Source organism: Lathyrus oleraceus, chromosome 1, assembly GCF_024323335.1.
Source record: "Lathyrus oleraceus cultivar Zhongwan6 chromosome 1, CAAS_Psat_ZW6_1.0, whole genome shotgun sequence".
NCBI classification, from domain to species: domain Eukaryota; kingdom Viridiplantae; phylum Streptophyta; class Magnoliopsida; order Fabales; family Fabaceae; genus Lathyrus; species Lathyrus oleraceus.
This window is the reverse complement of record NC_066579.1, coordinates 52,968,449-53,040,537: the sequence shown is the minus strand read 5'-3', so window position 1 is coordinate 53,040,537 and position 72,089 is coordinate 52,968,449. Positions and strand designations below refer to the sequence as shown.

Sequence of the window (72,089 nt, the reverse complement as noted above, 5' to 3'; positions counted from 1 at the left end):
CTTTTAGTTACTCTATACTATGCTGCTTTGAGAAATGGTACCCTTTTAGTTACTCTATTTTGTGTTGCTTTGAGAAATGGTACCCTTATTCTAACATTTGTTTAAATTTTATCAGGTTCGATTTTTCTATTCTTTTACATGTCGTGAGAACTTGTATCTTGTCATGGAATATCTGAATGGTGGAGACTTGTATTCATTACTAAGGAATTTAGGATGTCTAGACGAGGAAGTGGCCCGTGTATATTTGGCTGAAGTGGTAACTATTGGTGTTCTCTCCTCCTGTAGGTAGATATGGAAAATTATCTTTTATTACTTTGTATTATAATTCAAACTTTTCATCCAACTGTAGGTTCTTGCATTAGAGTATTTGCATTCATTGCGTGTGGTTCATCGTGACTTGAAGCCGGACAATTTATTGATTGCACATGACGGTCATGTCAAGGTAACTTTTGATTGGTGTACTTTCACATTGTCCTTTTGAGTTTTGATTTTTCTTGTGTCCTGTGGCTCCCATGAGCATAGTTTATACTTTTTTACTTTATGCATGCTCAGCTAGTCAGCTCAATTATTTTTTCTTTTATCTACTTTTGCAGTTGACAGACTTTGGGCTTTCAAAAGTAGGTCTCATCAACAGCACAGATGACTTGTCTGGTCCGGCAGTGAGTGGGACATCCCTACTTGAGGAGGATGAGTCTGAAACATTTACATCGGAGGATCAAAGGGAACGGAGGAAGAAGCGTTCTGCTGTTGGCACACCTGATTACTTAGCTCCTGAGATACTTTTAGGAACTGGACATGGTTCGTATAGTCCCATATTTTTATGTTTAAGGTGGTTCATTTTCTGTTTTCTTTTGCATCTCTTAAAATGCAGATTAAATTTGTCTCTATTATGGAAATTTTTAAGAAAAATTCTGCTGTTTAAATAAACTCTTAATGATGCTAAACAGTATGGAAAAGTTCTTAGAGTGCAATGATGAAAAATAAGCAAACCTTTTGTTATTATAGTGACTTGCCGATTTAGTGGTTTTACTTGCATTGTATACTTGTAAACGCTCTCATGTATTATTGTTGTGTATTTTATTACAAATATACCACCAACAATATATTTGTTCAAATTTTGCAGGGTATACTGCGGATTGGTGGTCTGTTGGTGTCATTTTATTTGAGTTGCTTGTTGGTATTCCACCCTTCAATGCTGAGCATCCTCAGGTTCATACCTTGTTTCTTTGTGTTATGAATATTTATATTTTTGTTCTCTTGATAGTTTATTTAATTCTCACTTCATGTTATGTAATTTTGTGTTTGTAGACTATATTTGATAATATTCTTAATCGTAAGATACCTTGGCCTGAAGTTCCTGAAGAAATGAGTCTTGAAGCACATGATCTTATTGATCGGTAATGGACATGCTATGTTTTATCTGTACATCACTGTTTTTATCACATTTTGGTCTGGAAATTATTTGTTTTAAACTACAGATTTTGTAACTTTGATTCCTAGTATTTGTTTAATTACCTTCGAGTGTTTTTGCTGCTTGTTAGTGCAAATATGGCCTTTGCTTACATACTGTTATATTCGGGATGTCTTTTGACATACAAACTTGTAACTATTAACCAGCAAGTAAAGTTAATTAGACATTCAATTTTCAGATTGTTGACAGAAGATCCTAATCAAAGACTAGGAGCTAGAGGGGCATCCGAGGTGATCTAATATCTTATAATCATGTGTGTTTTCCCTGATGTTTTATCATTTTTTAAATGACAAACTGATGGGATTTTAATAATCCAGGTGAAGCAGCATGTTTTCTTCAAGGATATTAACTGGGACACGCTTGCCAGGCAAAAGGTATGCCAAGTGACTGGTTGGATAGAATATCCCAACTGTTGTTGGTGTCTAGTAAATTATGTTTCAACTGTACTTGGTGTGTTTGTTTGCATTTGGGAGATTAAAAAATCAATTCTGCTGTGAGTAGAATTGATTTTCAGAAAAGTGAAACTTCTTAGATTCTTAGCTTTCCAAAGGCAAAGCTTCTAAACCCACTCTGGAAATATCATTACAACAATTCTTTCTGAATATATTCTACCAAAATCCAAACAAAGCAACCCACGATAATTCATTTGAGACGTGTTTATTGTTAATTGCATTGTTGATCATTTGGTTTTGCAGGCTGCATTTGTTCCTGCTTCTGAGAGTGCTCTAGACACCAGTTATTTCACTAGTCGCTACTCATGGAATACTTCTGACGGTCTTGTTTACCCGCCAAGTGATTTTGAAGATTCAAGTGATGCCGATAGCTTAAGTGGCAGCAGCAGTTGCCTGAGCAATCGCCATGATGAAGTGGTACTGCATTTATTGGCAATGCTAAATGTAAAATATGAAATATAAAATATCAATTTTAAGTATTTTGGGCTGACTTCCTTTTGCAAACATATCTATCTACAAGCAGGGAGATGAATGTGGGGGTCTTGCCGAGTTTGATTCTAGTTCTTCCGCCAATTACTCTTTTAGTAATTTCTCCTTTAAGGTAATTCTCTCAAATTATATTCGATATTTATGATATAAAAATTAGAATAACTCCCATGAATCTTGTGTGGTCTATGGTTCTTTTTTTCTTATCACTTCAACTTTATTTAATATGGGATGAATAGGAAGATGAATGGCTTCTCCCCTAGCCTCCTTATATTTTTGGACCTATATATAGATATTGATTGTTGAATTTGTGATTATGTGTAAAAAATGAGAGAAAAATATTATTGATAATGACTATTGACTTGATATAAAAGATTTATTGCTAATCACTAAGAACAAATAATGATAATAATAAGAAATACCCTAAGATACTCTAAATCACTATAAGATATTTTATAATATTTTAACATTAATATTTAGTCTGATGTTTTTTTTCCTACCTTTTCTATTCGGTCGCATGCTATTAAGCTATACTTTACTGATTTTTACCTATATTTTCTTATTGTGATTAATGTTTCTGTTTGGTTTTCAGAATCTTTCCCAGCTTGCGTCAATCAATTATGATCTCACCAAGGGATGGAAAGATGATCCCTCAACAAATTCTAGTGCATAGATGCCTCATCTTCTGTCAAAGTCCAGAATTTGATTTTGGACCTATGATTCAAGCAATTTGGAGGCATACCAATCGTTGTTGTTTGTATAACATGTACATGTATGATTCTGCAAAAGTGTTATTTCATAGTGCCTTTTAGATTGTCATCGCATATAAGTCGTTCATGTCTTGTTGCTGATCTAATTTGTATTGCTGAATTTTTGCAGATATTTTAGAGACTCTAAAGTGGTTCAGGATGTACATTAGGTTACAGGACAATAGTGTATGAGTTGAGGACTGTATAAATTGTAAAATGCATATAACATTAGCTCCCATTGTTCTGTTTTGTACTTCCTTTAATATGCTAGTAATGAGAATACATCCTATTTTATTCAGGCCACTGTAGTACTATATTATTTACTTATAGAAAATTGAAGTGTGAAGTTTGTGCTCCCTTCGAGCATTTTGGGGATCTAATTAACGACCAATCTAGCCATTTACAAGCTAAAGTCATTAACTCGCTGGCATGGTTTTTATTGATTTAGTCAATTCAACATTTCTCGGGTTTTATTGACGACTCTTGGATGGATAAAAAAAACACCATGTGGATTTTAACATGTACAGCTATTAAACTCGATACACTAGTCTTCTTATCACCATTAGATCAAGTAAGACTTCATATTCTAGTAGTCTCTAGACTATACATCTTTTTTCAGTGTTCAACATTTGGAACAGACTGTTTATGAGTTAATGTTACTATAACTAAAAAATGTTGATATTAATTTAGATCATAGGATAAATCGAAAGGCTTAGGATCCATGATAGCCTGACTGCAGCAAATCATGGTCCCATATTTATTCCACCACAATTGCCTTTAATCCACCAAATCCGGAAATTAAAACTATCTAACGTTTAACTAGTTTTTTGGATATAGTGCCAAAAATAATGCAGAGTGTCAAGTTGTCATAAAGGAAATGACAACGGTCCAATGTGATTGTGACTGTTCTATTACACAAGTTTCACAAATTTTCAAAGACAATTAATTGGATAGAATATGACAACAATAACCAAAGAGGCAAAAGCATCCCATGTAGCAAAATGGTGGGATGCCAATCTTTGTTTCTCTTTACTTACTCATTTCATTATCATTCATTTTCAACCAAATTTGAATAGCTCCTCAAAACATTAACAGTATTCAAGTATCAAGGAGTGGGTTTAGATCACTCATATCAACAACAAAATGACTATGCAACACAATGAGGGAACAGTAGGAGTAGGACCACTATCTCAGAATGCTAACTTTAATTTGCAGTACCATCCCATTTTGGTCCCACCATAAAGTTACAAGTTTTGATAGTTCGGTTTGTATTTACTTGAGAGAAATGATTTGGTTTGATATTTGAATTTCAAAATCTACATTAAGGATAAGATAGCATGAATTACAAACAACACTATTAGCATGTTTCTTATCATTATGGATCTAACAAAATTACATTTTAGGCATTGCCTATTAGACTTCTATAATTTAAAGACTAAATTAGAGATAGTGATAGTTTGTGAACCAAATTGAAAATTTATTTTTTAAAAACTCATTTGATTCTCATGCTACAAAGTTTATTCTTTCTTTTTCAGTATCTTTTCTGATTATCTCCATACTCCAACTATAAAGCTTACAAAAATCATATCAAACTTTTTGCACATGTGACAAGACAATTATTTGGCTTTAACACTTTATACATAATATATCATATATCAACTTTTTGAAAATTTATTTCAATTGGCGCCAAATAAGTTTGTGATAAAAGTATCCTTTTCAAGAAAATGTAATTTTTTTCAAAGGTAAAACTGAATTATAGATTCTTATAAACTGATTTTTCACACTAATTTTTTATTTATAAAAGTTGTTGATTTATAAATATCAAACTTGTTTATAAATGTATAAATATAAATAAATAATGTATAAACCACTCAATAATTATCAACATCATAACCACAAGCCAAGTCAGGAAAAAGTTAATCAAAGTTGGTTTAAGGTATAAATCATCCATCTCTACCAATTTGAGGGGTTCACAAGACTCAACAATTAAAGATTGTGATCCATGCCAACTTAGTAACAGTAATACCAAACATGACAGCAACTACATAATCTCACTTTTAACAGAGTTAAAGGTTTCACCAAAAGCAAAAGTGAATGCTAAAGCAAGAATAATAATGACTTCAACAAGAATCTACAGCCAAATAACTCTAATGGAACAGATATGCATTATACACTCCCCTAAGATAGTAGTAGTACAGTGGAAATTGTAGAGGGAAAGAAGGAAATACATCAAAGTTGGAGGGTGCTAATGAAAATTGAAGCCAAAGCTAAAAAAAGTTAAAATTTGCTCTAGGCCCCTAAACTATTTTAAATTACGCTTCGAGACCTATAGAATAATTAAAACCTAAATAAAGTTACAACATAAGCACACATGATTAAGGAAAAAAATAGATAAGGGGGCTTCTGAGATACTCATCTAGAAGAGATATCATCTATGTCATTGATGAAATCGGGGTGTTGAATTTGGTCTTGAGTACCCTCTTTCAAGCTAGACTTATGCAACTCCTCTATGTGCTGTCGTACTTGCGACATCGAAGGGCGGTTATCAGGGTACGTTGCTGCACAATCTACTGCGAGTTGCAACAGCTGAACCATTTCCTCTTCGACATTTTGGTATCTTAGGAGTTCGAGATCAAAGACCTCGGAAGTCCATTCTTCTTTAACGACTGACTGCACCCATCTCGGAAGGTCCACTCCTTCGTCGTTCATGAGAGCGTGAGTTGGAGCTTTTCCGGTAAGAAGTTCCAAGAGTAGTACACCGAAGCTGTATACATCGGCTTTCTGAGAAACTTTTCGAGGATCGGTTACCTCGGGAGCACGGTAGCCGGCTACCCTGTTGGGTGTGGATGAAGGACCAACAAGATGTGCGAGACCGAAATCAGATACTCTTGCATCATAGGACTTGGTTAGAAGGATGTTAGATGATTTTATGTTTCCATGTGAAACATTAGGCCCTTGCGAATGTAGGTATTCGATACCGCGAGCAGCTCCAAGTGCAATGCCTGATCTCATTTCCCAAGTCAGAGGTGTCCTACCTCCTCCTTTGTTTCCTGTATTCAAAATATAAAAGACTTATAAGACTGATGCATAATCGCGACTTTAACAAATGGTCGGTCTGTATTGATTTATTTGAGCTTATCTACTAACAAAAAAGACTTATGCAAACAGGTTATGACAATCTATTAGCTGTTTTCAGCTTATTTCAGTAAGTTCTTCAAGGTTTACAAAAAACAACATATAGCTTATTCGAATGCCAATTGCGGTAAACATAATTCTATATCGAAAAGAGTAAAGAAATCAAAAGCCATAAGAAAGAAACTCAAAAGATATAGAAAGATAGAAAAAGGAAGCAAAGTAAAGCAAACACTCACCATGCAAAAGTGCAGATAAGCTTCCCATATGCAAATAATCATGAACAAGAAGCTTCTCATCTCTACTATAATAGTAAGCCCTAAGAGGTGCTAAATTTTCATGAACCATCGTTCCGACCCGCTCGATCTTTTCCTTAAACTCCCTCTCAGAAATGGTCACATCCCTTAATCTCTTCACAGCCACAACCACAGGACCAACCTCCAAAACAGCCTTATAAGATGTCCCAAAAGTCCCTTTCCCTAATACCTCAGCAGAAGCTCTTAACAAATCCTCCAAACCAAACACTTTACCCCAATTCCTAAAAAACACCAATTTTTTCTCGCCACCACCAACAACAACACCTTCATCCACAGCCGGCGGCACCGCCAGAGCTGTGGCCGGCGAATACCCATTTCCATTTCCAACATTCTCACTATGAATCCCCTCATCATGCTGATTATGCTTCAAAGTTGCAGCAACTTCATCAATTGAACTAGTTTTTTCACCATTACTATTCCTGCATATAAGAATCAAAGCAAAAACTAGAAACAAAAGAACCACAACTGAGCCAATAACAATTCCAGCTATAGCACCACCGGATAATTTGCTTTTCTTCTTGTTCTTTACAAGCCCTTGATTATCATCAACCATAGAAGAATTTCTATTTCCACCCCCATTTCCACTACTTGCACTTCCTTCATTAGGACAACGGTTAAGGGGTTTTCCACATAAGAGATTATTACCCAAAAACGAATCTTTACCAAAAGTTTGTAACTTTTCAGGAACTGAACCATTTAGCATGTTGTTTGAGACATTGAACTGAGCGAGTTCAACCCGGTTCAACTCGGTAAGAGAACCAGTGAACCGGTTGTTTTGAAGATATAACGTTTTCAAACGGGTTAGGTTTTGGAACCCAACCGGGATAATGCCGGAGAAGTTATTGGAAGCTAAATTCAGACGGACTAGACCGGTGAGTTGGAGGAGTGTCGCCGGGATTTCGCCGGAGAGAAGATTCTGCTGGAGGTAGAGGTTACGGAGGGAGGTGCAAGCGGAGAGGTCGGAGGGGAGAGGACCGGAGAGGGAATTGAAGCGGAGGCTGAGTGTGTGGAGGTTAGTGAGGTCGGAGAATACGCCGGCGGGGAGTTTGCCGGAGAGTGAGACAGCAGGGAGGTGAAGCTCGATAACGTGAGTGTGGTTTTGGTCGCATTTGACGCCGGACCAGTTACAGGGAGTTGCAGAGGTGGTGTTCCAGAGAAAGGTTCTGCCACCTACGGCGGCGCGTAGGTTTAAGAGGGCGGCGCGTTCGGAAGTTAAGTCAGGTTTTACCAAAGGAAGAAGAAGAAGAATAAAAAGGAAAAAGAAGAAGAGTTTCAGTTTATGAAACCTCATTTGCATTTGAATTTGAAGAAATTGTTGTAATGTGTTTCTGTGTTTGGTTGTCTTGAAGAACACTTACATAGACCTTTTTTTTATTTTTGGTTGTTTTGAAGAACACTTACATAGACCCTTTTTTTTTGGTTGTTTTGGTTTTTGTGTGTGTTGTGTTGTGTATTGGTTTTTGAGAGATAGAAAAAGGGAGAGAGCGGTTATGGTTTTAGGTTTGATTTTTGTTTGGTTGTGTGAGGTTGGACTTTGGATATACACGCCAAGAGAAGTGGAGTATGAAAGTGGAGAAAAACAAAAGACTTGTAAATTTGTCCATCAAATTCAATCTAATAGTCTTTGTTGTTTAAAAAAGAGTTAAATATGTTTATGATTTTCTTAATTATTTTAAATTTTATTTTTACTTTTTTAAAATAAATTTTTAAAGAATGATTTTCTTAAAAAATTATATTCATATTTTTGATTTCTTATGCAATTTAACGACGATGTTTATAACTTAATGATAGAATTATCGACGAATTATTATTTAATAATTGAATTAACGACAGTTTTAATAACGATTTTAGTATTGATGATCAAAAGTGTGGATAAAATATTTTAGAAGGATTATTATTTAAATAAAATATTTTGAAGGACTAAAAATAAAATTACAAATATATTTAACCTTTTAAAAGTAGACCATAGTAATATTTGTTTGTATAGTAGACAAATCTGTTATCTAAATAACCAACATTGATAATCGAATTTATAAAGTAATCATGATTTTTATTTATTTCTCAAACTAATTCACTTTCAAACAAAACAAATAGAACTAACCGGTGTCGCAAATTCAATTAATGATTACATATATTTCATAAGAGGTATCTCCAATTGAATTGACACTTTTATTTAAAAAATAAGAGGTGTCTCCACTTAGGTCTTGTACATTATCGTCAATTACTTCTTATGAAATGCATATGGTCGTCAATTGAATTGACTATACCTCTTAATTCCATTTTTTAAGTGATTTAATTTGAAAAATAGGTGGAAATCATTGTTCCTTTGAGAGTTTAATTGAAAATGTTGGCTATTTAAATTAAAAAATTATAATAGACTACTATTTTTGTTATCGCTTTTGTTTATTGAGTTCTATATTAGAGGGTTGAACCATCGATATTGAATCTAAAACTTAAATTTGACGTAAAAGTTTAATTTCAACCGATAAAATTTTGATTGTCGACGGATTCATTTAAATCAATTTGTCGGATAAATCATATGGATTTTGTCTATTTATTATTTATTGGGTAAAACCATAAAAATGTCTCATTTTTCATAAAAGATACATATATTTATTTTAAAATTAAAAAATATATATCAAAATTTTAAAATTGACCAAAGAAGAACTATTTTTTTATTATTGAAAAAAATATTATTATTATTACATGATAATATTTTTAATAACAGTTAAAATTAATTTAATCATTATCACTTTAAATCACAAATTAAATAATACTCATAATAAGTACATAATATCAATATTAAATTATAAAGATGATAATTACTTGACAATATTATAAACCTCGTTTTTATTAAAAATGAGTCAACCCTATAATAATAAAACTAAATAAAATAAATGTTAGTTAAGGTCAATCGAGTTTGGTTTTCAACGGATCCAAAATAATTTATCTAAGACCGACCAAAATAATCCTATATTATCCAAACTAAATAACTACCGACTCAATCCAACTAGTTTGCACGAAAAAAGATAATAGATCAGTCAGCTTTAATAGAATAGTTCAAATTTATCCACCTATGATATATTACCATTTTTTAGCAATGTAAATTGTTTAAAAATGATAAAATATTAAAAATATTAATGATACTTTTAATTAAAAATTAATATGTCATTTAGGATAATCTAAAACAAACACTAAAAAATACATATAATATGAAGATTTTTTCCCTCACTCATTCTCACCATTCTGAGATAACCTATTCTAGGTCACAACCTCTCAACTTGTTACCGATCGCGTTTCAAAAATCTCATGCTTACCAAAGTATCGGAGATAATAGGTAAAATACTATTTTTTTTATTCCTCAGCCAAAAGTTAGTTTATATAGTGAGAATACAATCAATACACTTAATTCTCTCATTAATGGAGAATAAAATATAAATAAACGGAAACAATAAAAAAGAGAAATAAATTATCCCCCCCCCCTCTCAAGTTGGTGCATATATATTTATCATTATGCCCAACTTATCTATCAAATGCTCAAAGATAGGTCTTGTCGAACTTTTGGTCAGGATATCTGCAGTTTGCTGACTTGAAGTCATGAAAGGTGGACATATGATTCCAGCATCTAACTTTTCCTTTATGAGGTGTCGATCAATCTCAATATGCTTGGTTTTGTCATGTTAAACTGAATTATGAGCTATGTTAATAGTAGCTTTACTGTCAAAGTACAACTTCAATGGAAACTCAATTTTTAAGTTCTTCTAGGACTCTAAGGATACATAATCCTTCACATATACCTTGAGACATAGCTTTAAACTCGACTTCTGCACTACTACTAGCTACAACTCATTGTTTCTTGCTCTTCCATTTTACATAATTACCCCAAACATAGGTACAATATCCAGAGGTTGATCTTCTATCTGCGACTGAACCTGCTCAATCAGCATCGGTGAAGATAAACACATTTCTTTCACTAGTCTTCTTAAAAAATAATCATGTTCCCAGATTTCCTTCAAATATCTCAATATTTTATAGACCTCCTCAAGATGTTCCTCAAAAGGAGAATGCATAAACTGGCTCATTATACTAACTGAGAAAGCAATATCAGGTCGGGTGTGTGACAAATAAACTAGTTTCCCAACCAATCTCTGATATCTTACAGGAACATTACCTTCTCCCCAAAGTTTAGCATCAGGATCCATAGGAATAACTGCAGGACGACATCCACTTATTCATGTTTCTTTCAATAAGTCTAGAATGTATTTCTGTTGTGAAACCATAATACCATTCTTTGACCAAGCAACCTCCATACCTAGAAAATATCTCATGAATCCCAAGTCCTTGATTTCAAAGTCTACTGCAATTTCTCTTTTATCCTTATCATTTCCACTGTATCATCTCCAGTAAGGACAATATAACCAACATAAACAACCAGGGCAATAACATTCCCATCGTGGGAGAACTTTGTGAACAAGATGTGGTCAGCTTGTCCTTGAATGTACCCTTGTTTCTTAATGGACTGGGTGAATTTTCAAACCAAGCTCTGGGGGACTGCTTTAATCCATACAAAGACTTATTTAGTTTGCATATATTTGATCCAAAATTGGTTTCAAATCCAGAAGGAATGCCCATATATACTTCTTCTAAATCACCATTAAGAAAGACATTATTAACATCTAACTGATATAGGGGCCAGTTCAGGTTAGCAGCAAGAGATAAAAGAATCCTTATAATGTTCAATTTTGCAACATGAGCAAATGTCTCTGAGTAGTCTATACCATAGGTCTGAGTAAAGCCTTTATCCACCAAGTGAGCCATGTACCTTTCAATTGACCCATATGAACTATATTTCACAGTAAACATCCATTTGCATCCAACTGTTTTCTTTCTATCTGGTAGTGACGTAACACTTTAAGTTTTATCCTTTTCAAGAGCTTTCATATCTTCAAGTACAACTTCTCCCCACTTTGGAATTTCTAGAGCAACTTATACACTTTTTGGAATTTCTACACTAGACAATTTTGAGATGAAGGCAAACATAGATGGAGACAAATTTGAATATGATATAAAATTGGACATGGGGTGTCTAGTGCAAGATTTGAGAAGTTTTCTAATTGTAAAAGGAGAATCTATATCAGGATACAAAATACAACTCTCAGAAAATAGATACACTTACCTTTCCTTTTATTAAGAGGTTGATCATTCCCCGATTCAGATTCCTGGAAGTGTTGAGATGTGGACTTGTCTTTTCCTTTATGGTGCTTTTTAATAAAACCTTCACTTTCCAAGTTATGTTTCCTAATTCAAATATTTTTTCTTGAAGTGACTCATTATTTTGTGGGATTTCAATTAGATCGGCATTATCATCATTTTCAGGATTCTCATTGTTTTCTACAAGAGAAAATGTAGGCTCAGATTCACAATGTTCCTTATTCATAACAGGAGTAAGATCAGATAAAGAATCATGGTCATTTTCTGTTGGTGCTGATGTAAAAGTCTCAGAAATTTGTGGTACAAGTAGAGATAAATTATTTTAAAAACTCATGTCCTCAATTTGAAACGAACCTTCCTTTATCCCCCCCCCCCCCCTCCCCCCCCCCCCCCCCCCCCCCCCCCCCCCCCCCCCGAAGATGAGATGAGTGTCATCAAAAAAATGTTTCAAAGAATGTAACATCCATAATGACAAATATTTTTTTGTTTTTTGAATCAAAATATTTATATCCTTTATTGGGTTGGAAAGTATCCAACAAAGACACATTCTATATGATGTGGATCAAGTTTTCTAACATTTTTATGTTCATGAACAAAGGTTATGCAACTAAATATTTTTAAAGTCAAATCTGTTAAAACACGAGTACGAGGAAAACATTATTTGAAGGCATTATTTGGAGTTTGAAAATTGAGAATTTTGGTGGGTATTCTATTAATTAAATACGCAATTAACAGCTTCACCCCCACAAATAATTTGGTATTTTATTCAAAAAAAGTATAGCTTTATCAACCTCCGATAAATGTCTATTTTTCCTTTCGTCCACTGTATTTTGTTAAGCAGTATTAGGACATGAACTTTGATGTACAATACCAACTTTTAGAAAAAAAAATCATCTAGCATAGTGTTAAAATATTCTTTGTCATTATCACTTCTAAAGACTTGGATATTTGTTTGAAATTGGTTCTGCGCCATTGAAAAAAATTATTTACAGCCTGACAAACATTTGATTTCCCCTTTAACAAGTACACCCAACATACTCTTGTATGGTCACTATAAATGTGATAATCATTTTTTGGGAGAGAGTGTACTTGTATGGTTAGGGCCCTAAGCATCACTATGAATAATAGAAAACTGTTTTGATGGTTTATAAGACTGTATTGAAAATTGGGAACGATGATGCTTTGCAATCTCACATGCTTCACATTTAAACGAAGACAAATTCTTACTGTGATATAACTTAGGAAACAAGTGTTTTAAGTAACGAAAACTAGGATGACATAATCTTAAATGATATACCATAATGTTGTCATCTTTATTATTCAAAATATAAAAATACTCAAAGCATGAACTTATTGATTTTGAAGGTAGTTGTGATGCAGATCCAATGTCAAGGTAGTAGATTCCTCGACTCTCCTTCGCACTACCAATTATCTTCCCTGAGTTCAAATCCTGAAAGACATAGTGAGATTGGAAAAAACTAGTTTGACAATTTATATCTTGGGCTAATTTACTGACGGACATTAAATTACACGATAAGTTTGTAACATGAAGGACATTTTTAAGAGTTAACATTAAAGACAACATAACCGAACCTTTACTTGCAATGGCTGAAAAAGAGCCATCTATGATTTTTATTTTTTGATTACCTGCACGTAGACTATATGAAGAGAACAAAGTAGATTCACCAATCATGTGATAAGAGGCAACTGAATCTACTATCCAAGTACGACTGTGACTGACACTAAGAAATGCATAATTACCTTTTGTTGCTATAGAGCAATAAGGGGTTAGAGACTTGAGGAATTGTACAATTTATTTAGTTGTTTCGTAGTGAGTGGAAGCTGAGTCGGAGGGGATTGCAGCCCTTGATCAAAATTACTAGCTTGAAATGTACGAGTACCTTTCTTATTCCAGTTAGAAGGTTTGCCTTTTAGCTATTAACAAGTCTCGCGTGTATGTTATTCGCGCTTTCAGTGATCATATTAAGGAACTTTGTTTGACCTTTTTCCCTCGTCAAGGTTCCTAGTAGCTAGAGTTGAGCCTTCAGATTCAGAGCTTCGTGGTGTTTTACCCATCATAATTCCTTGATGTGCCTCCTCCCTTCTTATTTATGCAAAAGTTTCACAAAGAGTTAGTAGTGGTATTTTTCCTAAAACTCTATCTCTTACCTCATCAAGGTCTTTATTGATCCCGACGAGAAACATGAATACATTATCATTTGCTTGCCTTTTGAGAAACAAAACATTGTTTTTTGTACACCTCTAATTGTCATCATAATAAAAATCCAACTCTATTTCCACGGAGTCAACAACTCATTGTAATAAGCAGTTACACTCCTTTCACCTTGTTTCGCATGCCATAACTTTGATTTTAACCCAAAAATTTGGGAGGAGTTTTAAATACAGAGTATGTTTCCTTAATAACTTCCTACACATCCTTTGCAGAAGGTAAAAACATGTAAGAGTTACCTATTCCAGTTTCCATAGAGCTTACTAGTCATTCAATAATCAAGGAGTTCTCAGACTTCCATTGTTTGTAACGAGGATCCTCTGTTGTCGGTTCAGCTACTGCTCTTGTTAAGAAACCAAGTTTCCCTTTGCTATCTAATACCAAACGAACAGTTTGATCCTATTCATTATAGTTATTCCCATTCATTTTAGGAATGTTGATCTTTAGGGAGTACGAGGAACCCTTTTGTTCATTTCCACAATTACTGCCAATATTTGTGACCACTGATGTTTCATCTTGTATGCCATCTCCGCGACCGCTTCTGTTTTTACGGTCGATGCCTAACTCAGGTTGCGGTTGTTCGCCATGGTTGGATCCGGTGAAGGCCTGTGCTGAGGAAGGCCACATGTTGTTGTTATTTTCCATAAGAGGCTAACCGGTATGTGAACCGGGTCAGATAAGAAAGTGGGTCAAAAATATTTTAGAGGCTAGTTCTCTTGAAAGCTTTATAGTAGACCCTAACCTAGTGCTCTTGATACCATATTGGAGATAATAGGTAAAATGTTGTTTTTGTATTCCTCAGCCAAAGACTAGTTTATATAGCGAGAATACAATCAATATATAAGTATATAATAATAAGTCAAGTGTGAGTTAGAGTCCAACATTATTTATAAATATGGAGACTTAAACATTTATAAGTAGGAGAGCCCTCACACCTATCACCTTAAGGTTTTGGGTGAATATGTGGTGTCTCTCTCACTTGTGTTGCTCTTAGCCCAATGATAATGCTCTTCATCATGACCCAATTATGGTATCATGAGCCTTGATTTGAAAAGGGACCGACTTACTTGTATCAAAATGCCCAGGAAGAGGCGTCCCATTGAAATCGAAATGCCCAGGAATACGTGTATCAAATTGCTCAGGAAGAGCTTTCAACAGCGGTACAAGTGTATATGGATAAAAAAGAGTTTCCACTTGAGGGGAATCATTATGGACTCACACTTGAGGCGGTGTTAAGAATAATAAGTCAAGTGTGAGTTAGAGTCCCACATTGGTTATAAATGTAGAGACTTGAGAATTTATAAGTGGGAGAGTCCACACACTTATCACCTTAAGGTTTTGAGTGAATATGTGGTGTCTCTCTCACTTGTGTGTTTCTCTTAGCCCAATGTTGATGCTCCTTATTATGACCTAACACAAAGGATTACCTTGTATCTCGCTTAAATGGATTTCATTTCAAACCCATATAAAGGTCACCGCATTTTATGGCTGAAAGATAATGAAGTTGTTTTTCTTTTCCTCTCTCTCTATATAGGGAATGACGCCATTTCAAGTGACAAGTTACACACATAATTTGAATATTCTCTATTATTTTCCATACTGACTTGAGCGTCAGAGTGCTAACCTTATAGGTACACCCCCGTTTCACCACAAGAGAAGTTCTACTATGCTGCATCTTCTGTACTTATTTATATTTCTAGTTCTATAACACAATAGTGGGCCATCTGTGGGAATCGATTTTAGATTCCTACATTTTTATCAAGAACAACTATTTCTCGACCTTAAGAAAGATCTCTAATAGAAACAAGTCGAGCATAAGCAGTAATGTCTGAGAAGATAATCGAAAAACCTGATTTCACTTCAAATTCGGTCTTTCACATATCATCGTTGAAAAATGCATTTTGAAACTTCACCTCGTCCAATACTTCACCATTTTCTGATTTCTTCTTACTAGATGCTGATTCATGTATTCATCAAGTTTAGAGTTAGGATTCTTGGATAGAGAAATGATCAACAGAATCACTAACTTTTAATTGCCGCTAGTTATTACGGTTGTTATCGCCCATCAAGCCTAGACATAACTCCTAGTAGATGATGAAAGCTCTAGCAATTTCTTTTTTGAAGACACTTTGGAACTTGTCGTACCTCGAAAAATGAGAACACGACGCTCGCGAAGCGAAAAATGAAAGTCAAAGAAAGGAAATGGGCGATGTTAAATAAAGAAGATGTGTGTGTGTATGTGTGTGTGTGTGCGTGCGCGCGCGTGTGTGCATGCGTGTGAGCGTGTGTGCATGTGTGTGTGTGTGTGTATGTGCGTGTGCATGTATGTGCGTGTATGTGTGTGTGTGTGTGTGTGTGTGTGAACATGTGTGTGTGTGTGCATATGCGAGTGCGTGTATGTATGTGTGTTTGTGTGTGTGCGCGTGTGTGCATATGCGTGTGCGTATGTGTGTTTGTGTGTGTGCGCGTGTGTATGTGTGTGTGTATGTGTGTGCGTGTGCATGTGCGTGTGTGTGTGCGCGTGTGTGCGTGTGCGTTTGAGATCTACAACCAAATTGAAAGTATGGTCAATGGTTCATATATAGCCTTGACTCCATAACGACGCCCAATCACTCTAAATATATTACCCCTCTTATCCTAAATGTCTAGAACCACATGGAATATTTTTTACATTGAAACATTTCAATTACAACATAAGTGTTTAATGTGTGTGTTCCTAATACCAGTTACTCCCACTAAACACATCATTGACCTCTTCCCCAACACGAGGGGCCTCTTAGAGTCCAAGAAACGACGAAGATAATTTTTTGAAGTCGATCTTAACAATTATATGACAATCCTACCTTTGTGCGGGTAGCAAGGACTTGGGGGGCACCTCTTCCAAACTAGACCAGTAATCCAACAAGATCGGCCCAGTTTGAAAGCCCAATCCATAGTTTCACCGACGCATGATTGTTTAATAAGGAGACTTTTACTGACGTACCACTCACTAGAGTTAAGCGTTACACTCATCTAAACTATTAGAGTCGATCCAACAGTTTCTTGCACTCATCGGGGACAGTTTTAAACGTTGCCCATATATAAGCAAGATTTCACGTCATTCCAAGGTATGATTCACTCTACTCTTGCAAGTTACACTTCTCTAGCCTCACTGATTTGGACGTTGGAGTGTTAAACTTGTAAGTACACCCCTTTTTCATCTACCATAAACTCTTGTACCAGAGAGATTCCATGAAATACTTCATCAGCATGTTACTAATATTATGTTTTACATCAGAATAGTGACACAGTTTGCGGAAATCTTTCTTAATTTTCACAAAATTCCACGTCGGTTGGATTCCTCTGACCTCCTTCATTGTATTGTCACTACCATTTTATAGAATTTCATGATTGTTCTGAATATTGTGTCATTCTTTATTTAGAATATGAATTTGCTTCATTCATTTTCCTTTCTTAGGAGATTAATAGATAGAAGTAATTCATTAGTGAGAATTATTAGTAAAATCTACTTATTAAATTGGAAGGTTTTCTTTATCATTTATATTTATCTCTTTTCCAAATTGAGGTAGATAAATAAAGCAAAGTGAGACTCATTTATTTATTGAAGAGAGAGAAATATAAGTAATGTAATATTTTCTTTGGTTATTATAATTAAAAAGTTAACTTTTTTTATTTATTTATCTCTTTTCTAAATTGAGGTAGATAAATATAGCAAAATGAGACTCATTTATTTATTGAAGAGAGAGAAACATAAGTAATGTAGTATTTTCTTTGGTTATTATTATAAAAAAAATTAACTTTTTTAGTTCAATTGATGTATCTATTATATAAATTAAATACATAAATTGTTGAATGATAAAAAAAAACAAATTTGCTTTTAATAGTAACTAAAGGGTAACAAATAATTAAAGATATCATAGAACAAGAAAAATAATAATATTAAAAAAATATATAATATATTAATATGACTATCTCTATTGTTAAATACAAGAATGTTGAATAAATTAAAGAAATTAAAAAAGTTTATTGTGATATTAAATTTATTGATATTTGATATTGTTTTTATAAATTTAACTTAAAAAAACATGTTGATGTTAATATTAAAGTATTTAATACAGATCATAAAATAAAAATAAATTATTAAATGTATATTAAAAAATAAATAATTAAAATAGTTGAAAATTTAAAAAGAAATTATTAAAAAAAACTTAAAGAAGTCTTACTTTTAAGAACTTAAGTAATATAAAAAGTAAAAGAAAATTAGCCATTGAGAGGATAGAGTAGTATCTAATTTGTAATCTATCCATTCCAAAAGCAAGAAAAATAAGCATTTAATTTGCATAGTTGTGTTAAAGAGACAAATAAAAAAGACAGAAATGAATTCATTAATAAGAGATCATTTCTAATATAATATTTCAACTCTATATACTAGTATGATATTACATAAATTTCTTTTTATTTAATTAAAAATTCTAGATTTGAATCTCATAAATTTGAATTCAGAAATTTGAAAGTAGAAACGTTAATTATTTTGAAGAAGAATTTTATTATTTATTGAGGTGTGATTTTATTTTACTTGAAAAATTAGCTTTTGTGGTTGAACGCGGAAAACATATGATTTATACACCAAAAATATAAATTATTATCATAAATTTTATATATATTAAAAAATTATTATCTAATTAATGTGTCTATTTTCACATGTCTTTTAAAATTGAGATAGATATTATTAGGAGTGTTTAAATTAAAACTTCAATACAAACTCATTTTTTTAATTTTCTTTTAAGATTTCTCTATATTTTATTTAACAAAAACTAACCACAATAAATTAAAAAATACCATCTATAAATCTATAAATCTATTATTTTAACAATACTTTATCTATGTTCATAAAAACCGCAAACTTAAAAAATTTAAAATGATTATTTAAATATTTCTCTTTTACTAACAATACATATATGTTTTAATTTTTATAAAATAAATTATATTAAATGACAAATAAACCAACCAATAAATTTAAAATTATATAGTAATTAAGGGTGTTATGGTAATTTAGAGAGAAAATATACTTCGTAGGACGATTTCGTTTCTAAAATGTATTCCAGAGATTTTGTTCCGCATCTCCATCTCTAAAAAAATATATATCTAATTTTTGAGACTCCAAATAAAACAATTACCGTTGAAATCTTAATTAACATAAATTAATATATCTAATAGATTTTTTACTCAAATACCCCACATTTAAAAAAAAATTCTAAAATAATTCAGTTTTCAAAAAAATTCTCAATCTACCCTAGTTTCAAAAAATATATATATAATGCATAGGCGCCAGACCAATTGACGTTTAGCCTTAAATTTTAAGTGGGGGCGCCAATTGGATTGGCTACAGCACATGGTGCTACCAATCCAATTGGCGCCCATGTGTAAGTTGGAAGAGGATGCACCAATTGGTCTGGCGCCTTAGTGTAATGTGCAATATTTTTTTTTATAAATAGAGGTGTTGTGTGATTCATTTTTCCACATCTCATTTCGCCATATTGCAAACATGTTTGGTGTTCGTCGCCGCTATGAAAAAGTGATTTATTCGAGAGACAAGCCTCCGATGTTGATGCTTTTCTGGAACATCTGTAGTTTCGATCAACTGAAGAGGGAGCCGGTTCGTTGGTTAGATGGAAAAATATCATAAGGGAAAAAAATTAGAAGTATTCAGAGACTCGATAGTATATTTGATTGGGTGCGAGTAAAAAATGATAAGGATGCTAGGGAAATGATGTTTGGACGAGATGACATCAATTTGATTGTTGTATTCAGTTAGAAATGTTGTTTTTAAATATTATGGTTAAGTATTTTCATTTGTATTTGATGTTTGGTTTTTGTGTTGTTTATTTGGACTTCTTCTGTTTTAAGTGCGCTTATGTTATAGTGATGTTTGTTGTTAATCTTGTTGTAAGAAAAAGTTAATGGTATACAAAAATCCAAGGTTACAAAAAATGAAATGAGGTACTAAATTATGATGCAGATGTTGCTCCTAGATTGGAACATTTGTTCTTATTGTGTCCGGGTTGATGACATATACTACATAATCTTATCATTTTATCAGTCGTATCCATTTCTGTTCTAATACGTGTGCTGTTTGACCGTTCTTTTTTCTTTCTTCGCATCTCATCGTTGTGTCAAACTATGTCACCTTCATATGGAGGCCAGTATTCCTCCATTAGTAACATTGAGAAGTTTTGTTATACACATTCATGACGGTAGTGACCTTGTAAACATCAGATAGATGGTTGTGAGCGTCCTGGTGAGTATGTGTGTATGCCGCAATGACATGGGAGCAAGGAATACGGAAGACCTACTTTCCACAATCGCACCAACTTCTTATTAGTTTGACAACATATGATAAATTTGGCCTCCCCTCATTGTGGTCCATTATTTCCTGTACACTGAAATTTTGCCTATGACGATCAAAGATTGTAACCGCATGTGTGCTAGCTTTGATACTTTCCTCTTTCATCACTTTCATACAACATTCACTGAATGTTTGACCTGACATTAAAACTGCACTCCATCTTTCACCTCTGGTTGCGAAGGTAGATGTCAACCTAAAATAGGTTGTTCTGACCAATGCGGTTATTGGTAGATTTCTAATGCCTTTGAATACGTCGTTCATGCATTCCCCAAGGTTTGTTGTCATGTGGCCCCATCGACAACCTCTGTCAAATGCCCTTGTCCACTGCTCTACTGGTATGTTATCCACCACCTTCATGCATCTGCATTAGACAATCTAATTTCGTCACAGTAATATTGAAATGACGGTTGAGTTAGAGCATACCCTGCCAAATTTGAGTGTTGCAAATGGAAGCACCGCCAAGACCATGTCTTAACTGACGTTGTGATGCCAATTGAAGAAAGATCAAGTCGTAATTATATGGTTTGGTACATATCGGTTGGATTTGAGTTCATCGCCGATGATATACACCTATACGACCCACGCTAGGCAACTTACACACCAGAAGTCTCAACATCTAACCCCTAACAACATTACCAGACCGGCTACTCATAACCCCCTATCCATCAAAATTTCCGATCCACAAACACACAAACCTACAACCCTAATATGCCAAACACCCAACCACAATACCAAGAGCATACCCCATACAACCACCAACAACTAGATCATCATCAAGACACCTAACATCATTATGCATCCAACATATCACCCTATCATAGCTGCCTTAGCCAAAACACTCAACGATCATTTAACACAAATCGTCCATCCTCCTATTATAGCCAAGAAGTCCAAACATCTCAAAACCAAAACCTTCAACAACCATATGTCTACCAAACACCACAACAATCATTTCAACATTTCCTCGACGCATCATTCACATCAATGTCTCCCTTCAATCGTCCTGGTCACCCTCCAACAACTCAGATACAACCTAACTACTATGGCATGAGTCATGAACTCAGCTATGACGGTACCCCTTCGATGCATACACAAGACTACACTGATTTGTATGACTATCTCTTACAATCTCCTGCAGTTGGTGGTGATGTTCATGGGTCTTCAGATACTTAAACACCTGGGGTGAATCATCAACATGGATTAGGGCCACAAGTTCGGGTAGCTAGGGGATGTGGGACTGAAGGTTGTTAGGTGATCCCGATCATTGACATTAGTCTTTTTTTGTATAAACGGGTATTAATATTAATATGAATTGGTCTGATTTCGACTTTATCTAAAATGTATAATATTTTTAAAAAAAAATATGAAACACACAAAGGTGCCAAACCAATTGGCGCCTCCTTTAAAACTTAACCCACATGCGCCAATTGGATTGGCAACACTAGGTGGACTAGCCAATCCAATTTGCGCTTCCTCTCTAAGTTTAAAAGCAGATGACAATTCATCTAGCGCCTCCTCTTCAAAGTGGGGTATTTTGAGATTTTTTTTTTAAATAGGGTTATTTAGGTAAAAAAAATTCTATCTAATAATACCAATACCCTAAATAAATGTGTAATTTTTTAATTAAAACTCACAATCTCAATTTAACTTCAGTGATAAAAATGAAAATAGGCGGAGCCGGTGTAAGCTTTGCAAGGCTTATTGACATACCCCAAAATTTGCCCGTTAATATTACAAGGCATTTTCAAGACACTCCAGCTCATTACTCAAGGCATTGACCTTAAAAGAACAAGGACCCAGCACACAAATGGCCAAATCAAGAAAATGACCTAAACTGGCTTGCTCGCTAGGGGAGCAATTCCTTCGCTTAGCGAACCCTTCGCTACGCCACTCGCCTAGCGAAGCTTGCGAATATCAGAAAATTCTGGGCTTCATTCTGAGCCCATTAGGTCATAAAAAGAGCATTATAAATACCACAACTTCAGTCAAAAACGGGGAGGGAACGAAGAGGGGAGATAGAGAGAAGACACAGCAAACCCTGAAGGCTAACCCAGAGAATTCAGAGCAACCCTAAAGGAAACCCTGAAGGAAACTCATCTGCATCAAGGTTACCTCCGCCCAACTCAATCCGACTTGCCAATTCAAGGTTGCAATTCAATTGCAAACAGGTTTGCATTACTGTTACCGCTTTATGTTCTTAATTTGCATGTGATATTATAATTGAATTCATAAACATATTTGAGGTTTTACATGTGAATTTAAGTGTGCCTGAATATCTTGAATGCTGAACCATGTAATTTCTGTATTGGATGCCATAGAGCGTGCAGCATGCTGAGATCGTACTGTTCTGAAATTCAAAATCCGCAGCCGCTCGCTAGCACATCGCTAAGCGAGCATGTAGCGAGTATTCGCTAAGCCTTCGCTAGGCGAGGCAGAGGCGAACGTGACAGTCGCTAATATTTTGGTTGTTCTGTTCTATGCTTATCTGATCCGGTCTATTTTAATCATACGTTATTTTGCCTGACATTCCTACTGCTGTGTTTCTTTTGCGGTGTAATCCTCGATTGCACCCCCATTTGGTATTCTGACCTGTTTGCTGAATATTGTAAGGACTCACATACTCCCGAAGAGGGTAGCTTACTAGGTATCCCACTTTATTTGTGGGATACCCGTGTGGAGATTCATCCTAATTACTTAATTGATTTTAATGTGGAGATTCATCCTAATTACTTAATTAATTTTAATGTGGAGATTCATCCTAATCACCTAATTGATTATAATGTGGACCTAATTACTTAATTGATTACAACTACCTAGTTGATTGTAAAATATTGCCTTTGATTTTGTGATCTTGGACCTCTCTTTGTTGCCCTACGGTATTACGGTATTACGGTCATGTCCCGCGAATGTGGGGATACACTTAGCCAAGACCCTTCGGTTAAATCATCATGTCCCTATAAAATAAATCATAGTCTCTCGGATGTTGCCTACGAATACATGATTTTGTCCCTCGATGTCCCGTCGTTGTAGCCTACGGCTAAATGATGATTGTCCCTTCGAATGCTAAGGTATCCTCACAAATGTTGCCTTCAATGACCGATCGATGACCCTACGATGTCCCTTTACATCCAAAGGATGAAACTACTTACTTCCCAATAGTAAGGACAGTTTTACCCTCATAAGGATAGGAAATGCCCATAAAGACCTCGGGTAGATATAACTCTTAATTGCTGACTCACAACCTAAAAACATTTTCCATACTTTTCATACATCACCCTTTGCAAAACATCTACTAAAAAATCACCACTTGGTATACATTCATACTAGAATCATTGCCAAGTTATATTTTTCTAAATAGTTTTCAAAATTAAACGAGATAAATACTTTGTATACATTCGTACAAGAATTATTACAAAGTTAAACTTTCTTTTCAAAACATTTTTTAAGCAATTCACAAACACTTTTCAGACAAACATAAGTGATCCAGCAATTAAGAGCCCATGGATAACCATGGATACAAAGGGTGCTAACACCTTCCCTTTGTATAATGTACCTCCCGAACCCAAAATCTAATCAAGGTCTTTCCTGTTCTTTTCCGCCTTTCCTTATTGGATAAAAGAAAAGTCGGTGGCGACTCTTGCTAACCGCGACATTTGCTTTCCAAGGCAAAAACACAAAAGTCCAGTTCACCGTATGACAGAACTGGCGACTCTGCTGGGGAATCAACAAAGAGAGGTCACCTTAAAAAAAAAAAAAAAGATCACTTATTTGGTTTGTCTTTCAAGGGATTGCTTGGGTATTTTTGAGTGAAAGATCCTACACCCGGATCTAGTGTACCTTAGGTAAGTAGCAATAGATCATCGCGACTATCCGGCGTATACTGGAATGGTTAAAATGATGGCTACGGTTAATGTGACACTTTGGATGTCCTGATGTTCCTCATGTTTACTTGAGTAAAAATTTGGCATTCGCGTGGTGTCATCAAAACATTAACCAGACCTTTAGAACCTTAATTGACTCATCTTGGCCATTAGAAAGTAGTGAGATAACTGACTTCGGTTCCGACTGGGGTTGGTTGATACTCGATACTACACTCTTTGAGATTGGACTTTAGGGAAGCTTTGGTCAACCACTTGGTGTTGCACTGAAGTGGACTTAAAGGAAGGTCAATGATTGGAGATCCTTCTAGAACCCGGTTACTATTCTAGGACAGGTTGAACCAACCAAACTTCAGTGGGGAGGGTACTTACCTATGGAACCCATGCAAGCCTTAAAACCTAGGAATGATTGTTGTATGACTTGCTTGTGCTTGTTATTTACTTAACATCATAACATCATAACATCATAACATCATGGCATTGTATTGACCATTTCAAGGACTTTATACGGTAAAAACAGTTCATACATTGCATAGCATAACATTGCATAGCATAACTTTGCATAACAGGTATTCTAAAGGATCAATGTTCTCACGGTCTTCCTTCTAAACAGAAAAATGGCCCTCGAACAAATTGTCAAAGATCTCCAGGCTCAGAATGCTAAACTCCAGGAGATGATCTTGAACTTATCCAAGGGGCAGGAGGAACTGAAGGCTCTCTTGCTCGAGAAGAAGAAAGACAAGAAATCTGGGAGTTACATTAACCCGGGAAGAAGGCAGTTTACGAAGATCAATATGACTTTAGCACAAGCGCTGCAGGGTATGCTAAAGGCAAATTTGATTACCCTCAAAGTTCCTCCTGCAAATCCCAACACTACTTCCCCTAGTTATAATCCCAACGCCAGGTGTGCATATCACTCCGATAGCCCCGGGCATGATACAAACGATTGTTGGTTGTTGAAGAACAAGATTCAAGATATGATCGACGCTGGGGAATTTGAATTTGATCCTCCGGAGACTCCTAAAGTCATCACTGCTCCTCTGCCTAATCATGACAAAACTATTAATGTTGTAGAAGATGCTGATAACGATTGTGACTTGGATAGCTGGATTTTCCCAACAATTGGTGACAGACTCAATAACTAGAAGGCTGAAGACACTATCCCGATTTCCTTTAGTCAGGAGTAATCGTTATTGCTTATCTAATGTATCAAATTTGGTTAAATGTTTTGTCATTTTCATGAGCATATTCGCATTCAATAAATCAATGGACCTTTTTGCATTCAAATATTACGCTCTTTATCTTTCAAATAAGCTATGTTTTCTTGCACACACTCACGTAACAAATTTCATATCCATACCCACTCTGGATCCTGTTGATAATAGTTCTACTACTGTTAATTATGACTTCGAAAATCCGATCTACCAAACCAAGGATGGAAGTGAGGAAGACTGTGAAGTCCCTGGAGAACTTGCCAGACTGGTACTGCCAGAAGAGAAGACTATACGGCCGCACGAGGAATCCATCGAAATTGTAAATCTGGGTACTAAAGTGGACAAGAAAGAAGTCAGAGGTTTCTTGGGACGCTTGAATTACATTGCCCGATTTATCTTCCATTTGACTGCTACTTGCAAACCCTTCTTCAAATTACTGAGGAAAAATCAAGAGATGATATGGAATGATGAATGTCAAGAAGCTTTTGACAAAATCAAGAAGTATCTCCAAGAACCTCCAATCTGATGCCACCAGTTGAAGGAAGACCTTTAATCACGTATTTGACCATGTTAGAAAGTTCAATGGGGTGCGTGTTGGGGCAACATGACGAGTCTGGTCGAAAAGAGCATGCAATATACTACCTTAGCAAAAGGTACCGACTGTGAAACAAGATACTCACAGCTCGAGAAAGCTTGCTGTGCTTTGGCTTAGGCTGCTCGCCGACTAAGACAGTATATGTTGAATCACACCAATTTATTGATTTCTAAGATGGATCTTATCAAATATACATTTGGAAAACCCGCTCTCTCCAATTTGAACAACAAGATGATTACTGAACTCTGCACGCAGTTCAAAATAAAACACCATAACTCTTCTCCGTACCGGCCAAAGATGAACGGCGCTGTGGAGGCTGCTAATAAGAATATCAAGAAGATCATACAAAAGATGACAGTAACGTACAAAGACTGGCACGAGATGTTACCATTTGCTCTTCATGGTTATCGCACTTCAGTACGCACTTCGACAGGGGCAACCCCCTTCTCTTTAGTCTACGGAATGGAAGCCGTTTTACCAGTGGAAGTTTAGATTCCCTCTCTAAGAATCATGAAAGAGGCGGGCTTAGATGAAGATGAATGGATTCAGACTCGACTCGATCAGATAAATTTGATTGATGAGAAGAGACTTGCGGCTGTTTGTCATGGGCAGATATATCAGAAGCGCATGACCCAGGCATTTAACAAAAGAGTCAAGAGACAGGTGTATCAAATTGGCGACTTGGTAATAAAGCGTATCATTCTACCACAAGGTAATCCCAGAGGCAAATGGACCCCCATATACGAAGGGCCATTTGTAGTTAAGAAGGTATTCTCTGGTGGAGCCATGATGCTTGCTACAATGGATGGCAAGGATTTCCCGCATCCTGTGAACGCGGACATAGTTAAAAAATACTACGCATAAAAGAGACCCGCTAGGTCGACGTATCTAGGCAAAAGTAAGGGCATCCCGGCGAACCAAATGGGTTCGGGCAAAAATTAGGGATAAACATATAAAAATGTACACCCAGCAAGTCGAAAACCGAAAAAGGCGGCTTGGGCAAAAAAGGGTATCCTGGTGGACTGAAAACCTGAAAAGGCGGTCCAGGCAAAAATTAGGGATTAAAGCGTATGACTATGTCCCGTTCTCAGTCAGCTTCACCCAAGTTCAAAGGACTGAACAAGCTAATCACTTCTATCCGACAACAGGAGATGAGACGCTTGAAGACATAATGACAGTAGTGGAATTAAAATCAATAGGACTTTTTCTGCATAGCTTTTTCTTTGTTTTCTTGACAATTTCCTCTTACTAGGATTTCTGTCTCCTTGTACACAAATTGCCTGTTTATATGCCCTCTTTCAAAATCAATACAATTTTATTTCGAAAAAAATGTTGTTGTTTTACTTCCTCTGTTTTGTTTGCATAAACGTCCATTGATTTAATTCGAATTAATATATGCATTTGAATATGATTGATGTTTACCAAAAATACATGCATAAAATAGCAATAGCAATTACTAAAAGACTTTAGGGTCGAGGAGAAGGTCTAACCATGCTTTCCGACAAGTCCGATTGCTGATTCTATTCCCCATCAAAAACCAGCTATTTCCCAGAAGAGGTCGACATCACCAGACAGACTGGTCATCTCTTATATCCCTAGCCAAGCTCTGCCGAATGTTTCTACCATCAGACAGAAATCAAATACCCCCAACTAAGAAAGGGTCATCAGTACAAATATCTCCAACCAGAATATCGGGATTTGTTTTTCCCTGGCAAAACTTTTCGGACGCATAATTCATGCATCATTCCACATCATATACATGCATGCAATGTTCGCATTTCTTTTCAGACGCATAATTCATTCATTACATCATTTCACAGCATACGCCTGCATACATTGTTCGCATTTAGTTTCAGAAGCATAAAACATCTCATGCATCATGACATGACATAAAGCTAACCTTTTTTCAGGTTAATTATCCTCTCGATATTGTCAAAATAAAGGTCCATTCAGACGGGCACCCTCATCAGTTACATTTTGAGATTCAGAGGCATCTTCCAGACATAGTCCATATGAATATTCATTCAGACAAGCATTCAGATATCCTCTTAATGATGGCATCTTTAAGCCCATCCCAGACATTTACTGCAAACACAACAAATATTATCAGATACAGCCTAACGTACGGTTCATTCTGATTCAGCTCAACATATGACTTCTTCAACTACTCCAATACGGTCTAACGTACGACCATTTGGATCCTCAACTCAGATGCGATCTAACATACGATCCATTTTGACCTTCAAATCCTCAGATACTGCCTAGCGTACGGTACATTCCGGGGTGTGGTCTAGCGTACGACTACTTTCTTCTTCAGATACAGCCTAACGTACGGCTCATTCTGCAACTCAGATACGATCTAATGTACGATCCATTCTGATCCTCAAATCCTCTGATACTGCCTAGCGTACGGTACATTCCGAGGTGTAGTCTAGCGTACGACTACTTTCTTCTTCAGATACATCTTTCAGATATACTCCATGTCAACATTCATTCTGACATCATCCTAATGATGGCATCTCTAAGCCCATCCCAGACATTTATTGCAAATACAACATATACAAATATCATCGGATATAGCCTAGCGTACGGCTCGTTCTGATTCAGCCTAACGTATGGTTTCTTCAATTATTCAGATACAGCCTAACGGACGGCTCATTCTGCTGCTCAGAGACGGTCTAGCGTACGACCCATTTGGATGTTCATCCCCTCAGATGCTACCTAGCGTACGGTACATTCTGAAGTGTAGTCTGGCGTACGACTACCCCCTTCATAATCAGATGCAGCCTAACGGATGGCTCATTCTGCTGCTCAGATGCTACCTAGCGTACGGTACATTCTGAAGTGTAGTCTGGTGTATGACTACCCCTTTCATCAGATGCAGCCTAACGAACGGCTCATTCTGCTGCTCAGATGCTACCTAGCATACGGTACATTCTGAAGTGTAGTCTAGCATACGACTACCCCCTTCATAATCAGATGCAGCCTAACAGACGGCTCATTCTGCTGCTCAGATGCTACCTAGCGTACGGTACATTCTGAAGTGTAGTCTAACGTATGACTACTTTCTTCTTCAGATACAGCCTAACGTACGACTCATTCTGCAACTCAGATACGATCTAGCGTACGATCCATTCTGATCTTTCATCCCCAGCGAAGTCACCCGCCTAATGGATAACTCATTCTGTTACTCAGATACGATCTAGCGTACGATCCATTCTGATCTTTACCTCTCCAGAGGCAGCCTAATAGACGTTTCATTCTGCCATTCAGATACGATCTAGTGTATGGTCCATTCTGATCCTTTATCCCCAGCAGCGTATGACCCATTCTGATCTTTCAGCATCAAACTTCCTGGATGGCATCTTTAAGCCCATCTCCATCAAGACTAACCTTTGATTAACAAGAGCAAATTTTCGGGGCATTCTAGTGTTCAATAATCTTCCACCTCCAGACCACGAATGACATACACGCCATTCTAACTCTCTCGGTTCAAGAATATTGAACAGGGGCAGCTGTCATACCCCAAAATTTGCCCGTTAATATTACAAGGCATTTTCAAGACACTCCAGCTCATTACTCAAGGCATTGACCTTAAAAGAACAAGGACCCAGCACACAAATGGCCAAATCCAGAAAATGGCCTAAACTGGCTTGCTCGCTAGGCGAGCAATTCCTTCGCTTAGCGAACCCTTCGCTACGCCACTCGCCTAGCGAAGCTTGCGAATATCAGAAAATTCTGGGCTTCATTCTGAGCCCATTAGGTCATAAAAAGAGCATTATAAATACCACAACTTCAGTCAAAAACGGGGAGGGAACGAATAGGGGAGATAGAGAGAAGACACAGCAAACCCTGGAGGCTAACCCAGAGAATTCAGAGCAACCCTAAAGGAAACCCTGAAGGAAACTCATCTGCATCAAGGTTACCTCCGCCCAACTCAATCCGACTTGCCAATTCAAGGTTGCAATTCAATTGCAAACAGGTTTGCATTACTGTTATCGCTTTATGTTCTTAATTTGCATGTGATATTATAATTGAATTCATAAACATATTTGAGGTTTTGCATGTGAATTTAAGTGTGCCTGAATATCTTGAATGTTGAACCATGTAATTTCTGTATTGGATGCCATAGAGCGTGCAACATGCTGAGATCGTACTGTTCTGAAATTCAAAATCCGCAGCCGCTCGCTAGCACATCGCTAAGCGAGCATGTAGCGAGTATTCGCTAAGCCTTCGCTAGGCGAGGCAGAGGTGAACGTGACAGTCGCTAATATTTTGGTTGTTCTGTTCTATGCTTATCTGATCCGGTCTATTTTAATCATGCGTTATTTTGCCTGACATTCCTACTGCTGTGTTTCTTTTGCGGTGTAATCCTCGATTGCACCCCCATTTGGTATTCTGACCTGTTTGCTGAATATTGTAAGGACTCATATACTCCCGAAGATGGTAGCTTACTAGGTATCCCACTTTATTTGTGGGATACCCGTGTGGAGATTCATCCTAATTACTTAATTGATTTTAATGTGGAGATTCATCCTAATTACTTAATTAATTTTAATGTGGAGATTCATCCTAATCACCTAATTGATTATAATGTGGACCTAATTACTTAATTGATTACAACTACCTAGTTGATTGTAAAATATTGCCTTTGATTTTGTGATCTTGGACCTCTCTTTGTTGCCCTACGGTATTACGGTATTACGGTCATGTCCCGCGAATGTGGGGATACACTTAGCCAAGACCCTTCGGTTAAATCATCATGTCCCTATAAAATAAATCATAGTCTCTCGGATGTTGCCTACGAATACATGATTTTGTCCCTCGATGTCCCGTCGTTGTAGCCTACGGCTAAATGATGATTGTCCCTTCGAATGCTAAGGTATCCTCACAAATGTTGCCTTCAATGACCGATCGATGACCCTACGATGTCCCTTTACATTCAAAGGATGAAACTACTTACTTCCCAATAGTAAGGACAGTTTTACCCTCATAAGGATAGGAAATGCCCATAAAGACCTCGGGTAGATATAACTCTTAATTGCTGACTCACAACCTAAAAACATTTTCCATACTTTTCATACATCACCCTTTGCAAAACATCTACTAAAAAATCACCACTTGGTATACATTCATACTAGAATCATTGCCAAGTTATATTTTTCTAAATAGTTTTCAAAATTAAACGAGATAAATACTTTGTATACATTCGTACAAGAATTATTACAAAGTTAAACTTTCTTTTCAAAACATTTTTTAAGCAATTCACAAACACTTTTCAGACAAACATAAGTGATCCAGCAATTAAGAGCCCATGGATAACCATGGATACAAAGGGTGCTAACACCTTCCCTTTGTATAATGTACCTCCCGAACCCAAAATCTAATCAAGGTCTTTCCTGTTCTTTTCCGCCTTTCCTTATTGGATAAAAGAAAAGTCGGTGGCGACTCTTGCTAACCGCGACATTTGCTTTCCAAGGCAAAAACACAAAAGTCCAGTTCACCGTATGACACTTATGTATAGACATGACAACATAACCCGTATCTGCGGGTACCCACCTGAATCCGTCTCGAAGTTGACGGAGAAAATCCGTTTTGACTGAGTTTGGGTTTTCCCCGATTATAAAATATGGGGATGGATCAGGTAATGGGGACACTAATACCCACCCCGAACTCGCTCCCGAACTCGCTCCGTTATGTACACTATTATTTTGTTTTGATAATTTAAAATACTAAATATGTGGTCAATGTTTTGATATTTTAATTTGAATTTATTATTTAAAATATTTGAAATGTATGTATGAATTTTTTTAGATTGTTTTATTTTATTATTTGTAATGTAATTTTATTTTGAAAAAAAAAATATTTTTATTAAAAAAATTGATTTCACTAAATGAATGGTGGCGAGACGGGGATACCCGAACCCAATCCGAACCCGTTTGGGATGAGTTTGGATTTTGATTCTCCATCTCCGTTTGGGGTTGGGGCGGGGAACGAAAATTGTTTGGAGATTCGGGTTTGGATTTGGGGGAGGTAAAAACCATCTCCGACTCACCCCGTTGCCATGCCTACTTATGTAAGACATGTGATCGATTGTAAGTTTAGTTTTAAGCTTTAGTGTTACCTTTCCTAAAGCTCTATTTAATCGATTAGCATGCTTAAAAATCAATTTTCTATAAATATTGCAAATAAACTATTTAATTTATATTTAAATAGACAAATAAAATAACAAATTAATAATATTAAATTTGAATTTAATATCTAATACAAAAAGTTAATATAAATTGATAAATATAAATAACTAAAAAGTTTAAGAAGATTATAAATTAATAAGCACAATATCTAATATAATAGTAACACTAACAATAATATAATTTTATGTATTTATGTTAGCAAGTCGATTAGATAGACTTAAAAAACTAGTTTTAGGGCATATGTATTACAAATAATAGATATTATAAATAATATTACAAATTTACTAAATATATTTTTTTAAAACCTAATTCTTCTCTATTTGAGAAAAAATAATAATCTCACATGAACCTGATATAGACTCATGTGAATTGACATATCCTATTCTCACCCCTACCCTAATTAGCAATTATAAAATTGCATATTACTAATTTACTTTTGACATATAAGAATATGCAAGGTGATATCAAGATCATAGTCTTAAGAATTGACATCAAATACATGAATGTATGGATCCCAAATATAAATTTTGGTGATGTGTACATAGTATTTATTTAACATAACACTTTTCAAAAAAAATTATTAAGTTATTTAATTTGTAAAAGTTAGATATGAGAAATGTTGGTTGTGACTAACTAGCTGCAATATTTTCTTTCCAACATTCTAGGTGAATAATCAATACAATTTTACACGCACACACTTGTATATTTATTAGACATGCATGATTCATGCATTATTGGTGGGAATTTTTAGACTAGGCAAAGAAAACATTATCTTAAGTCTATAGATGTTGGACCATCTAACAAACAACTACCCTCTCACAAAGAAACCATCAATAAGAACTTCACGTTTTCATAGTCTTTAGAAACTAAATACTACCTTTTCTTTTGTAATATAACATTGTCTCAAAAGAATGTTTATTTTCAGTTCTAATATAACTTTTTAAATTAATATTATGTTTATCATTCTCAAATTATTATTCTATAATTTAGATTTATGACAATAAAGTAACATTAATATTTAATAAAAATATATTACTAATTGTATTTCATTTACCATATTTCTTTTTATAAAACAAAAAGTGAACTATGGGAGATATTGTGAGAAGAAGAGAATAATATAAAAAAGTATAAGTTGGATTTTTGTGTATACCTTTTTTAGGGTTGGATGGAACATTGGTGACCACAACCATGGCTCATAGTAACTGTTTTCAGGAGTTTCTAGTTGGAAAGCAAGCTAGTCTTGGTTACTTGAAACAACTTTAGATATAAAAAGGGATAAGGGCAATAACTTTCTATATGGTTACCCATGTGATGACCAAACTAGTACCTACACCTGACTTTCCAACTTCTAATAAATAAGTGTATCAAACCACTCAAACAATTTATCCTTAACTTGATGGAGTATCCATCAAAGAGACTATAAATAGATTTTATTAATAGTACCTCCTTATTTATAAAACCTTTTGAATTTTTTATCCCAGATAATAATTATTGATAAGATATAACTTTGGGTAGGCCAAATATGAGTTTTTACTTCTTTTTTTCTCATTCGAGATCTGTTTTCACCTTTAATATTAATAATACTAATATAACTTGTTGAGTACTTAAGACTTTTATTAATATCAGATGTTATATGTGTAGGTTTTATTAGCTCTTTCTTGATACTCCTCTCTGGATATAAAACTATATCTTAAAAAATAAATGAGGCCAACAACATTTTCTATTGCTTGTGCTCTATAACTATAAGTTTCTCCTAATTGAATCTTGAGAAGAAAATATGTAATTAGATACAGTGTGGTTGACCTTAAGAAAGGCTTGAATGTCTTTTTAATTACTCCACAATTTTGTTAACGAATTGTAGGAGTTTGATTAAATACTTGGTGTATGATCAAATAAAGGGTGTAAATTGTAAAACTATTAAACTGTTCCATAAAAGAAATACTAAACTGACAACAACCAAGATTTATCTCACGGTGATGCCACTGTTGTGATTCTATCAAATTCACCGCAACTGCAAATCATTCCCTTTCAATGGAACCCATAGGGAATGCAAAAGAGGGATAATAAAACATCATGCAAAGTAGGCACAATTTTAGGAAGCAAAACGTAACATCTATACAAACCAAAACATCAGAAATATGCCACCATGATTACAGTATTAATACGTGATCAGAAAACCTAAAGATGAGAGAAAACTCATCATGCAAGTTATTTCCAGTAATTAATACAATTAAAGTGTATCATGGAAAAGCAAACCATCATCCTTTCTTCAGCCAAATGTTGCAATGAGGAAGGATTTATAGACGCTCATAAACTTCGCTACAAATGCTGCCAGTGTTGGGAAAATAAATAAATACGATCAGTAAGCAATTATTGTATAGATCTATGGCTTGTAATACCAATGATATATATCCACTTAGTATAAAGAAATAGCTATAAACAAGTCTAGACCAATGAGTCCAAAAAGCATAGAGAATTTGGCAACAAGCTCATAAAATGTAAACTGATCATCGGTCTATTCCACACATTCAGATCAAAGTACCTTCAATGTGAAAAATTGCCTTCTGCCCAAGGCGCATCCTATGCTCCTGGTTCAATGAAAGAAGAATCAGTACTCTTTAATATGACAAATAACAAGTAAAAATGGCTACACAAAATCTTCAACTCAACTATTTACTTTAATTACAAAGCTAGTGATGAATATATAAGGAGAAAAGGGCAAGCGAATAAAAAGAATAATAGATGGATGCTCGTGCATTGAAAGTAGCAGACCAGATAAATTGTGCCATAAGCTAACACTCTATCTTTTTTTTTTATCTTGGTATTCGGCCTTGCGACCAACTAATCCAAGGGAACCAATCTAAGACCTTGAGAGGAGCACACACTCAAGACTCAAGCATTCACCACTAGGCCAACCCCTGGTGAAGCCCCAAGCCTTCACCACTCTATCTGCTGACATGAAACATCATACTGATAATGCACTTACATAATATGCTGCCCAGTGGCAGACTTCATGCTTCAGTTCTGCATCTAGTTTCCTTAATAGCTCATAAAGAAGCCTCTGAAACAACAATTAGAATGTCAAAGTGAAGTATGAAAAAATAAAATCAAAGAAAAGTCCTTACATTGAGACAATGTGAAGCAAAACATTTATTTACCTTCAAAATAATCTCTGGAGGAATGCAATTGATCAGCAACTCATATAGCTTTCCCCGAACTTGAAACAGCCTAAAACATAATAGCATATTATATGGGAGAAAAAATGTGCATTGCACGTAAGCAAAATGAGAGATTAGTTGACAACACAATCGGGTAGGCAAACTCCCCTTATCCTATATCCCGATACGATTCATAATATGACAAGGTTCAATGAAACATTTTAGATAATCATGAAAGATCAGAAAACTGCAAACTGAATCAAAAGCAAACCTTTTTGGGCTCTGTTCCTTCATTATGTCAGATGCAATTTCAGAAATATATTCTTCCCAGTCCATTGGGGAAATTGTTTGCTTGTCAGTGAAAGGATACCTACAAGTAAGACAATATGCAAAGAGGGATATCAGTAGTTTGCCTTAAAGCTTTGAGAAGAGAATAATATCTGAGATTATGGATCCCATGTTAAATTGGAAGCTAGTGGAGCTTACTGTTGGACACGGCAAGTCTCAAATGACAATATGGCCCTCCTTAAATTCCGGTTAGATTTCTCTGCAATGCGAGCAGCAAAACTAGAAGGAAGTTGCAGTCCTTCTTTCTTACCAATGAACTGTAAAACTTCAACAATCTGCCATATGGATTTCCAAAGATTCAATAAAGACAACCATTCAACTTATTGAATGGAAATGCTAGACAACTTCGGCAATAACAATGTCTGTTAACATTCAATTTACAGAGTGGATATGCTAATCAAAGTATTTATTAACAAAAAAAGATCAATAGCAAAGCATTTAAAATTCTTAGCAGAGAACTTGACCAAATCCCAGAAAGTTATATCACTCTCCTACAGTATATATACAAAAGCATTCTATAATCGAAAACCTAAACTTCCTTCCCATGTACTTGAAATAACTAACAAGCAAAAAATAATAACACATTGTAACCAATGAAACTCACAAGTCGCAACCCTACCAGAGAAAACAATTGCCTCAGATGTTAAAAAGCAAGGGGAAAATATATTAAAACATGGGAAGCAGATTCCTTTCATTCCTTGGACACTACAGCAGACATAAATTTATTTACCTGTTCTTCACTTGGTGCGTTTATTCGTACATTAAGACAACGGGAGCGGATTGCTTCTGTTACTCTTGAAGAACTATTGCAACATAGAATTAATCTGCAATAAGCACTGTATTTCTCCATTGTTCTGCGGAGAGAATGTTGGGCTTCTCTAGAGAGTTTGTCAACATCATTAAGCACTAGTACTGATACAGAAATAGAATCAAACATCAGTATGCAAAGACCAAAGCAAACTAAAAGAAGAGAAACAAAATTAAAAATTAAAAATGCTTGTGAATCTTGCATTTATCATACAAGCCAGGAGACGTTTCTTATTTGATATAGCCATAATGGAACAGAGCTTAAAAGCATTACACAAGTGAATTAGTCATTGCCCCAGACCAAACGACAATCTACACAATCAAAGAGAAAGTGTTCCATAGCACATAAGAATTGAAAGATATCACTCACATGTGCTAAAAGCTCCACACTGCTGAACACGCAAAATTTCCTTCTTTTATTGTTTTAAAATAGCACTCATGCATAGGTTAACAAAAAGACAGCTAGTTTACCTTTAAATCCTTTCTTCCCTTTAGTATCAATTGGTCTATTCTTGGCCATTTCTTTGATTATTTCTTGAACGATGTATCTGTCCTGAAAGCCTGCATCACTTGGAGTCATTTCGATATGATTGGCACTTGATAATGTAGTCAGCTCTAAATCAATAGATCTACTCCCAGCCTGAAACAAGTTCTCAACCACTTCAAAATAGTAATAAATATCCAAATAAAACACCAATGATTCAGTTTTTTATATGGAAAAAATCCAATGCAGTGTGCGGGATATTGAAATTTCAAAGGATCAAAAGATATTTGTAAGCAAAAAAAATTTCTGACTTGAACTTGAAGGTATTCATTTAGAGTCATCTCCTATAGTTAAAACATTGTGCAAAACCAACTCCACTGCCATATTATATACATTGTAAAAATATATCAGTGCGAGTTGACTTCAATAATGTTTCTGATTATCTGGAACTTTTCTTCTCCTCCAATATACCAAAACTGAACGAAACTTAGAGGTCAATAATAATAATATCCAAACAGACATTGCTCACTAACTAAGGGTACAAATAAAATCTCTTAAACTATACGAATATAAGAGTGCTTCCAATAAATAAAAGTTTGCAACAGAACAGAAAGAAAAGGGCAGTGTGAAAAAGCTTACATCAACTTTCCATGCCCTATTCTCCACCTTCACCTGAAACATTGAAAAAGAGAATTTAGAAAGGCATCGAATTACAGCACCAATAAGTAAATAACAGTTGTTCTAGCATAAACACAGAATCTACAAGTACATCAAATCAAAAACTTAACGATACGTGATAATTTTGTGACAATTTTATAATATGAAAAGAAAATCAACAACACATCTTACTAAAATTATACTTTTGGTGCTCACACAATAATTGCATTCTCTGGGGAGCAAACCAAAAGTAATTGAAAATTCAGATACACTTCCTTATAAAAGTAATCTGTGAAACATAAAAAGGGTTTAAAAAGACAGACCTTTTCAGCACCAGTTCCAAACATTTGGCGGAGAAGAGCCATAATTAGTGTTTTCTTGCCAGCGCCCGATGGGCCATAGAACAACAAATGAGGGCAATCATGTTCGGTAACCTGCAACATCATCTCAAATGATTGAAATCCAAACAAAAATAAAACATTTAAAGAAAAAGACAAATTTGATTGATTCAAATACTAAATGAAAGTGTGTGAGAGTTACCAATTTCTTGAGATTTTGAGCGATGTCATTGTGAACCATAACATGGTCGAGAGTCTTGGGACGATACTTGTCAACCCACAACATCCTTCCTCTCTAACCTTCTTTTGCTACTTTAGTCAATAAAAAACACTAAATCAGACTCACTATGTCTAACAAAACACCAAAACCATAGATATATGGATGTCAACGGTGCGGGGAAAAGTACCGACACAGATACAACATTGATACTTTATCAATCTGATAAAATAGAAATTATAGAATATAACCACATTTGTCGTGTGTTAGTGCTACATAGGCATAGGCAGTAAGTACCTCTGTACCAATTACACCTCGGACACCGACACCGGTACACTTTGTGATTACTGTTCAATTTTTTCAATATTTCAAATTATTATTGGTGTGAACGTGTCAATGTTGTGTCCCTGCTCGGTAAATACTATACCGAAACTTGTCCAGTCATCCCCGAGAAATCAAATGAAATTGATCATATGATAATTCAAAAACTATGAAAACAATAAGAATTCCAACTATTAAGGTAAAGGAAGGTTGTGACTAAATTTGAGTTGAAAAAATTACAAAACTGAATAATTTTGCATGCATTTCACCAACATCCGCAATATAAAATCAAGTTTGCAAAAATAGAATAGTCAAACATATGCAGAGATAATTCTAACTATAAGTATGGAAGCCAAAATTGAAAATAAAGTATGCAGAATCTGTATTTTGGAAATTTGATGTACCTTTACGAACGGCGAACGGATGAAGGTGAGAGCACGATGCGAAGCCGGAACGGACACTCTGAGCAGTCGAGCTCCAGTAGAACGTCGGAACGGCACGGAAGCAGTGAGGCGGTCGGTGGCAGGCTGCGGCTGCGACGGTCTAGGGTTCTGACTTGTTCAAGCTCGCTCACAGTTTTTTTAATTGTTACTAATAATTAATAATTAAATTACAAAAGAAAAATAGTTAGTAGGGGATGAATTCCCGCCCAAATGCGACATTTTTTTTTTCTATCAAATATAAGTAAGGTCATACTTTATTAGTACTATTCTAAAAACTAGACTTTAACACTTGTTATGCACGGCTATTTTCGAACTCATATACATAAATTAATATAAGTACCAAAAAAATTGCAACAAATTGTATCTTGACTTTTGTTATCGGTTGGCAATATTTTTAATTTTTTTTAAGTAATTTTAGATAGCGTCACATATAGTTGTATATGAGGAAAGATTGGTTGACTATCTCTAACGGATTTAAACGATTGACCTTGACTTTGGATGATAGTTATTATAAATGAAATTATCAATAGAAATTGATGACGTTGAAATTTGAAAAGAATTCTTTTATCCTAAAGAGTCAATGATAACCTTGGAATAAAAACTTTTTAATCAATATTGTTACCGGATATAACCTTACATTCAAGTACGTAGTTTCCTAATTTTCAACTAAGTGTCATTGCACAATCCTAAAGACTAATCAATATTTCTCAATAACATTACCGAGATATCAAATTTTAATCTTAACTTATGATTTGAAAGTCTAGAAGAAACAATTGTATTATGAGATTCAGGAGTGTACACATCATTTGTCATATTAAGGGCTGACTTGGCGTTACACGATGAATCACAACTCAAATAAGTTTTTTTTTCTCCAGATATTAAATCAAACATATAATCATTAATGGAGTCGACAATTGTATTCTTAGGAGCTAAAATAGTTTTATCCTAAAAAAATGATGGATCATATAAATTTTGTAATAGAATTGAATGTGTGCTCTCAGCAATAGATGAAAGAGGGTCGTCAGTTTTATCCTAAAAAAATGATGGATCGTGTAAATTTTGCAATAGATTTGAATGTGTGCTCTCAACAATAGATGAAAGAGGGTCGCCAAAGCTAGGAATCAACATATCGTGTGGTATTTGGACAGTAATACCAATATCGCCAGCATCTCCCAGCATCTCCGATGCTACCATCACCAACTCCTAAAATTCATTCCAAAAAAACATTTAGAAAAATAGTGTGAAAGCAATCATGAAATAGGTATTCTTAATGGCTCAAAAACGAAAGTATTAATAAATTTTGGGTAATGCTAACTTGTGTCTTAAGGGTACAAAATAAAAAATTCATTTATAGGTAATTTGTATTGAAAAAGACAATAAAATAATTAATTTTATAATTTTATTAAAATAAATTGATAATTTTCAACACAAAACTATTTTTTTTTATTTTTAACTTATGTCCTTAAGGCACAAGTTAGCATTACCTTATTAAATTAACTAACTCTTATTGGATCATGTATTTTTTTTTCAAAGTTATATATAAATTAATCTTTACCGCATTGCTTAGCAAAGATTAAGCTAGGTCATTCTGGTTATATATATATATATATATATATATATATATATATATATATATATATATATATATATATATATATATATATATATATATATATATATATATATATATATATATATATATATGTGAATTCAATGTTTTAAAAGCTCAAAAAATACACCATTAACGAATCAACTAATTCTCATTGGTTGTTCAAAATAAGTGGGTGCATTATTTGTTTTATAAGTTCAATAAAGACACAATTTTTAAAATCAAGATTTTGAAAGCGGGTCATATTCCATTTTATGTTTAAGGTTTGATTATAAATAATTGACTATCCACGCATGTAACATCATTTAATCAGATGAAGAATTTTGAGTTGAGATTGTAAGTGATGATAAATTTTTCTTCGTTGTCTTAAAATATAATTTTTTAATTCATGATAGCAAATAGAGAGTTAAATAGTACATAGCAGTAAATATGATTTTAAGAAAATATTCAATGTGTGATAGAGGTATATTTTGTGAAGTGTACTTGTCATTTTTATTACATGCGTTGTTCAATATTTTACGATAGTTTGATAATAAGTATTTGTTATCGTGTGTTAAAGCTCAATAACGACACAATTTTCAAAATCAAGAGACTGAAAAGTGGATCATACTTCATTATTGTGTTTAAGATTTGATTATAAATAGTTGTTGTTGAAAATTCCTCAATATTTATAGAGAATTTCAATCAATCTTAATTAACAAGATTGTTATTGTCCACACAATAGCAATGAAAAAAGAAGAATAATGGAGAAAGAAAGAAAGTAAAGAACAATGAAGGAGAAGAGTAATAAAATTCTGCAGAGTTTCTCGTTGCCCACAAACTGTGGAAAACTTCTAATTCACTTTGTAACTGCAAAATACTGTGAATACAATATTATGAATACTCTATTCGCTTTTGTTACAAAATAAGAGTTACTCTCTCTATTTATAGATTTAAGTTAACTTGGACCTCAAGTCAAGACCCAAAACTACAATAGCCCAAAATTATAAAAGGCCAAAATATCTAACACTACTAAAATAGGCATAAGTCGAAATCATGTGTGAAGCAACATGCTTCGGCACTTCGACACTAACACAACTCAACACACTAGGTGGTTAGACACTTCCTTGCTCTGTCGAGCAACCTGCTTCGACACAAGGAATTACAATTCAACACACCACCTAATTCATTTTATCTAAGTTATCTACATTCATCATAGCTCTTAGTCTTCTGAACACTTCGACTTGCACTCCCTTCGTCATGATGTCTGCAATCTGATTCTCAGTTCTGCAGTGTTCCACATTCATCTTCCCATTTGCTACTTGCTCTCGAAGATAATGGAACCTCATTTCGATGTGCTTGCTTCGACCATGTGCTATCAGATTCTTCGCCAAATTGATAGTTGACATGTTGTCGATCTTCATGGTAATTGCTCCATGACTTTTCGTTGTTAACTCTTCAACTAGATTCACCATCCATGTTGCTTGACATGCATAAAGAGAAGCAACTATGTATTCTGCGTCGCACGATGATAATGCCACGACTGGCTCTTTTCTCGAACTTCAAGCAATTGGTGTACCATCTAACATAAACGCATAGCCAGCTGTAGATTTTCGATCCTCAGCATCACTACACCAACTTGAGTTGGTGTATCCCACTAATTTGCATTCTTTTCCTTCATCAGTTGTAGGAAATAAAATGCCATGGTCGAGAGTTCCTTTCAGATACCTTAGTATCCTCTTCGTTACTGCTAAATGTGATACATTTGGCTTCTGCATGAACCTACTCACCATACATACAATGTATGCTAAGTCAGGCCTTGTGTGATAAAGGTATCGAAGTGACCCAATAAGTCTTCTATATTAGGTTGGGTCGACATCATCTTCATCTGAATCTTTCGACAGTTTTAATCTGGGTTCAGTTGGAGTCGAAGTTGGGTTGCAATCTGGCATCTCAAATCTCTTGAGAATTTTGCCTGCATACCTTTTTTGGTGCATCATCAAACCTTTACCACTCTTATAGAATTCGATGCCAAGAAAATATGAAATGTCACCCAGATATGACATTTCGAATTCCTTATTGAGATCACCTTTGAAGTCTTCGATCTCCTTCTTGCAACTACCTGTTATCAACAGGTCATCGACATAGAGGCATAGTATAAGCAATTCACTATTGATTCTTCTTACATATACTCCATGTTCACTTGTACACTTCACAAATTCCTTCTCCCTTAGAAAGCCATCTATCTTCCTGTTCCAAGCTCTTGGAGCTTGTTTAAGTCCGTACAAGGCTTTATGCAGCCTGTACACCTTTCTTTCTTCACCATGTTTCACAAATCCAGCTGGTTGTGCAACATAAACTTCTTCTTCTAGGGGTCGTTCAGGAATGCATATTTCACGTCCATCTGGCACATCTTCCAGTTGTTCATGTTTGATAGACCAACAACCAACCTGATTGTTTCGACCCTAGCAACAGGTGCAAAAACTTCATCGAAGTCAATTCCTTCTTTTTGAAGAAATCCTTTCACCACAAGTCTCGCCTTGTGTTGAGTCATTTCTTCTCTGGGATTCAACTTCACCTTGTATACCCACTTCACATCGATGGCCTTCTTGTCTTTGGGCAATTTGACAAGTGACCAAGTGTTGTTGACTTCGATTGACTTCAGCTCTTCATCCATTGCTTTCATCCACTTCGAATCTTTCAATGCCTCAGCTACATTGACAAGTTCGACATCTGCGTAGAAAGCATAATGTACCAGTTCACCTTCATCATTGACCACATCATCTGACGTAATCACACATTCTTGCAACCTTGCAGTCATGTGTCTTGTTCTTTAAGGTTTGCTTGTACTTGCTTCACCTCTGACTTCTTCCTGTCAAACTTCTCTTTCGACTTCACCGGTTGGTTCATCATAAAAGATTCTCACTGAACCTTTCTTGACATTCTCATTCCAATCCCATTCTTTAAGCTCATCTATGATCACGTCCCTGCTGATCACCACCTACTTATTCACTGGGTCGAACAACTTGTATCCTCCAGTCGAATGATATCCTATCAGGATCATCTGATTCGACTTGTCATCAAGTTTTCTTCTTAACTGATCTGGCACATGTCTATGTGTTATAGATCCAAACACCCTCAAATGACTCAAGCTAGGCTTGACACCATACCAACATTCTTCTGGCGTGATTCCTTCTAGCTTCTTCGTCGGACATCTGTTCAGGATATATGTCGCAGTCGACACAACTTCTCCCCATAATTCTTTGGGTAGATGCTTACCTTTCAACATACTTCTAACCATATTCATAATGGTTCTATTCTTCCTCTCTGCGACTCCATTTTGTTGTGGAGTGTAGGGTGACACTACCTCATGCACAATCCCTTCTTTCATACATAATGCATCAAAATCTTTTGACACATATTCTCCACCACCATCAGTTCTCAAAATCTTGATCTTTCGACCATAAATTTAAACTTGGGAAATACCTCGATCACTTCACTTTTCTTCTGGATCAGGTAACACCATAATTTTTGACTGAAATCATCTATGAATATAACAAAGTATTTGTTACCTCCAATCGAGTCCACCTGGAGAGGGCCACATACATCATAGTATATGACTTCAAGAATTGTGTTCGACCTGCTTCCTGCATCCTTACTGAAGTTGTTCTTATGTTGCTTCGCTTGCACATATTCTTCACAAACTTCGTTTGGAATGTCGGTTTCTGGTAATCCTAAAACCATATTTCTTCTCTTCAAATCTCTGATGTCTTTGAAATTGAGATGGTCAAGTCTGTAATTCCATATCCATTCATCTCTGATGGTTGCTGTTGCAAGACACTTATGCTCCATCACATTTAGCTGAATCTTGAAGGTTCTATTCTGAGACATTGAAGCCTTCAAGATCAACCTTCCATTTGAGTCGAGAACTCTCATCATATTGTCTTTGATCAACACCTTGTAGTTCTTTTCGACTAACTGCCCTATGCTGAGAAAATTGCTCTTCATGCCCGATATATACAACACATTTGAAATTACTGACCTCTTTCCATCTTTCCTCATAATCAGAACATCACCAACACCTTCAGCTGCTAGAGTGTTGTCATTTGCAAATTTCACCATGTTCTTCATTGAGGACTTTATGTTGACAAACCAATCTTTCCTTCTAGACATGTGTGATGAGCATCCTGAGTCCAAGTACCACTGGTCCTTGAATCTCTCTTCTTCTCTTGCTGTAACCACCAGCAACGTCTCTTCTTCTTCATGTTTCGCCAGTTTGGCATAAGTTTCTTGATTCTTCTGCTTTCTGGACAATCACTAGAATAGTGATCATACCTTTGACAATTGTAATACTAAATGACTCTTGTCTGGATTTTGACCACCACCTCTTCCTCTACCTGCAACACCACCTATTTGGTTGCCTTGGTTCCAGGGGCTTCTTTGATTTGACCAGTTTCGTTCTTGCTGATTTTGACCTGTCAAATTATTGTAACTTCCTCTGCCTTTATTATCATTCCAACTTCCTTTGCCTTTTCTTTCTTTTGTTGATTGAGCCTGCAAAGCCATGTTACACTTCAAATTTCCTGCAACTCTTTCAGTCATTCTTTATTCATGAGATTCAAGTGTCCCTTGAAGCTCTTCCTTTGTCAATTTTGACAAATCTTTTGACTCTTCTATGGCTACTACCATGTGGTCGAACTTTGGAGCCAAAAACCTCAAGATCTTTCCAACAATAAATTTTGATGTCAACACTTCTCCACATACCTTGATTTGATTCACAAGTTTCGTAACATTGGTGAAGAAATCAGTTATGCTTTCAATGTCTTCCATCTGAAGCAATTCATACGTTCTTTTGTAAGTTTGTAACTTCACCTCTTTCACCTTCTCCGCGCCTCCAAACGATTTCTCCAGAATTTCACATGCTTCTTTCGCTGACTCTACATCACTAACCTTTTCAAAGTTATATGCATAAACACATTGATGGATTATAAAGAGAGCTTTGTAATCTTTTTTCTTCAATTCTTTATGTGCAGCCTTTTCTTGATTTGTCGCGGCTTCTACAAGCGTTGCTACTCCTTCCTTCACAGGATCCCAAAGATCTTGATAACAGAATACAACCTTCATCTGCTTGCACCAATTCTCATAATTGTTGTTCTTGAGAATCAGAAGATTTGCTGAAAATATCCATTTGGATGATTCGTTGCCATGGTGATTTTCTTCCCACGAATCGATTAAATCGGAGCTCTTGATACCAGATGTTGGAAATCCTCCAATACCTATGGAGAATTTCAATCAATCTTGATGAATAAGATTGTTATTATCCACACAATAGCAATGAAAAGAGAAGAACAATGGAGAAAGAAAGAAAGTAAAGAACAATGAAGGAGAAGAGTAATAAAATTCTGCAGAGTTTCTCTCTGCCCACAAACTGTAGAAAACTTCTTATTCACTTTGCAATTGCAAAATATTGTGAATACAATGTTATGAATATTGTATTCACTTATGTTACAAAATAAGGATTATTCCCTCTATTTATAGATTTAAATTAACTTGGACCTCAAGGCAAGACCCAAAACTATAATAGCCCAAAATTATAAAAGCCCAAAATAACTAACACTACTAAAATAGGCATAAGTCGAAATCATGTGTGAAGCAACATGCTTTCACACTTAGACACTAACACAACTCAATACACTAGGTGGTTAGACACTTCCTTGCTCTGTCGAGCAACCTGCTTCGACACAAGGAATTACAATTCAACAATTGTTCATCAACACGTGTAAAACCATTTAATCAGAAGATGGATTTTGAATTGCGATTATAAATAATGATAAACTTTTCTCCATTGACTTAATATAATTTTTTAATTCATGATATCAAATAGATAGCTAAATGGTACATAACACGAAATATGATTTTAAGAAAAAATTCAACATGTGATAGAGGTATATTTTGTGAAGTGTACTTGTCATTTTTACAACATGTGATGTTTCATGTTTTACCATAGTTTGATAATAAGTACTTGTTATACATTATTAAGAATCGCAACAGTGGTATAAGAAAAACTATTAAGTAATTATAACATATAAATAAAAAGATAACTTTTAATTGATAATACATGTCAATCATATGAGGCTTAACAAAAAGCACATCATTAAGTAACAATGAACTCTTCTTTGTTTGAATCCCCACTGTCATACGGTGAACTGACTTGGGGTGTTTTGCTTTTTATCGCAATGTCGCGGATAGCAAGAGTCGCCACCGACTTTTCTTTTATCCAATAAGGAAAGGTGGAAAAGAACAGGAAAGACCTCAATAGATTTTGGGTTCGGGAGGTACATTATACAAAGGGAAGGTGTTAGCACCCTTTGTATCCATGGTTATCCATGGGCTCTTAATTACTGGATCACTTATATTTTTGTCTGAAAAGTGTCGGTGAATTGCTTAAAAAATGTTTGAAAGAGAGTTTAACTTTGTAATGATTCTCGTATGAATGTATACAAAGTATTTATCTCATTTGATTTTGAAAATGGTTTAGAAAAATATAACTCGGTAATGATTCTAGTACGAATGTATACCAAGTGGTGATTTTCTAGGATTTGTAAAGTGTAAAGTGTGAGGGGTGGAAAATGTTTTAGGTTATGATCCAGTAATTGAGAGTTATACCTTCCTGAGGTCGTTATGAACGTTTCCTATCCTTATGAGGGTAAAACTGTCCTTACTATTGAGAAGTAAGTAATTTTACCCTTTGGATGTTTAAGGGTCACCGTAGGGTCATCGATAGGTCATTGAAGGCAACAGTTGTAAGGATACCTTAGCATTCGAAGGGACGATCATCATTTAACCGTAGGCTACACCGAAGGGTCATCGAGGGACAAAATCGTATTTTCGAAGGCAACATCCGAGGGACTATGATTTATTTTATGATGATTTAATCGAAGGGCCATTGCTAAGTGTATCCCCACATTCGCGGGACATGACCGTTATACCGTAATACCGTAAGGCACGAGAGAGGTCCAAGATCACTTATTTAAAGGCAATATTTTAAAGTCAATTAGGTAATTAGGACGAGCCTCCATATTAAAATCAATACATTAAAATTAATACATTAAAATTAATACATTAAAATTAACACATTAAAATTAATTAAGTAATTTAGGGTGAGTCTCCACAAGGGTATCCCACAAATAAAGTGGAAGACCTAACGACAATCTTTTCCTGGGACATGTGAACCTGTTTGCAATCGAATTGCAACCTTGAATTGGCGAGCCGGATTGAGTTGGGCGGTGGTAGCTTCGGAGCGGAGGAGCGGCCTTCAGGGTTTCTAAAGTAGCCTCCAGGGTTTTTGTGCCAGGGTTTTCGTCTGTCTCCCTCTGTTTTCCGTCCCCTTTTCATTACTGAAGTGCTGGTATTTATAATGCCCTTTTTCATGACCTAATGGGCTCAGAACGAAGCCCGAAATTTTTTGTTGTCTGTCAGCCTCGCTAGGTGAGCTGGTAGCGAACGTTTGCTTCGCTAGGCGAGCGTGTAGCGAACGTTCGCTAGGCGAGCGTGTAGCGAACAGGCCAGTTTTGGGCCATTTTCTGGATTGGGCCATTCGTGAGCTGAGCCTTTGTTCCTTTGGGATGTCAGTGCCTTGTGGAACAAGTCGGAGGGTCTTGGAAAATGCTTTGTAATATCAACGGGCAAATTTTGGGGTATGACACCCACCTTCAACAACCTCCTATATGATGTTGAATATAAACCATACAAATTTTAGTGTACATCAATTATAACCAAATATGTAACCATTTATGATTACAATTTAATAGTATAGAAACATATTATACATGATTACATCGTTCTCAGCGTTTTGACTCTCTACTTGAACATTCCCATTGTCCGACTGTTATATATAAAGTAAATAATAATCATTGATTGGATAATAAAAAAAACAACTAAAATAAATACATATTGCATTTATACATTAATTTCACGAAGAGATATAAACTGGTTGATAACATCTTTATCTTTAGTAAGTTTTTTTATCAGTATAATTTTGCCAATTTCGAAATAAGTTGAGGTCACTAGCGTCTACCTTAAACTTTACGACCTAAAACATTAGTAGTTATAGCTAAGTTATCAACGATGAAAGAATAAAGTAAATCTAGGAAAGGGGTTCCTAGAATAATAGATTTATGAATATTTTTAACTAGAAGAAAATAAGTTTTATAACATATTTGATCTTTACATATCTTAGCATTGAATAATTTATATGACACGTGTAATCTGTTACCATTAACTCCTCGTAAGGATTCTTTGGTTTTCTCGTAATATTGGATTGGAATTAACCCTTCTTGAATGCAGTTTAAATCTGCCCCTGAGTCTATTAAAACAACTAGTTCAAAATTTTTATCTTTAATAATGAGATCTATTTTACTATACCATTTGTGAGATATCATCTTTTCTATTTTATTGATATAAGGATCTTCATTGGTTGAAACAATAAATTCTTCATTAGTTTCTTCATGTTTCTTACTGGAGGAAGCTATCCTATGTTGATTTTGAATAATATTTCTTCATCGTTGAATAATCGCTAAAAAATTGGACCAGACGGGTTTAACATTAAAAATAACGAAGATAATTATTAAGATACAAATATGTATTTGAATAATCAGAGTTAAAATAAATGCAGAAGTAAAGATGGATGTATTTAAATACATGGTTTTATTATGAAAATAACTTACAAGAGGTGATTACAAGAGTTGATGGCAAGCTTAGGATTACTCAATTGAATCTCTCAATTTTCGAATGCCCTTTACCACAAACTATCTTCTCTTATATAGAGAAGAAAAACAGACGAACTTCAAATAAATTTCAAACCACCCTAAAACTATACAAACAAGTGGCCGACAAGGCCAAATAATGAAATACATAATTAAAGATAATATGACCCTCATGACCTTTAATGAATACAACAAGTCAAAAGTAACATGACAGTATGGGCTGATAAATGTCAGCCTTACCTTCAGAAAAGTAATATCATTTTATCTTCTTCAGAAAAATAATTCAATCTTATCTTCACACATCAACCTTATCTTCACATATCAACCTTATCCTTCGAGAACTGTAATTCCATAACAGTCATCTTCATTATCATTCATATGGTCAGATGTGTTGGAAACACTATCACTCTCTGATAAAGCAGACATAACATCTTTCAGTTTATTTAAAAATTCATTATAGATGGTAGTAACTGATAATGTGTCCAGTAGTTTAGATCGATCCATAAGAAAAACAGTATCTTTTGAACTAATATTGGTATGTTTACAAAGGTTGGGATGAGCTTTACACCAGGATTCCAACTTTACTGTTGATAGCAGGTCTGGATTAAACTTTATCCACCACTTAATAGAAAATTTCTTAATTAATCGAGAAGCTGGACAATCTTGCCATAACTACTCTGACGAAAAGGTCCAGGAGGTAATCCAAGTAATCCCAAACACTGCACAAAAAGATAACAATGCCTTGTGCGTAGGACAAGTAGTAGTTAAGGAAAGTCATTAAAGGCTTTAGAAGCATAATTGGGAAAAATATCCAAGTTGGGTCCAATAGGCTGAAACCATTGGATAAACCAACAAGGAAAGTTTAATGAAATATCTTTATTAAACCAGATAAACCAAGTATGGTTCAATCGCTAAAAAATTGGACCAGGCGTCCATGTAATCCAGATAAATGTATGTTTGAGGAGAGTAAGTCCTTGAGAAGGATTTTCCTTCTGTTGGGGGTTGCTTCCAATCTGATGGAGATAAAACCTTAATAATTTTGAATTTAGAGAACTTAATTTTTGATTTATCATTCTCATCATATTGATGAGTAAGAGAAATGGAATTAGTATCAACCAAAATAAATTCATAATATCCTCGGGGAGTAGTAATTCTCTGAATAAAAGATAAGAGAGATAATAATACAGGCTTAATCAAAGGTCTGGGAGAAAAAGGTATTGGAGAAGTAATTTTTGTAATATATGAAGGTGATCCTAAAACTATGGCTTTATTATTTGATGATAATGGAGGTCCGTAATTATCTATGGGATCATTCTGTTTCTTGCTCATTTTTACCCTGTAAAAATTCTCGAGTTAAAAAATCTGGTAAAGAATTTTTAATTCCTTCAATATGTTCTATTTCAAAATCAAAACATGATAGCAAAGATTGCCATCTAGCAAAAATATATTTTGAAACCAAAATTTTAACATCTTTCTTTAAAATACTCTTAGCAGCTTTGTAGTCTGTTTTTAATAAAAATGATTTTGAAAACAAATCATCTTGAAATTTAGTAATGCATAAAACAATGGCTAAAATCTCTTTCTTAATAGTACTATAATTTAATTAGGTTGGAGACCAAGTTCTAGAGTAATATCTAACAACTTGTTCCTTATCCGTGCCCAGAAGTAGTTGTTTTAGTATACCACCAAACCCTAGTTCTGAGGCATTTTTTTCAACAAGAAGATTGACATTTGGATCAGGGATTCCTAGGCAAGGTAATCTCTTAACTATTTGCTTTAATTGGGTGACACTTTTGGTCATGGAATCATCTCAAGGTGGGGGATTCTTCCTAAGTCTCTTAAATAAAGGAAGACAAATAGTTCTAAAGATTAGGAATAAAGTCTGAAACATAATTAAGACAACCCAAAAACCTTTGCAACTGAGTTTTGTCTTTTAATTCGTCGGGGAATTTACTAACAAATTCTAAGGACCTACTAATAGGGGTATACATGCCCCGACTAATATCAAAATCCAAAAATCTTACTTTACTTTGAAATAAATTTAATTTCTTTTTGAATAAAACTAAACCATTATCTTTGATTATTTCATAGAACTGATTAAGGTGTTGTAAATGTTGATTAATAGAGTATGAGAAAACTAAAATATCATCTGAGTAGATTATAGTAAAGTGGGAGTAATCATTAAAAATAGAATTCATTATATTTTGAAATTCTGAGGAGGCATTTTTAAGTCCTAAGGGCAAAACATTCCATTCATAGTGTCCAAAGGATACTACAAAAGTTGTCTTATATTTATCAGTCTCTTCTAATTGAATTTGATAATATCCAGATTTAAGGTCAAATTTAGAAAATATACTTTTATCAGTCCTTTCTAATTCAGCAGCATTAACAACATAAAACGCAGAGCAACTCCAATAAGACTTACTCGGCCTAATTAAACTTTTGTCCAAATAATCTTGTATTTCTTTTTTACAATAATCTAAATTTTGCTCATTCATCTGTATAGGTCTGACTTTAGTCGGAATATCTTTTTCTTTAAAGTCAGGCTCATAAGGCAAAAAAATAGTATGTATCTTCCTTTTCCAGAAGACATTAGGTCGTTCTGAACAAAGATTTTTAGTAAACTTATTTTGCATAATTTTAATTTTTTCTTGAACACAGGAAGATTGCAATTGCTCTTCTATTCTTTTAAAATGTATTTCTTTGTTCATGAAATTAATATGCTTTCTTTTATTATTAATAATATTAATAAAAGATATATCTTTACTCTGGACAGAGTTAAGATCTATAACTCTAGGTTGGTCTAAAAATTTAAACTTAAATTTATGACCTAAAGCATTAGTAGTTATAGCTAGGTTATCAACGATGAAAGGATAAAGTAAAGCCAGGAAAAGAGTTCCTAGAATAATAATTTCTTGAATGTTTTTAACTAGAAGAAAAGAAGTTTTATAACATATTTGATCTTTACAGATCTTAGCGTTGGATAATTTATATGACACGTGTAATCTGTTACCATTAGCTCCTCGTAAGGATTCTTTAGTTTTCTCGCAATATTGGGTTGGGATTAACCCTTCTTGAATGCAGTTTAAATCTTCCCCTGAGTCTATTAAAGCAACTAGTTCAAATTTTTTTATCTTTAGTAATAAGATTTATTTTACTATACCATTTGTGAGATGTCATCTTTTCTATTTTATTGATATAAGGATCTTCATTGGTTGAACCAATAAATTCTTCATTAATTTCTTCATGTTTCTTACTGGAGGAAGTTATCCTATGTTGATTTTGAATAATCATGTGGTCTTGTAATTCTAAAAGTTTAAGTTCTATCTCATCATCCCGGATTTTTAGCGTTTGAATTTTATTTTTTAAATTCTTAATTTCTTCTTGTAAGTCATTAACAGAAACGGTTATCTCAACGAGTTATTTAAATAAGTTCATAACATCTTTAAATTCTACTTTGTTAACATGCTTTTTACAAATATAATTTTCGTCAATAATGTTTTTAATTTGTCTCATGAAAGCATTCTCACTTTCAGATTCTTCCATCTTATCTAATATTCCTATTAGGGTATTAACTCGATGATTAGTGAGAACATTAATGCTTTTATTGCAACCAGTACAATTACAAAAGTCTATTCCTAAACATTCATCAGAATCAAAATTTAAAACTAATTAGATAAAATAATATTATTTTTCTAAAGATAAGGCTGACATTTATCAGCCCATACTATCATGTTACTTTTGGCTTGTTATATTCATTAAAGGCCATGTGGGTCATATTATTTTTAATTATTTATTTCATTACTTAGGAGTGAGATAAAGAGTAAGTAAGAAAACTAAAAAATAAACATTTATATAGTCAGAAAAGTTGTTTAATAATTTACTGTTTAGTAACTATGTCTCAAATCATTAAGGCTTTGAGTGAGTTAGGATGCAGTTCAAATGATAATTATATATATATATATATATATATATATATATATATATATATATATATATATATATATATATATATATATATATATATATATATATATATATATATATATATATATATATATATATATATATATATATATATATATATATATATATATATATATATATATATATATATATATATATATATTATATATATATATATATATATATATATATATATATATATATATATAGATATATATATATATATATATATATATATATATATATATATATATATATATATATATATATATATATAAATTTAAGGATGCATTTCTCAAAATTTTATATTCATAAAATATGTAATTATTGTATATTATTATGGTAGTTTTAGTTTTTTTTCGCTCCTTTCTTTTAAGATGATTTTGAAATTCAAAATGTAAAGTTTAATGGACATGATTAATTAATTATATAATATAGATATAGATTTTATATAATATTAGATATATGTATAGCAGTATCAGTCACTCGTTTAATAATAGATGTCATTTTTAGATTTTCATATTTTTAAAAATAATTATTAATTATATTAATTTTAATGATAAGACGGAAGTCATCTATTAGTGAAAAAAATAATAAATATCATGCTAATATTTTAAATAAATAAATACTTTGAGATAAAAATATAATAAAACGTGGGAAGTAGATAACTTACCCACTTACCGTATCTCACATATTAATAATTAATTATATGATTTGTCATGTAGCAAAATTATTTTTTAATTGTATTCATATCATTGTTTATAAAATTATGGACTAAAATAAGTTTGTGATCCTCTTAAATATCTTAAATTTCGTTTTTATTCCTTCAAAATATTTTTTTTAAAAAGTAATTGTTATAAAAAATTTCATCCACATTTTTGTCGCTAATACTAAATTTTACGCTAATTCAAATCACTAAATAATAAATTGCCGTTAAGTTGTAAAAATTGTTGCTAAACTACATGAGAGACCAAAAATATAAATGAAAAATCATAGGAGGATCATTTTTTAAATGATATATTTTAAGGGACTAAAAACAAAATTTGAAATATTTAAGAGAACGACAGACATAATCACCCTAAAATTATATATTTATCCTACTTTTGATTCATTTTAATTTTTTTAATTTGTTTTCTCCATTAAAAAATAATCAATCTCTTTATAAAATTCTCATACCATATTTAAAAATGAATAATATATTTCAAATATGTTAAAAGTACACGCATTAATCTCTTTATATAAGACCCTTTTAATGTAACGGGTCTAACTAATAAACTGAAGTTCTAAATATAAATTAGTACTTATAATAGTAAAAATAACTTATTTACAACGGTCATGTTCAAGACTTGTTTCCTTAGGCTCCCGTAAGGAATGCGCTTTAGCACTTTAGAACGGACTAGTTGGTGGTGGCGTAGCAGCTATTGTCAATGAGCTTCTGTTTGTTTAGTCAAAAGAAATTGATTTCGGTATTTATCGATCAACCGTTTACAAGAAGCAGTTGAGGAATTGTAAGTGCTTTTTAACTATATTTTCAAAGTAATTATATTGGTCACATGAAAATTGTCCCAAAACAAACGACGTATTCAAATTTCAACATAATATTAATTTCATTGAAATTGTATCAGACTTCCAAAGAGACTCTTAACCTGTCAACCGCAATTCTAAAACTAGATGAAAGTGGAGAGCTTCAAAAAATGCATGAGAAATGTTTTTGCAAGATGGGTTGTCATGAGAAAATTGTTTCATGTTTATAGGAAAAACCGAAGGAATAATGTGAGTGTAATATGAGGTAATGAATTATAATGTGTATATTGATGTAGGACTTTGTGATGCGCAATGACATGGAATGTGGTTCAACAATCAGTCTTATTCTTGCAAATGGCATAGGTATTGGAATTGTTGATGTAGGTGCACAAAGCTAGACAATCTCGGTGTTGTGACCACAAAGCAAGACGCCATATATCTTTGGTATGTTGTTTCTGCATCTCAAAAGATCTTAGTGACGAAATATATAAATCCTTCATCTCCGTTTACATTTTGCACTATCATCAAGCTTAGGACATACAATCTGTAACACAAATAAAGATCAAAGTTCTATTATCCACAAAAAGTTCTCTCCTTTCTTGAGTAATGTGAAGATGTGGAAAATCTATCCATATTTTATTTTTTCCACAACATTTTTCAATTGGATTAACTTTTGTTAAAAAAAATCCTATGAAATCATTTACAAGCAAATTTACTCTGCCAAATATAAGGAGAATCAAACAAACGACCAAATATATTCATATTCCAATCCTCTACACAATTAGAAGTTCGGACAAGCTTTAGTTTAATATGCATTATTTGCACATTTACACCAAAATAGATATTCAGATAATGACACTCCAAACACCTCTTAATCATATTATATTAGACACTTTTGCCATCAATTGTGCTCCACATGTGATTGCCAAGATTACAAATTACAAATACATATGAATGACACATGAAGATTGCCGGATGTTTGTCTCCTTGTATTTCTCTAGACTTCTGGTCCAACTCGAGTTCATTGAATGACAGAGACAGTGAATGTCACACAGCTTGATTTGAAGCTGCAGAGCCTAACATGATAGACTTTTGTTTTTCTCTAGATGTTATCTCTGGCTCTTGAAAAAACAAGGGAAAAGAAGGATAATATTAGCAAAAAATATTTTCATTATTTCCAAAAATACACCATTCTTAACAATCATTTCATCTTCTCTCTATCACAATGATTCATTTCAAGAGTCTCACATCTTATTATCAGGTTAACATGAACATATATTTTAAAAAATAAAACAATATTTAGGAGGGTCCTATGTTGTTTCTGAACTGTTATCTACATAATGAAAAACATGGTACAACAACGGATAATGTGATTAAAGGATAGTGAGGTCTTACTAGAAATGAGGGCCTTTGGTCTGGTCTTGAACAGAATCTTATGTCTTATGATTCCAACAACCTGTAACTCAACATCACTACAGCTTTCTCCATCCATATGCTTGACTTTCTTGAGCACTAACAATGGCTTTTTCAAGGAAATCTTTGACCCTGTCAGTTCATGGTACCCAATAGTTAAAGTGTAGACTTCCTGAACAACAAAAGAATGGACACAGTATTAGTTTTTTTCTTCCTAATAAGATGAAAAGTGACAGTGGATTCCAATCACCCTAAAGATTATATCTTAAACTCTTACAAATTCGGATTCAATGCATTAGAAGAAAATTTGGTTATGCGTGCTATCTAATATCAACCATTGATTTGAAATTGATCGACTCACATTACACCTCCACCAAATCATCTCTAAATGATTTCACCATTTATTTGACATAGGACAATCAAGATAAAGAACTATGTCACGCAGTTACTATATAGAATCCAAATATGGACTTATATATAAGAGATAAAGTTGATCTGCTTTTTTCATTAGTAACATCAAGTGATATATATTAATTGTAGGTCTAACCTTATTAAACCAAGCAACTTTATCCTAGTAATTTGACTAAAACTAAAGTGATATATATTAATTGTAGGTCTAACCTGATTAAACCAAGCAACTTTATCTTAATAATTCTTCAAAAAATTTGCTAAGCAAATTAAGAACCGATAGAATTCGCGTATCTAATTTGCGTGCTGAGATTAACAATCTCAAACAAGGAAACAAATCTGTTCTTGATTATTTCACTGAGCTTCGTGGTTTATGGGAAGAATTGAATTCTCATAGACCAATCCCTAGTTGTACTTGTGCTCAACAATGCAAATGTGATGCTATGCGTAGTGCTCGAGAACTTCGTCTTGAAGATCAGATTATACAATTCTTAACAGGATTGAATGAAAAAATTTCTGTTATCAAAACTCAGGTTTTGTTACTTGATCCTCTACCATCCATCAACAAAGTATATTCTATGGTTGTTCAAGAAGAGAGTAACAATATTTCTGTGTTGAGTCAACCTGATTCTAATTCCACTATTGATGAAGCAAATAGACTTGTTAATGCATATGATTCAAGGAAGTTTGCTGGTAAATCTTCCAACTCTTATGGTGGAGCATCTAACAATAAGAAAGATGGTAGAGTATGCACTTTTTGTCACAGGACTGGCCATACAATTGATGTGTGTTATCGTAAACATGGATTTCCTCCCAATTTTACCAAAAAGCAAACATCAGCAAATGCTTCTAATGCTGCTGATACACAAAATGTGATGAACACTGGAACAAAAGGCTCTCTCAATAATTCAAGTGCCAGCATCACTCAAGAACAGTATGCTCAATTGATTGGTTTGTTACAACAAACAAATTTGTTGCCTTCCAACCCTACCCCAAATCCAAGTGCCAACCATATTTCCACTCATTTTAGTCATACACCAAATGAGAATTCAGGTAAACTTTTTGTTTCTACAGTTTCATGCTCCACTTACATAAAACCGGATTTTTAGATTTTAGATTCTGGTGCCAATGATCATGTTTGCTCATCTCTTAAATTGTTTAGTTGTTACCACAAAATCTAGCCTATTAGTGTTTGTCTACCTAATGGATCTGTTGTTCTAGCTAAACATGCAGGAACAATTCAATTTTCTCCTCACTTGCAGATTAATAATGTGTTATACACACCTGATTTTTCCTTAAACCTTGTGTCTGTTTCCAAACTTTGTCAGTCCACTAATTGCAAATTCATTTTTTCTGCTAATGATTGTTTTATTCAGGATGTGAAAACGAAGAAGATGATTGGTTCGGCTAATCAAGTGGAAGGGTTGTACAGATTCAGGACAAATATTGATTCCATTCCTGCAGAAACTAGTATTTCAAGTATTTCCTCATCCAAACCTCATGTAGAAACTTCAATTCCCAATAATTGTAAAATGATCCCTAAACAAGTTTTGTGGCATTTTAGATTGGGCCATTTATCACATGATAGACTTTCCAAAATGGCTCAAATGTATCCTGATATTTTCAATGACAATAAAGCTGTCTGTGATGTGTGTCACTATGCTAGACATAAGAAACTACCTTACACTTTGAGTCATTCTAAAGCTTCTCAAAATTTTGAATTGTTGCATTTTGATATCTGGGGTCCTATCTCCACAAATTCTATCCATCATCACAAATATTTTTTGACAGCAGTTGATGATTACAGTAGATTTACTTGGATCATACTACTTAAAAACAAATCTGAAGTTTCTACACATGTTTCAACAATTTGTTGCTCTCATAGAAAATCAGTTCCATACATGTCCTAAGTTCATCAGGTCTGACAATGGACCTGAATTTCTCTTAACTCAATTCTATGCCTCAAAGGGTATTGTCCATCAAAGATCTTGTGTTGAGTCCCCTCAACAAAATGCAAGAGTTGAAAGGAAGCATCAACACTTGCTTAATGTAGGTAGAGCCTTACTGTACCATTCAAATTTACCAAAATCCTACTGGTCCTATGTTATTAGCTATGGAGCCTTCATTATAAATAGAGTTAACACGCCTTTACTCAATAACCAATCCCCTTATCACATACTGCATAATAAACCACCAGACATTAACCAACTTAAAGTTTTTGGAACTTTGTGCTATGCATCTACCTTGTCCAATCAAAAAACTAAATTAGATACTAGAGCTAGAAAATCATTGTTCCTTGGATATGCTGTTGGATATAAAGGCTCTATTTTACTTGATCTAAATTCATTCAACATTTTCATTTCAAGAAATGTCACTTACCATGAACAAATTTTACCTTACCAAAAACAATCTTCATCTACCACACCTCCTTGGGAATATTATAGCACTTCAGTTCCCAATCCAAACCTCTGTCATGACATACATCATTCTGCTCAAAATGATCTTCCCATTAACCAACTCAACCTTCCAGCTACCACAACTTTATCTACACCCACCACAACTGACTCAAATCCACCTTTCAGCTCCCTGGCCATTTCTAATCCACCCACCTCTAATACACAACATTCCACTCGTGCTTCTACAAGAGTTAGAACATTACCATCCTTTTTGAAAGATTATGTCTATACAACCTTCACTGATCCACAATGCCAATCATCTTCAGGTAATCCTAACTCTCTTTCCAATTTCATTTCATATCATAACTTGTCTCCTACTCATTATCGTTTCACTTTTTCCCTTACTACTAATCATGAACCTAAAACATACTCCGAGGCTAGCAAATTTGAATGTTGGAATCAAGCCATGAAAGTTGAACTTGCTGCACTTGAGCAAACTGGAACTTGGAAAATTGTGGATCTTCCACCCCATGTTAAACCTATTGGTTGTCGTTGGGTTTACAAGATCAAGCATAAATCTGATGGAACCATAGAAAGGTTTAAAGCTCGTCTTGTTGCTAAAGGATACAACCAGATTGAAGGACTTGATTACTTAGATACTTTCTCACTTGTTGCAAAGCTCACCACAGTTCGATTGATTCTAGCTTTAGCTTCAACCCATAACTGGCATCTTCACCAACTTGATGTCAATAACGCATTTCTTCATGGTGATCTAAATGAAGAGGTTTACATGTTGATCCCACCAGGTGTCCAAAGTTCTAAACCTAACCAGGTCTGCAAACTCATTAAGTCACTTTATGGACTAAAGCAGGCAAGCAGACAATGGTTTGAAAAATTGACTTCAGTCCTCACTACTCATGGCTACTCTCAAGCACCTTCTAATCACTCACTATTTGTTAACCAAACATCATCCACCTTTACAATTTTACTTATTTATGTTGATGATGTTATTTTAGCAGGTAACTCTCTACAAGAGTTTCAAACTATGAAAAATATTCTTCATCAACTCTTCAAGATCAAGGACTTGGGCATCCTCAAATACTTTTTGGGTTTAGAAGTAGCTCACTCAAAACGTGGTATCTCCATTTGCCAAAGAAAATATTGTCTTGATCTTCTCAAGGATTCAGGTTTTATTGGCTCCAAACCAGCAAGCACACCATCCGATCCATCACTTAAGCTTTGCCAAGATGATAGCCCTGCCTATCACGATATTCCATCTTATAGATGACTCATTGGCAGACTAATCTATCTCAATACTACTCGCCCAGATATCACGTTTATCACACAACAACTCAGTCAATATCTTTCCAAACCTTCTACTCAACATTATACTGCTGCTTGCAGAGTTTTGCGATATCTCAAACAATGTCCAGGCCAAGGCTTATTTTTTCCACTAAGCTCACCACTACAAGTAACAGGTTTTTCAGATGCTGACTGGGCTGGTTGTGTAGACACACGTAAATCCGTTTCCGGATCATGTTTCTATTTGGGCAACTCCCCTATTTCATGGAGAACAAAGAAACAAACCACTGTCTCTCGTTCCTCTTCAGAGGCAGAGTATCGTGCTTTAGCTACAGCCACGTGTGAACTCCAATGGTTTTTGTACTTGCTTCGTGACATGAACATTGCATGCTCTCAAGTCCCAGTTCTCTTTTGTGACAGTCAAAGCGCACTCCACATAGCTGCTAACCCTGTTTTCCATGAACGTACAAAACATCTTGACATTGATTGTCACATTGTACGCGAGAAATTTTCCGCAGGCATAATGAAACTCCTTCCCGTGTCCTCCAACAACCAACTTGCTAATTTCTTCACTAAACCTCTCCTACCCAAACCATTTCACTTCCTCAAAGCCAAGTTGAACTTGATCAACATCTACCAAAGTTCAACTTGTGGGGGGCTAATGAATGAAGCAAATAGAAACAGTTAAAAGTAGTTTGAGTTTGTTATACTTTCTGTTATGCAGTTAGTTACATTTTCTTCCTACTATATAATGGATGTAATCTCCATTCAATGTAATAAGAAAGTCTTGTTCTGTTCTTTATCTTCTTCCTCTTCACTTCAAGCTTTCTTACCACTCTTCAATGGCTTCCATGTGTGAAGCATAATAGTTAGTTCATATAAAGTCACAATCTTTGTACTAAAAAAATCACAACCAATACATTTTTATCCTAAATAAATTTTATTCACTACTCCTATTAATCTTTATTTCAAAAAGGCTTAGCCCCTTTTGCAAAAAAGCTAACCAAATTGACAATTTCTCAAACCCTAATATTTTGGTTAAAAGTTGAAATTACAATGAGTCTCCATTGAGAATAAATAAACACTAAGAATTTAACTTCAAACAATATATAACTATTTGCAAACAAACAATTAGTAACCAATAATCATGATAGGGAATTAGATTATAGTCTAAGGGGTTAATTGATATCTATAGCACCCACACTTCTAAAAAAAATATGTCCGTGTAAATGTCTGAAATCGACACCAACACTTATAACTATGTTTAATTTATTATTTTTTCTATTAGTTATTGGTGTCGATATGTGTTGCTTCATAGATTTGTACTAAAAAGATGGAAAATAATATAGTAGTAACCTGAGAAGAAGGACGACAGAGAATGCCAATTTGAAGGTTGGCGAGGGAACCCTGAAAACCAGGTTGTGGTTCAACAAATCCTTGCAGTTCAACAACGCCCCATTCCACGCAGTTTCCTTCACCGCAATTGCACTTCACACGAATCTGCATCTTTTTCCCTCTCCTTTTCAATTTCTGAAGCAGTATTATAATACAATTGAATGTTGATATTTTAGTATCTTAGTATGAATGAAAATCACGAAATAAACAATGATAACTATCTATCTAAGAAATCAAATACAAAAATTGAAAATGCTCAGAGAATACTGACAGTGAACGGGAGAAATAGATGACAGTGCGGCGCGATAGGAAGCAGAGGTGGATAGACTGAGCAGTCGAGCTTCGGCGGAGCGGAGGATCGCCGGAGTATGGAGTCGGTGTGCGGCGGTCTAGGGTTTTCAGTTCTTCGTGGTCGACGAAATTTTTGTTCTTTTAATTGTTAAAAGAAAAGGTGGGAAATGAATTCCCGCCCAAACTGAGAGTGTGGGAATAATTTTTACTTTTTGCGCCATTTTTTAATTGGTATGGTATAAATATATTTTTAGATTATTAGTTAAATAAATAAAAAATTTAACTTTAGAGACTCATCCAAAAGTGGTCCTCTTACCTAAACCTTAGGAATCAAGTTATTAAATTTCTTTTTCAATTCAGTTGACGACACCATTAAACAAATAAGAGGTCTAAACAATTGAATTGACGATTGTATCACGTCTAATTGATTGAATTGTTGATTATGTATAAGTCATATAAGCAGTCAATTCATCTGACTCTTGTGTGTTGGTTTTTTTTTAATAAAAAAAGTTGAATAAAAATTATTAATATTTAATTTAAATAGAATTACATGCTAGAATAATTTTTACACTAACTACGACCTATTTGACCGTACATGTATCCGAAGCTACACCCCTTAGGTACTCTTTTTAGTACCGATATGTTGATTCTCCCCAAGTGTATGATACGAGTATCCTAGAACATCATCATCACCAAACTCCTTAATAAGTTGTAATTCTACGCAGGCTTGTGTATGCATTGAGGCGTTGCCGTAATCGAGTTTGTTGCCCATGTTGTTGTAGTTAGGTTGTGTTATTTGGGTTGATGAGTTTATTAGTGAGTTGCTTAGTCGATTGAATGGCGGCATTGGGACCATTATTTTTATGAGAAAAACTTATTTATCCTTTTTTTAGGATCCATCTAAATTTTGTACTCGTGTCCATGAATATATCGTACCCAGTGAGTTTATTCAACCTTATTTAGAACACATTGGTTTTGACCATATTAGCAAAATCATGTCCTACTCCGTTGAGCTAAGTTTATACTCACTCTACAAGAAATATGAAGACACGAAACACATATTTCTTCCTTCCAACCGATGAATGTACCGTAATACTAACAAGTGTTTGCACTTTATTAGGTTTATCCATTGAGAGTAAGGTGGTCAATGAAAAAATCAACTTAGTCAATTTCAATATGCGAAGAACTTTTAGGTGTCGACTTCTTAGATGATACCCCGGGAGGCCAAGGTATATTACTTACGCGCCTTAAAGTTATTACTCTAGTATAATGTTAGATGAAAATTCTACTGAAGAACAAAAAAAAAACTAGATGTTATATTATGTTACTAATTGGTTCTTTATTATTTTCCGATGGTACTGGTTATAGTGTATGAAGTTAGCGGAAATATACCTGAACGCATCGCACGCTCGAACATACAACAGAGTCGCCATGGAACTTTATTTATTCCCGAAGGAAAGGGAAAACATCGATAAAACCCGGGGGGAAAGAGATGTGTTAGGTAAGGAAGTCAGTTATGCAAGGAGAATATATTAACACCCTTTACATCTGTTGTACTCAACGAGAACCGTTTTGATTGTTCTATGTTTGAATAAGTGTGATATATAGGGATTTACTCGCGAAGAGAATGAGGGGAAAAGAATGGAATATATAAAGTGCTCAGTGAGGATTGAGTCCCTCATGCCTACGTATCCTCATAGTGCAGTGAGGAATTCAGAGCTCTGTAATTCATAGAACTAGTGGTGGGAGGTGAAAAGAATTATGATCAAAGTATGGTCTGAATCACATGATAATGTTGTTTGCAAATTGAACTTTCCATGGGTTGGAAAATCCCTAAGTTTACTAAATTCGCAGGTGACACTAGTGAGTCTATTGTCAAACATATTGCTCGATACTAGACAGAAACTAGTGATTTGGCTAATAACAAAAATTTAAAGATGAAATGCTTCCCAAACTATATGACCAGGAATGCTTTCACATGGTTCACTACTCTTCCTCAAATTCCATATATAATTGGAATCAACTAGAAAGAGTGTTCCATGAGCAATTTTATATGGGACAATCGAAAATTAGCCTGAAAGAGTTAGATAGTGTGAACACAAAAATCATCTGAACCAATAGATGATTATCTGAATATGTTCAAATTGATGAAGCCAATGTGCTTTACTCAAGTGCCTGAATACGAGCTAGTCGAAATGGCTGCAGCTGGTTTAAACTATTCTATTAGAAATAAGCTAGATACCTAATATCTAAGGGATATGGCTCAGTTAGCAGATAAGGTTAGACAAATCGAACACCTAAAAGAAGAAAAAGCCATATTAGAGAAGGCCAAAATAAATCGATACCCTAGGAAAAAAAATACGCTTATGTAGAAAAGAATGGTAATAATCAAGAATTCGACGTAGTGTTTGAATACGTCAAAGAAAATGAGATTAATCTGGCAGAACTGCATCTAGGACCTCCTTATGTTTGTAAGGTCTTAAAACTTTATAATGGAAAGAATCATGTGGAACCATGTAGAAATGGATTTTTTTTTTCATAAAAAATTACACATTTGATATAACTAAATATGGTTAAATTTTTTATCTAAACGTTGTCGATGGTCAAATCATAGTGTCGAAAGGCCTAAAGATGCCACCATTGGAACAAAGGAATAATAAAGGCTTTTGTAAATATCATAAGTTTCTTGGTCATAAAACGTCTCAATGTGTTCTTTTCAGGGATTTGGTACAAGGCGCTTTAAAGGATGACAAACTGAAGTTTGGAGACAAACCTAAGCCTTCAATGGAAATTGACACATACCCCCTACAAGTCCAGGAGGCACATCTCGTTGAGCCTGTAGAGATCATGATGCTTGAGACTACTGAGGGTCTCAACAAGGAGGTTGAAGAAGTGTGCATGATGGATTACACTGAGAAAATCAAAGTGGTATATCCAAAAGCTAAAGAGGAGTTAATTGACTTTTTGAACCAATGCAAATCAAGGGATCTGAAGTAATGATATGTTCTTGTTACAGCGTAGTGTTCGACAAAGAGGCAACAAAAATCCTAAAAAATATCAAGCCTCGACAACCAAGGAAGAGCATTCGAGATGACAGGAAACCCCAATTTTCCTTTGAAAAAAAAGGCTCCCTTACAAGAAGTTCCAAGAACCTTCACGTCATTGGAGAAATCATAACAGAACTTATGTTCTATCTGCCAATGTTCCTTTTGGTGAATGGATCCAACCTACTGACAAACCCAATGTTGATCAAGAAAAATGGAGGGTGATCGAAGTTGGTGCAGGTTCATAATACCTCGATAATTCCCAAGTGTCGAAAAATTACTCATATGCTTATAATAATTACTTAGGTAAAAAACTCATGACTAGAACCCAATGGGGGAGGCACCAACATAAAAAGAAAACTGCTTTTGAGGCCACTAAGCCAAGTAACAATGAAAAATTCCCAATGCTAACAGGTGATCGAGTGTCAAAGATACCAATAAATGAAAGAATCCCCCCTTTACCAACAGTAGTTAAGCCCAAGGGCAAGGATTCCATGCCATTAATGATAATTTTGAATCTGGATCAGAAGATGGACTTGACATAATATGTAATGTCGTATCTATTCTAGTTATAGAATTTGATACAGTTTCTGAAGTAACAGAGAAAGAAGATGATTATCTTGCTGAAGAGATAACAAAGCATAAACCTTTATGTTATTATGTAATGAATAATGGTCATGTAGAATAAGAAAAGATCGTCTTCATCAGGCCTGATGAAGGAATGAAACAACACCTCAAGTCCCTCTTTATATGGGTTAAAATTGACGAAGTGGGTGTTAATAAAGTCTTAGTCGATATGTGGTTATGATTAATTTAACGTCTAAGTCCCTATTGGGTAGAATTAGTAAGGCAAATATATATTTTAGGCCTCACTATATGGTCTTGTCAGATTATGAAAGTAAGACGAGCAAGTCTCTGGGAGTTATTCAAATTGGCATTGTTGTAGATACAATTGTAAGACCAATGTTGTTTATGGTAATTTTGTCCAAAGTATGACTGAGACTGGCAATAAGAAATGTAGAATTACCTTTGGTTGCTATAAAGCAAGAAAGAGTTGGAGATTCGAGGAGTTTAAATTGTTTGTCTAATTGTTCAGTAGTGAATGGAAGTTGAGTCGAAGAGGATTGTTGTCCTTGATTAAAATTACTAGCCTGGAATGCATGACCACCTTCTTATTCTAGTTAGAAGGTCTGCCTTTGAGCTTCCAACAAGTTTCACGCATATGTCATTCGCGCATGCAATGATCACGCCAAGGAACTTTGTCTGACCTTTTTCCCCTGTCGAGGTTACTAGTAGCCAAATCAGAGCCTTCAGATTCAGAGTTTCGTGGTGTCTTACCCATCATAATTCCTTGTCGTACCTATCCCCTTCTTATTTTTGCAAAAGTTTCACGAAGAGTTGACAATGGTATTTTTCCTAAAACTAAACCGCTTACCTCATAAAGGTTTTTATTTATCCAAACGAGAAACATGAAGATACGATCATTTTCTTGCCTCTTGAGAAACAAAACACTATCTTTTATAGACCTTCAATTGTCATCCTAACAGAGACCTGACTATTACCACAGAGTTAACAACTCATTGTAATAAGCAGTTACACTTCTGTCACATTGTTTAACATGACATAACATTAGTTTTAAACCTAAAATTTATGAGGAGTTTTGAATATCAGAGTATGTTTCCTTAACAGCTTCCCACACATCATTTGTAGAAGGCAAAAACATGTAAGACTTACCTATTTTAGTTTCCATAGAGCTTACCAACCAAGAATTAATAATGGAGTTTTTCAGACTTCCATTGTTTGTAAAGATGGTTTCCTCTTGTTGGTTCAGTTATTACTCATGTTAAAAAAACCAAACTTCCTTTTGTTATCCAATACCAAGCAAACGGTTTAAGCCCATTCATGATAGTTATTCCCATTCATCTTAAGAATATTGACCTTGAGGGAGTATGAGGAACCCTTTTGGTCATTGCAACTTATGTTGAAATTATTGTCACCATAAACACTGTTGTTCATGTTTCGATTGTTGTCGCCATTACCGCCATTGTTTGCAGCAACTCAAGTATGTCATATCCGCGACCACCACTGCTACCACGGCCAATGTCGTATCCTCTGCCACCGTTGTCTCCTCTTCCACCACCATTTATGCGGCCACCACAACGGTCTATGTCCAACTCAGGTGGTTGTTCCCATGGTTGGTTGTGGAGGATCCGATGTAGGTCTGTGCTAGGGAAGACCACCTATTGTGATCCACTGTACGATGTTAAACGGGCATGTGAAACGGGTCGAAAGTTGTGGAAAACTTTACAGTAGTACCTCTAACCTAGTACTCTTGATACCATATTGAAAGATAATATGTAAATGCTTTTATAATTTATTCCTAAGTTAAAGATTGGTTTTTACAGTGAGAATACAAATAATTCTCTCATTGAATTAAAGAGACATTTATTACATTGAAAAATAAAAAGACATAATAGAATTCTCTAGAATTGTCTAAAAAATAATAAAATAGAAAAATAAATATTGATGTATTTTCCAACACTTAGGATTGAGGAGGGATATCCAATTTTCTCAAAAGAAAACACACAAAGCTTCTTATCACTATGTAAGAAAAAACCTCATGTTATGTCTAAATACCCGAAACGTGTAAAACAATCCTACAAACACAAAGTGACTAGACTACTTAATTTCTTTTTTTTTGTGTTAGAAATAAAAAAATATTTTTATATTATAAAATACGTTTGGGAAAATAGATATATGAACTAAAATGTATATTAAAAATATTATTAAGGACTAAATTGATTATTAAATTTATAAAAAAAAACATATGCATTGAGGTGACAACATGACATGCCAAAATGGTCGGAAAAAATAATTTAAAATTAACCCAATTTTTACGAAAATGAATCTATTGCAGTCACAAAAAGTCGCTTCCACAATCAAAACATTATATCAAAATGTTATTAGTAGTTGAATCTTGATTTAACGGTTAAAAAAACATTTTTAGTTATATTTTATAGTTTTAAAACTATTACTTTTAAATCATAACCATCCAATTTGAATCAAACGGTTATCAAAACTTGAATGCGTGATTGCAGACCTTTAACTGTAGTGAATCATAGTCCAATTTTTACACCAACATTCTATTAAAATTAAATTATAATAATAATTATTACTCTACTTACTTTAGGGTTATCAATTTATTTCAAGATATTGTCAACATTTCTCTCTTAATTCTATCTTGGGAGAAATTAGTATAGTTGTATTATTTTCATCATATTGCATCTTCATCTAACAAACCCAATTCAGATCACATATAACATATGATAGCTATGTAACACAAAACAACATATATGATACATAGTTTCAAACTTGGAGCATTATACAAAGGTGAATTCAAATCACTCATCTTAGGTGAGATTTTTGGAGGAAAATCACCAACCCTTGTTTGAAAATGTAATAGGATGGATGGTTCTCTCAATTTTGGTTTCTTGAATACACATCCTCTAGACCTCTCTACCAAGAACCATGAAGGTGTGAAAACCAAAACCTTTACATTTTCTAATTTTTTTTTTACCAAACAGATCCTATATGTTTTTCTGTTGTGTTCTATTCTATAAATGAAAGATTAGGTTCTTTTCAAGTTCTTAGACTTTGCTATAGAGTTAAAAATCCATGTTATGAATAGAACAGCAAAAATGGAGTGTGGAACTAAATAGTTTTGGCGCTCAAATCTCCACAACATTGTTGATGTATCTTGGCTAATTGATGCAAATCTTTCTTCCGATTTTTCTTTCCTGTAAATGAAGTAGGTATTGATTATTCATAAGAAAGATTGCAAATGGGAAACAACAATGAGTTTGTTGAAATCAGTGTCACAATAATTTTGTTAAAAGCTCTAAAGTGTAAATTTTGTCAAAATCACGGTGACACAAGTGGTTTCTTCAACTGTTGATCCAAATATGCACTAAAAACATGAGATACTTTGATAATTAAGAGAGAAAACAAGAAATAAAAATAGAAAACAATTTTTAAACCAAACAAGCATTAGTTTTTTGAAAAGCTTCATGAATCTTCATTTCATCTATAATTATGATCGATGGTGCATGTGTAGCAATCTTAATTTCTTCAAAACAAACTACATAGGCCAATTTTAAACACTCATGATTGTTTCTATTTGTTAATGATATGATTGTTTGTATTTGTTAATAATAAAATTAAAATTTTGGCTTAACTCTTCCTTATAAAACCGTCTAAAACCGACTTGTAAGACGAGGGATATCACTCTTATATAATTCTTTGTGGAATCTATCTTTAACCAATGTAGAATTTGGGTTTTTTTCCAATACACCCCCTCACCCCAACACTATTAAGCTTTGGGCTTGGTGAGCATATAAACGTTGGGTGACCCGAATCGATAGGCTTTAATACTATGATAGAGTTAGAGTTTTGACCTAACTTATCCTTACAAAACCGACTTGTAAGGTGATGGATGTCCCTCTATATAAACTTTTTGTGGACTTTATCTTTAACCAATGTGAAACTTGGGTTTTTTCCAATAGTTAAGAATCCCACATCAGAAATATATGGCGCAACGGAAACGTGGTGGACCCATAATCCACAGGTCCCAAGATTAGAATCAAGCTCTGATACTATATTAAAAAATGTGGTTGGGTCTAACTCAACCATACAAACCGGTTTTGTAGGTATGAGTTAGGTTCGACCACATTTCTTAACATGGTATCAAGAGTTTGATTTAAGATTCGATGGAACAGCTGCTATCAGATTTCCACTATCAAACCATCCACTATTTATTTCCACGTTTCAGAAGTCCATTCGTGTACGCAAGGGAGTGTGTTAAGACCATATCGGACAACATATAGTTTGAACATATCCTTATAAGTGGGAATAATCCTCACCCTACAAACTAATTTTGTACGGTTGAGTTAAACCAACTACATTTCTTAACAATATTCAACCAGAATTAGCACATACAATGCTCTATTGATACCTACCTTAAGAAGTTCTTGACTGATCCCCAAAGAGAATTTGCAGTTTCGGATCCCTTGTTTGAGACATCACTTTTTGTATCCTTCTTCTTGAAATCATTGAATATTCCTTTAGATTTTCATGAAAAAACACATTTGTGAAAAATCTAGGATAATATTTATTCTTTCACGTATGTTCAGGATAACTTTAAACACCAAGTAAAATGAACTATTACCACTGTCATCAGAAGAAAACGAACTGCCTTTTCTAGATGCTCTCAACGAAGCTAATTTCTCAAGAAGTGCGCGTTCTGTGTCACTAGAACACGGATTTGAAAAGAATGAATGAAACCACTTCAGTTTTATAAGAGATATTAGAAAGCAGTAAAGATGGTAAGAAAAAAATACAGACCTGATATCTTTTGGAATAAGAACAATTACAACGAAGTAATGATCGCCCCGAATAGATGGTTTATTCCTGTCTGGAACTCCCAAACGTGATAGTTTCACTGAATGTCCATGTTGAATCCCGGAAGGAATTTTGAGATTCCTTAAACCTTCAACCGTTTCTACCTGGAATAAACAAGTTTAAAATCAAAACAACACTCAAAGTTCTAAAAGAACATAACTTATCTAAATCAACAAGCTTCTCCATTTTGCATTATTAATCGTTGCCGTTTTTCGGGTTAAATAATACCACCTTTTTAACAGACCCTAGTATTGCCTCTGTGAAGTCAATGTTAATCTTTGAGTATAAATGGAGACCCTCTTTCCAAATTCCTCGCTTTTCATTCACATGGAGGACAACAAAAAGATCCCCAGTATAATCCCTGAAAAAACGCATCAAACTAATAGTCAGTGCTACGCGCTTAGATGAGTTGATAATTATGATTCTGACCATTTTTCTGCTTCTGGTTGCAAATCAATAGTTCCATGCTGCTAACCTTTCCTTATCAAAATTCCCTTCTCCTTGAATTTGCATTGTGTCTCCATCATTGACGCCGGGAGGAATGACCACTTCCACTTTTCGTTTAGCTTGCACACAACCATTGCCATCACACTTTCGACAGTTTTCCGTGACTATCATGCCGAGACCACCGCACTTAGAGCATGTAGACACCTGAATGTCGCATGTTATCGTTGAATATACTCTTGTTATAATGCTACTGGTAATTTAAATACAATTCGAAAAATATAGTCATTCGCTTATTAAATCTATTTAATTCAAATTACATGAGACATCATTCCAAACGGCGTTCTCTCGGTTTTCTTCTCTCCTCCTTTGCCACCGCAATGTATGCATTTTTTAATATAACTCTTTGATTTAGCTCCTGTACCATCACAACTATTACATGCCTCATAACAAGAAACTTCTATCTCTCTCTTTCCTCCAAAAATAGATTCTTCAAAGCTCAAACGTAGGTCATACCTGCAATTGTAGAATAAAATTAAGTTACAATGATGACAAATGACAACTGCCTTTCTCTGTAACAAGAAACGAAATTTACCGAATATCATGGCCACGGTTTCTGTTTCTCATATTAAACCCAAAGCCTCTTTCATCACTAAATAGTCCCTCCGAACGACCAAAGAATGCGTCGAATAAATCAGAAGGATCAACCTGATCAACTCAAACACAAATTAAAGAGTCTTAAGTTTATTTTGACATTGCAGAAAGAAAAATACTTGACTATAGACCTACCCCTGAGGCACTGGCGCGTCCTCCATTTTCTCCTTCTAGACCTGACTCACCAAAGCGATCATATAGAGATCTTTTCTCATCATCTGATAGAACCTATTTGCATACTTTGTTACCAAGTGAACAAAAAGAGACAGATACAAATATGGTACATAAAAGTTATAATCCACAAAATAAGACAAGTATCTATAAATTTCATTAA

At 34.4% G+C, this 72,089-nt stretch overlaps 5 protein-coding genes across 7 annotated transcripts in view; 1 reads left to right on the top strand and 4 right to left on the bottom strand.

Annotated features, from left to right (window-relative positions):
- LOC127103904 (probable serine/threonine protein kinase IREH1) overlaps positions 1 to 3,456 on the top strand; it is a 13,147-nt gene extending 9,691 nt beyond the window's left edge. Inside the window, exons 8-18 of one of the 2 annotated variants that reach the window (XM_051041161.1) lie at positions 116 to 256; positions 350 to 442; positions 594 to 798; positions 1,124 to 1,209; positions 1,309 to 1,397; positions 1,650 to 1,701; positions 1,789 to 1,845; positions 2,167 to 2,340; positions 2,444 to 2,524; positions 3,002 to 3,181; positions 3,289 to 3,456. In XM_051041161.1, the coding sequence (XP_050897118.1) occupies positions 116 to 256; positions 350 to 442; positions 594 to 798; positions 1,124 to 1,209; positions 1,309 to 1,397; positions 1,650 to 1,701; positions 1,789 to 1,845; positions 2,167 to 2,340; positions 2,444 to 2,524; positions 3,002 to 3,082 (1,059 nt within the window). In that variant the 3' untranslated portion in view covers positions 3,083 to 3,181; positions 3,289 to 3,456. The remainder of the gene's footprint in view (positions 1 to 115; positions 257 to 349; positions 443 to 593; positions 799 to 1,123; positions 1,210 to 1,308; positions 1,398 to 1,649; positions 1,702 to 1,788; positions 1,846 to 2,166; positions 2,341 to 2,443; positions 2,525 to 3,001; positions 3,182 to 3,288) is intronic. The other variant, XM_051041209.1, reaches the window with a different exon arrangement.
- Positions 3,457 to 5,300: 1,844 nt separating this feature from the next.
- Positions 5,301 to 8,179, bottom strand: LOC127103821 (probable inactive receptor kinase RLK902). The gene is made up of 2 exons (XM_051041090.1): positions 6,530 to 8,179; positions 5,301 to 6,208 (listed from the first exon to the last, which is right to left on the bottom strand). Exons 1-2 carry the CDS (start codon positions 7,902 to 7,904, stop codon positions 5,571 to 5,573), a joined length of 2,013 nt encoding a protein of 670 aa, XP_050897047.1. The 5' UTR covers positions 7,905 to 8,179; the 3' UTR covers positions 5,301 to 5,570.
- Positions 8,180 to 34,406: 26,227 nt separating this feature from the next.
- Positions 34,407 to 39,331, bottom strand: LOC127103692 (replication factor C subunit 3). 2 transcript variants are annotated; one of them, XM_051040954.1, is made up of 12 exons: positions 39,070 to 39,331; positions 38,330 to 38,439; positions 38,113 to 38,223; positions 37,772 to 37,804; positions 37,120 to 37,288; positions 36,572 to 36,753; positions 35,980 to 36,116; positions 35,765 to 35,863; positions 35,494 to 35,563; positions 35,322 to 35,396; positions 34,878 to 34,923; positions 34,407 to 34,663 (listed from the first exon to the last, which is right to left on the bottom strand). In XM_051040954.1, exons 2-12 carry the CDS (start codon positions 38,411 to 38,413, stop codon positions 34,605 to 34,607), a joined length of 1,065 nt encoding a protein of 354 aa, XP_050896911.1. In that variant the 5' UTR covers positions 38,414 to 38,439; positions 39,070 to 39,331; the 3' UTR covers positions 34,407 to 34,604. The 2 variants fall into 2 exon arrangements, with proteins under 2 accessions (XP_050896911.1, XP_050896960.1); XM_051041003.1 differs by having other exon boundaries at positions 38,330 to 38,436; positions 39,070 to 39,313.
- Positions 39,332 to 55,687: 16,356 nt separating this feature from the next.
- LOC127103611 (uncharacterized) lies at positions 55,688 to 62,369 on the bottom strand. The gene is made up of 4 exons (XM_051040882.1): positions 62,137 to 62,369; positions 61,827 to 62,000; positions 56,347 to 56,536; positions 55,688 to 56,072 (listed from the first exon to the last, which is right to left on the bottom strand). Exons 2-4 carry the CDS (start codon positions 61,974 to 61,976, stop codon positions 55,999 to 56,001), a joined length of 414 nt encoding a protein of 137 aa, XP_050896839.1. The 5' UTR covers positions 61,977 to 62,000; positions 62,137 to 62,369; the 3' UTR covers positions 55,688 to 55,998.
- A 6,166-nt stretch (positions 62,370 to 68,535) lies between these two features.
- LOC127103540 (uncharacterized) overlaps positions 68,536 to 72,089 on the bottom strand; it is a 6,211-nt gene continuing 2,657 nt past the window's right edge. Inside the window, exons 3-11 of the mRNA XM_051040812.1 lie at positions 71,891 to 71,983; positions 71,697 to 71,809; positions 71,422 to 71,617; positions 71,133 to 71,308; positions 70,889 to 71,018; positions 70,601 to 70,761; positions 70,425 to 70,507; positions 70,216 to 70,318; positions 68,536 to 68,997 (exon numbers count right to left, since the gene is read on the bottom strand). Of these exons, the coding sequence (XP_050896769.1) occupies positions 68,829 to 68,997; positions 70,216 to 70,318; positions 70,425 to 70,507; positions 70,601 to 70,761; positions 70,889 to 71,018; positions 71,133 to 71,308; positions 71,422 to 71,617; positions 71,697 to 71,809; positions 71,891 to 71,983 (1,224 nt within the window). The 3' untranslated portion in view covers positions 68,536 to 68,828. The remainder of the gene's footprint in view (positions 68,998 to 70,215; positions 70,319 to 70,424; positions 70,508 to 70,600; positions 70,762 to 70,888; positions 71,019 to 71,132; positions 71,309 to 71,421; positions 71,618 to 71,696; positions 71,810 to 71,890; positions 71,984 to 72,089) is intronic.

Bases quoted from the DNA above. Each gene is read 5' to 3' on its own strand.
- LOC127103821 (XM_051041090.1), bottom strand. From the start codon at position 7,904: ATGCAAATGAGGTTTCATAAACTGAAACTCTTCTTCTTTTTCCTTTTT. The intron at 6,209-6,529 runs GTGAGTGTTTGC...TTTTGAATACAG, and splicing joins CTTATCTGCACTTTTGCATG to GAAACAAAGGAGGAGGTAGG.
- LOC127103692 (XM_051040954.1), bottom strand. From the start codon at position 38,413: ATGTTGTGGGTTGACAAGTATCGTCCCAAGACTCTCGACCATGTTATG. The intron at 36,117-36,571 runs GTAAATAAATTT...TCCATATGGCAG, and splicing joins ACGCACCAAGTGAAGAACAG to ATTGTTGAAGTTTTACAGTT. The intron at 35,397-35,493 runs GTAAATAAATGT...TTGTTGTTTCAG, and splicing joins CTCCAGAGATTATTTTGAAG to AGGCTTCTTTATGAGCTATT.
- LOC127103611 (XM_051040882.1), bottom strand. From the start codon at position 61,976: ATGCAGATTCGTGTGAAGTGCAATTGCGGTGAAGGAAACTGCGTGGAA. The intron at 56,537-61,826 runs GTTACTACTATA...TTTGTTGTTCAG, and splicing joins TCTGTCGTCCTTCTTCTCAG to GAAGTCTACACTTTAACTAT. The intron at 56,073-56,346 runs GTAAGACCTCAC...TGTTTTTTCAAG, and splicing joins ACCAAAGGCCCTCATTTCTA to AGCCAGAGATAACATCTAGA.